General features: G+C 50.3%; 2 protein-coding genes and 1 long non-coding RNA gene across 3 annotated transcripts; all 3 read right to left on the reverse strand.

Moving 5' to 3' along the window:
- Nucleotides 1-2430: 2430 nt before the first annotated feature.
- Nucleotides 2431-4146, reverse strand: LOC122391509. The gene has a single exon (XM_043385515.1). The coding sequence runs from the start codon at nt 4144-4146 to the stop codon at nt 2863-2865; it is 1284 nt and encodes a 427-aa protein (XP_043241450.1). The 3' UTR covers nt 2431-2862.
- A 29195-nt stretch (nt 4147-33341) lies between these two features.
- On the reverse strand, nt 33342-37227 carry LOC122391503. The gene is made up of 2 exons (XR_006258360.1): nt 35207-37227; nt 33342-34845 (listed from the first exon to the last, which is right to left on the reverse strand). It is a non-coding gene; the product is annotated as an uncharacterized LOC122391503 (long non-coding RNA).
- A 5592-nt stretch (nt 37228-42819) lies between these two features.
- Nucleotides 42820-47211, reverse strand: LOC122391510. The gene is made up of 2 exons (XM_043385516.1): nt 47143-47211; nt 42820-47046 (listed from the first exon to the last, which is right to left on the reverse strand). Exons 1-2 carry the CDS (start codon nt 47209-47211, stop codon nt 42820-42822), a joined length of 4296 nt encoding a protein of 1431 aa, XP_043241451.1.
- Between the last annotated feature and the right edge of the window lie 23172 nt (nt 47212-70383).

Genomic DNA, 70383 nt, shown 5'->3' on the forward strand with positions numbered 1-70383 from the left:
GTGCAATTTTATAAATACAAGTAAGTAGGGCATCAAACAGGGCATTTACGTTCCTTTTCAAACGTCACTCAAATATTGATGATAATATTGACAAATATTGACAAAACTTGATGATGACGTAATGCCGAAGGCTTGTTTCACTGTTTAAATATATTTACTAGGTGCAACGGTCTGGCCTGTAGTCCACGCAAAGCACCACCAAGTCGGGACCTCGACCACAGACAGACGCACCCACCACAAATAGTAAGTTAGATTGATTTTGCCAATTTTGCCTAAAATAAAAACATTTTGACATGCGTGAGATCATTTCAAGCCTTCTTATGTCACTCAAATGACTCATATCAGTCAAATGGCTCAGTGGCTCATAAACTCACATAGTGAGTCTTGCCTCTTCATTCTATAAGCAGTGTCCCATTCCCGTGCTTGATCTGCGGTTTTTTGTAAAGTCTTCCTTCGTTTCTTGCAACGTTTCCTTTACCAATGTAATAATCGATACGAAACTTTCAGAACCCTCCTTCGCAGCGATGTTTTACACCATAAAGAAAGGACCATGTCGTACCTCCCGCGGGGGATCAACATTCGGCCTAAAATGTCGTCAGACTAACATCATGTTCGTTCGATTTTGATGCAAAACAGTTGAACGGCAATCATGCATTAGCAAAAGCTTTGATAAGCTTGCATTGATTTTCCTGTATGAGATGTATCAGTAAAAACATAGCTATGCAATATCCATGTAAATGCTAAAAAACTTTGTAACTAGGGTAAGTGGCCCTTATCACGCACACCTAACAGGAAAACTACTCGTGTGGCCTACTGATGCCTATAATGTTGACAAGGTTGGTACCAGTAGTTGTCCTAAACATTTCTTTGTTTAGCCCGGCATTTGCTTTTCAGCGGTTTTCTATCATTTATGATATATAAGGCCAAACGTCGACCAACTCCCGGTGTGCGCTTATAGAGCATCAGTGCTGTTATTACGCACATGCACATGCTTCAAATGCGCACAGGAAGAGATGACAGGATGGGGATCAAAATCATCGAAATAAGTATGGACAAATCGCTTTATTTGAAAGTGCCCCAGACTCGGTCTCTCCGGCCGAGACCTTGGGTCCGGTCCTACCGCTCGAGACCCTGGGCCTAGTCCCACCGCCTGAGACCCCGGGCCCGGTCTTACCGCCCGACAGTCCCCGAGACCCCGGCCCCGGTCTCACACCTGAGGCTCCAGGCCCGATCTCACCACCCGAGACCCTGGGCTCTCCAGCCGAGTCCCCGGGCCCGATCTCGGTGGTCGAGCCCCGGGCCAGGGCGGTGTTTCACGGCCGATAGCAGCACACTGCCAGCGCATTTCACGAGCTGATGTCACAGTTTGCAGCTGTGTTGGATATACGAGTTTGTTGGTCTCCGTGGAAACCCAATTTGACACGTGTGCAGGCAGCGCGCTGCTAGCGGCCGTGAAACACCGCCCTGGAGTCACCGTCCGAGCCCCCGGGCCTGATTTTAAATCCCTTGGCTTTTTGTCAAAACGCAGGGGATCATCAATCTTCCAGAACTCTGTCAAATGTTAACGTATCACAGTAATGCGATTTAAACCGTTCCCTCTAAAAAGAAACGTTAAAAAATCCATCTGATGTATGTGCATTTATGCAGCATGGCACCTGTGCGTCATTGGAGAACCAGCTGCCCTAAACACGCACGCTTCACATTCAGCCCTTTCCTGTCTTCCTCGACGCATTCCAGGTAATACACGTATGATCAAAGAAAACACTGACTTATTGGCCACAAATTGATGCCTGATAATCTATCCGGTATATTTATGGTTCCGTGAAAAAATTAATGCACACCGATACACGCATTATTATATCAGGCACTTTTTCAGCGTTAAAAATCAGCACTTCCTTTACAAAACATGCTATCATTACTTACCTTTTGATGCGAGAGCGCTGAAACAACTGCCCGCCGCGGCACAAATGTTGCCAGAAATCGTTTTCGGTCGATTTATGCTTTCTACACTTCTGCTTGGGCAGCTATATTAAAAAGAGTCATTGGTGTGCGTGTTTAGGACGTGTGCGTGATTGGAGCCACTTACCCTATGCAGAATTTGGCGTACAACTATATTTTACGGAGCGAGCGAAGCGAGCGTAGTCTTTTGTAGATTAACGGAAAATTCTGAGTATGAGCGGCCTAAGTTTGTCTAAGAAAATAATAAATGTGTGGGGACAGGTGAAGACGGTTGAAGTAATGAATATTCTTTGTTAATACCGAGCCAAATTATCATGTTATGGCTCATGCTGGAATCTTCTATCGTGCCATGTTTGAAAGGTAAAAACTAGGTCAGGCTACGTCACAGAAAGTCGCACATGGCAGTCGGCATAAAATAGTCATGCCTCGCACGTTCTGCGGCATTTGAGATACATGAACATCGGCCCCGCAATGTAACAGTTTATTTGAACAAATCAAATGTCCTTTGATAGCACAAACGATAGGTAGCGATAGCAAGTGAACGCGAGCATGCCGAGTTTGTGACACGAGTATGGAACATAACAACAATTCAGCAATGATAACAACAGATGAGCGGAGTATAGGCAGAGCGAGGAAGAGACCATTCCGCTGAAGTACTGGCTCGGGTGGATGAACACTTGGCATAAGATGACAAAGATGATCAATAGAGGAAAAGACATCCGCAGCCCCCACCCATCTGATCAAATAAAGACACGAGCGGGACTCGGACAGCCTGCGGGTTAGCCCTGCTTTTCAATCACAGATTGACACTATAAGAGCATAAAAACGCAGCGAGGTCTACTATAGCAAACTACTTGAATATTCACATAGCCTGCACAAATGCACATACAGCCTCTCAGATGGCTAGATTATGTCAAACACATACATTAGCTGTTTCGAAAAGTTCTCCGCCTCGGCACCCTTCTTGAACTCGTCTTTCGCCGTGTTGCGAATGCTGGTGTGGACCTGCTGATCCTGGTTGGCCAGCCGATAGATGCCCCGCAGAAAGAGGTAGCGCCAGTAGTCGCGCCACCCCAGCGACCGGTACGCGTCGGCGGTCTCCACCTCCAGCACATCATGCAGTAGGTAGTAGCGCCACACGCTGTAGCGGCACATGGAGAACACCTCCCCGAGGCCGTCGTACAGCGCTAGACTCATGGCCTCCCAGTCGTCCTGCGGCCGCTCCAGCTGCGGCACCAGGTACTGCCGCTCCACCAGCCGCATCAGCGCGCGCACCTGCTCCAGAGAGCCGGCGCACAGGTTGTGCCGCTCCGCCACTCCGAGCCGGTGGCCGATGCTGCGCCACAGGTGCACGAAACTCTCCAGGTCGTCGTCGCTCAGATGGCCGAGCCCGAACTTGTCCGGGTGGAGCACGATCAGGCCCACGAAGAACCACTGTGTGGCGGCCATCCCGCGCTGCGAGATCACCGGTCCCGGACAGAAACCGCCGCGCTCGGAGGGCCTGACCTCCTCCTCCTCAACCTCCACTGGGGACTCCTCCTCTTCCTCCACTGGGGACTCCTCCTCAGCCTCGCCGCCGCCGCTGCCCTCCTCTGGAGCGGGCGCCAGTCCGCAGGTACGCACCTTGGGCGGCAGCTGGCCCGGGTAGGCGATCCGGGACAGGTCGCGGGCGCTGAGCAGCGAGCCCACGGCCCGGTGCATGCCGCGCACTATGTCGGCGCTGCGGTACGCCGGGTCGCCGGGCTTCCAGATGTCGCCCAGCGCCCAGGTGTGCACGTGCAGGGCCGTCTCCAGGTAGCGGCGCCGGGCGCGCGGCGGTGTGTCCGACCGTCCAGTGTACAGCAGCGGCTTGGTGTTCTCAAAGAAGGCGAACGACAGGAAGAGCGACATCACCTGGGCGTTGTTCATCAGCGGCCAGTACTGCAGGTGCAGCTCGCGGGCGCGCTTCAACTTCTTGGTGTCCAGCCAGTCCGGCGGCGTCTTGTTGTTGACGTCTCCGTCCTCAGAGTCGCCGGCGAGGAACCGCGAGAATCTCAGCTCGGCCCACATCTCGGCCTCGGGCGGCGGCGGCGCTATGCGGGGCTCCCCTGACGAACAGGACGACAGGATGCAGCGCAGCAGGCCCCAGGCGGTGGCCAGGCTGCTGAACGAAGAAGGTGACGAGCTCACCACGTCAGGGACCTCCATTGCGGGAGACAATGGATAGATCTATCACAGGGCCGGGACGCAATCTGCAGTAAAAGTAACGCTATGGGCAAATAACCAGAAATGACATGAAGTCTAAGATGAGGGCAATGTCGGGAGTAAGTCTGACGGTGTAAATTCACTCGATTGCAGACAGAAACAGCAGCAGCAGCAGCAGCAGACAGCGTCACAGCAGTAATGCAGCGGCAGCAAGACCAGCAGACGAAAGCAGCACCAGCAGTAGAGAGCAGCAGACAATAGCAGCAGCGGCAGTCAGACAGCGGCAGCAGCAGCAGCAGCAGCCGCAGCGGTGGCGCCGGAAGCCACTGTAACCCCCTGACCGGCGCCGAACCCACTGCCGCCCCCCTCCACCGGCCGGCCGGGTCACTGATCGACTGAGTCCCCAAACGGTGACGACTGATCCCCGCACCGCAACGCTAACCAGACCCGGTCAGCGCCGGCCAAACCGGCCGATTCTACCAGTTTTTGAGCGCCGACTGGTTCAGGAGGGGCCGGAAACCAGGCTAAAGTATGTGCGCCGTCATTGCTAAACTAGGCGTGTACTGACCACTACCGTTATGTACCGCTGAATAGCAACACGGTGGGAATTTGTTATTTACTGAGAGACATAAGAACTATAACTCTGTTTCACCTAGTACCGTACAGTATATCTAAAAAGTATGTCCCCTGGTTTGGCTCTCCCACAGGAGGCGAATCGGTAACTTGGCTGAATCCCAGTTGCGGCATCCGGCCGCCAGGGTCGCTGCCGCGCGAGCGGCCTTGACCGCTCGCATGTCATTGGCAGTTCGGTCCCTCCCCATCTATACCGAGGTGGGGAGGGGAGAAGAGGGGAAGAGAGGGGAGGGAGCGGCATCCGCTCGGCACTTGGCGATACCTGGCTGACCCCGCGCTCCCTCGCTGACCTTTGTCCTGCCCTCAGGCGAAGACCGACTTCCTGGCCTGTAGCGGCCCAGCGGAAAACCGAGCTCGCGGGGCGCGACTCCATTGGCCCAATCTTATAAATGGAATGCTGTCGTATTCACGGCATTAGATAATATTAATAGTGATACCAGCAGTGGATGTGGTAAAATACAGTCCAAAATAAACGAAAGCACTCGATTCGTGCATAATGCGCCCTCCCATTCAAATAAGCCCGCCCACTTCGATAGATGGTGTAGTTTCTTAGGGCGTAAAAGATGCAAAACACTACCGATTTTTTTTTTAGCTCGGCCACTGGGACCGACAATATACAATTGACTGAAATGCATGAAAACCATTTTGCATTTAGGTAATAGCCGTTTTCTGCACCCAAACTTTAGCCAGTGACGCCCTGTCCATTCTAAAGCGTTTATAAGATTGGTCCCAGCACCCGATTTTATATGAGGAAGTCGTTTGAAAAGCATCTTATTTCTAACGAATTTATTATTGTGGCCACTTTTACAGGACGTCTATAGAGCTTTGACTTTTACATTTCTTCCTCGTTCAGGAGAAACGTTTTAACCCTCACCGGACCTTCAGGTTTTCTAAATGCCGAGGGACGTTGGGGGTTGGAATAAGTTGTACTGATTCGCGGCCAACTTTGCAAAACATAGCCCGGAGAACGACCGCTCCGGTTGTTTTTCAATAGAAAAACACAATTCTAACGAATAGTGTTTGTCCAATGAAACAACAACCTGCGGTTATTGTCAGGGAACTCAGATTTGTTTTTCAATAGAAAAACACAATTCTAAAGAATAGTGTTTTAACTAGGCCCACTAGAAATCCTGAAAAAAATAGATTTTTTGGAACGGCCGTTTTCAAGAGCATCAAGTTGTACTGATCTCAGGCAGCTTTTGCCAAATTGTCAGGGAACTCAGATTTGTTTTTCAATAGAAAAACACAATTCTAAAGAATAGTGTTTTAACTATTGACAACAAACCTTCGGTTATAAATCATTGCTAATTTCGATCCGGATATCGTTATTCAATGCTGGCCTTTGCGTCCTCAGAAAGTTGTTTATAGTCATGAAGGCTTGCATTGACCCATACTTTCCATTTTTCAGCATTATTATTCGCCATAGTTGACCAGGTGTTTTCTTCAGCTCTCCCCTGAATCCTTTGGCTTAGACCTGGCGTATCACTCGTGCATCGCAAGACGCACCTACCACACACAAGTTCATGATCCCCACGAACCCACATCAGCGTCCGTTCGCTTGGTGTGTGACCCCTTGACCTTTGGCCGCGACAACTGCCAGCTTGCTGGAGCACCCCTCCCTACACGCGCTGCCCCGCCCGCTCCCCTCCCTCCCCCCCCCCCCGGGGTCGTGTCACGAAGGTTCGGGCTTACGCTACTACCGGCCGCTGCGCAGCTGTCACCTAGCGCCTGGGAATGTGTGGTCTGGTGCGGATTCAGCCAACTACCGGCTCGCGACACCAGCGCCACGTAGTGGCGACGGTACATTCTTTTTAGACACACTGTACGTTATGCATGTGTACAAGCAAACAATGTATGGGGGAGAGTGGGGCTAGCTGTTACAGGGGTAAGTTGTTACAAAGGAAATATCTTTAAAAATACTCTTGATATGGCGCCAATATTTACGCTAGCAGAAGGGTTACGCACATTTTACATGTCACTGCAGGCTCAGACCTGGTGGAACGCCATGTCGCCCTGTAGGCGCACTGGGGTAAGTTGTGACAGCAAAAGTATTTTTTGCTGGCCAACACTTTGGGTCGTTTTTTGTCAAGGTTATTTGTGTAAGAATGCTGAATGTATGTTCACAAAATTAAGCGATGATTTCTTTTGTAAGATCACCAAGTAAAACGCGCTAGCCTCTTCATGTAAACAAACATTTGAGTTCAGTCTTGAGAAATTCGGCCGCCGCAGGGCCGGGGCATGTTTAAAGATGGCTACCCAAGACTGCTTATAGCGTGCTCCATTTCACCTGGGCGTAAATTTTGTGCAGAAAATCAAACTCCGGTCAGTATGGCAATGCATTGTGCCCATGGCGTCGCAGTAAAGGCAAATCAGAGCTTGAGCCATGTTTGATGAGCCTTTTCATGCGTGTGGAGTACAGTAATGGTTTATGCTTTATTGTTCTTGCCTTTCAATGAGAAAGGAAAGCATGTTTAGTATTATCCATTAGGGAGGCTTACGATCGGTTCCGATAGGACGGGCAATGACTGTTATAATGATGAAGAAACTACGAAAAAAGAAGTGTAACATGTTACCCCATATCGTGTATCAAGTTGCCCCACAATTTTTCAACTTACCCCAAAAATCTTGCTTTGGTTTTCTGAATTTCACATAAAAGTGAATAGTCGTAAAGAAGTGAAAGTTTGCATGTGCTTTCCAAATTGATTCAGCTAGCATGTGACCAAATTTGGTGCAATGTCATTGAATAGCTTGGCCACTAAGTGCAGAAGACCAAAAAGTGTAACGCATCGCCCCAGTCTCCCCTGCCTCATATGAGGAGAAAAAACACAGAACTAAGCGCTGAGGACTGATGTAAACTCTTTTCAACTGGTCTATGCCAAAAGCCCCTAAACAAATGCACCAGAAAAATTATGGCACTTAGGTACATCTCTATAACATAACCATAGCACAAATGTTTGCAATGTCGCTCGACTTTGAAACCTCTGCGCACTTAGCACAAGTGCTGTGGAGTCGGAGTTGGAGTTGGAGTCGGTCGGAGTCGACAGTTCTTCCCGGAGTTGGAGTCGGAGTCGGAGCCGCCCAAATCTTACCGACTCCGACTCCGGAGTCGGAGTTAATGCTGCATGGCTCAACGTCATGCACTGAATCTGTTTGTTTGACGATACTGCGCTCGAAATTAGATTTTGTCGAAAAAATTGCTGTTTTGGACGAACGTCTTCAGCGAGGGAAGCAGAAGACGGTGAATTCCCCAGAACCTGCTTTTTAATTGTGTACGCTATTTTAATACATATTTGCAACGCAAAGCCTTGGAATGCACTAGGTATCGTTTCAGGCAAGGTAAAAACATCTCCGTTATGAACTTCAATACCTATCTTGATATGAATTTTTCAATAGAACCGTCCGGAGTCGGAAACGATTTTTGAAGCCGGTGTCGGAGTCGGAGTCGGAGTCACCCTAACATCCATCGACTCCGCAGCCCTGCTTAGCGCTGCACCAATATGTATATTTAGTGTACTCTGCCAGCTGGAAGCTAAGCGTTTCCACTTGGCCATAGCACGAAACTTGCCTGTTGTTACCACGCTGAACGCTGTTAGTCCATGTTGGGCTCAATCCTAGCTGAAAATAATCGCGCACTATTTACAGGTGGTAGGTAAATGTCTCCGCATGTAAACGCTCGTACATGAAGTTACGAAAAATTCCTTAGTGACTGATGGCTTCGAGTTCAAGCTGATTTCGGGTTGGTTTAGACAGACATACATTTACGACATGCAGCGAAATGAGAGCTGAATGTATATACCTTTGATTTATCAACTATTCCTATCTTTGAGATAAATGGATGGGAAATGGGGATCTTTCGTGTTTTTGAAAGTTGTGACGACGACCCGGGCTATTTACGGGACAATTTACAACATTCAAAGGCATAATAATGATAATGTTTGATCCCCGTGTAGCCACGAAACGTTCAAAATATCCTAATAATTCTCCACACCGCGAGTGATGGTGGTCCAGTGACGCGTTTTTTTCCGCGGTTGGAACCTAATATAAATCGCGCTTTACCTTTGTTTTCGTTAGATATAGCTTGCCGCACGTGTTGCGGCCTGCAATTCACAGCTTTGCCACACACCAGGATGCTAATCTAATAGCCCGAGTCTGACATATATGTATAAAATCAGATATGAAATTGATATAAACCCTGATCGATCAGCAGTCGTACCGACGTTGAAAGCGAAGCTGACCAGCTAGGTTCTCCCTGCATGGGAACGGCCAGAATCTGGACGTCCTCCTGCTATTCAGGAAAGCGGAGACGCTGCCCGCATAACCATCCGTCCTATGCCGGCTGTTGCAAGCGTGCTACTCTGGGCCATCTTCGTCTGTCTCCTGCCCAGGTCCGATTCCCCCCCCGCCCCATTGGGGGCTTCAGTGTTTTCTCTAGCAGTCATTAATATTATTTAGGCAATAGGCATGACTGGAACTGAAATAAAATTCAAAATATGTACATACGCGGTACGCCATAAGAAACGCAGAAGAAGATTTGAGACTATTGAGAGGTCTCCTTACTCACTATATCAGGGGTCGGCAAATGGTGGGGCATGCCCCCTTTGGGGGTAATGGAGCCCTTTCGGTGGGGGTAATGAGGGATTCTGAGAAAGCCTATCTTTTTAGAGTTTGTAGCTCCAGTGATGGAGTCATCGTGACTGTTGCATCCCAGGATCCAAAGATTAGCCCAGGCCAAAGGCACAGCACACATTGATTAGATACCAATTTTCACGTACCTGCTCGCCTCACCATCTCACCCCTCCGTACAGTCGTACAAAAGCAGCTGCAACTTTTAACCGTCGCCCGTGTGTTGGCGTTTCAACAGCCGCTAACGTAAGGGGGAGGAGTCGATCGGACCCCCGCGGCCTCTCGGACTCTGATATGGAGCTGTGCATAAAAAAAGACGAGCGTGCTACCCGTGACAATAGAAAGCCGCTCCTGCCCATTTTTAAGGTCCTTGGTCATTCCGTCTCATTCAAGAGGGCAATGACAAGTGTCGAGAAAATCGGGACCCGCTATAACTTCTTGAAGTGAGATTTTGTGGCTCAAGATGATCTCCAGAAAAAGCTCATAAGCCAACGGTCATTATGGGTCCAGAGGCCAGTTTTACCAACAGAAAAATAGCCACCTGCCGGAATTTTTGCCTTAAGATCGTTTCACATATGGAGCGTAAACGGTAAAGCCCTGTCCGCTTACGAGCCCATCGCGTTTACGCTCCGTATGTGAAGCGGTCTTGAGGCAAAAATTCCGGCAGGCGATTATTTTTCTGTTGGTATAACTGGTCACAGGTCATGATATTTTCCGAGCTGGTAAAAAAAAATGATGTGTTCGAGGGTACAATTTGGTCGTGATCCAATGCCTTTTACGTGAGCTTTTAACGAAAAACCACCCGCCGCCCCTATACGTACAAGGGTTAAATGGGTTATAGCATAGGCGGCGGAACAGGGAGGGCACCGGGGCACCGTGCACCCTTTGATTTTTGCATTTTAAAATTAGCCCTATGGGCGTTGCATGGAAAGAATGGGACCAAAAGTCGGCAGTGCCCCCCCCCCCCCCGGGGCTTAATTGAAGGTGTTCCGCCGCTACTGGGATATAGGTATGAAATGTTTTGTGGAGGAAGTGTCATGTTTTGAATTTGATGCATTGGAAATGCACAAATACCCAAAGAGTTCCAGGACGGTATGGAATTTCAGTAAACTTGGTTGTGTCAGCAATGGGGTCTGGTAGGTGGGGGTAATGGCCATGCCTGGCGCCCAAAAAGGGGGCACGACCCCGAATGACCTGCCGACCACTGCACTATATTGACTATATATGTATAGTGAGTGAGGTCTCCTTACTCACTATATTGACTATATTTAGGGAATAATTATTCATATGAGCAACTCGTGCTAAGGTTGTAGGCCGCACGCAACTCATCAAATCGAAACTTTGCGTTTTACTCCATCTCTAACTTGGCTCCTGAACTTTATGTTCGCAGCCACATGCACAGGCGGCATACATACCTCTCTGGAACACATAAACGCCATCTGGGCGGAACGGTCGCTGGAGCTCGCTTCCTTTGACTCAGCCAGAGGGCGCCAGCAGATCGCGGCTTAAGCGGATACCGTCAGACAGGGAACGGAACGTCTGGGCTCTTTTCGGATGAGACGATGATTGAAACAATCTAAATAAAATTAACCAGCCAGGGTGATATATCTACGCGTTTTATTATATTCTGCAACGGCTTGATTGGATCGAGTACGACCAGCTATAGTATGGACAGTTTTCCCACGCTCGTCAACTCCTTTCACCACCACATTCCGTCACAGTTGACGTCGAATATACCGTCACGGTCGCTACCGGATCCCCAGCCGAATATACCGTCACGGTCGCTAGGATACCTTGCCAAATATAAACCATCACGGTCTCTACCCAGTTGAACACACAGCTCATGGCTCATCACAGAACGACATCACAGGAACGACTACCCAAACACGGAACGACATCACAGGGACGACTATCAGGTGCCGAACGCTGCTTTGAGAGGCACGCACAAAGTCCGTGTAGCAGCTGAAGTCAGTGCTTTACTGGCTCAAGTTATAGCCATGAACTGCAACAAAAACAATACGGACACTATGACAATCCAAAGACACAATGCGTCTGATGCGGCTCAAATTGGAGTGAAGTAGCTCAGCTTTACCTTCAGATCAGTTCAGGCCTCAGGGTTCATTTCGGTCGCTTACTAAATGAAAATCCGCTGATCCAAAGTCGAGTAGCTACCTGGTTCCACAGGTAAATTGTCTCTCTAGTCTCTACAGTTTACCAAATTGGTGTTATCGTCTTTTGCATATCATTTTGTGTTTTATTTAGGTAAATTGACGTGGGGATAATAAATAGAAAACCTCCCGAAATTGATGCTGGAACCGAATTGGTTGAGGCGTAGGCCTGTGTACACCACACCAGACCTCTGTACCTATCTGTACACCATCATGCGCTCAGTACACTCTATGTACATACACCTGCAGGTGTACAGAGGTCTAAGGTTGAGGACGTTTCCAAATACTATGAAAGGGACGGGTATTTCAAGAGATGCGGTATCCCTGATGGCTGTACATGCATACATATGTAGTAATCGTGGCAGTATCCGCGGTGACCACCACTCTACGCTGTGGGTTTCGCTCGATAACTCGATAAAAATCTAAACTGTTCGAAAAAACTTGCAGAAAAACGTTTAGGAAAAATGAAACGGTAACCTACTCCATGAGTTTGCTTTTGCGTAAAATACATCGAATTTTCAGCAGACTCAATTCAGAAACTTCCATTCTTTGATCACTTAAAATCCTGCTTGACATTACATCAAGTGATTCACGAGTTAATTCCTAAGACTGCCTGATTAGCAGAGCGAACCGCAATCTCCTGTTGGGTAACTGAGGTGACGTACGTTCAACGGTGGACAATAAATCAATTCAGTGCGGGGACGCTCTGGATTGCACTGGAAAGTGTGCGCTATCACTTTCGGTGGCTAGGCACTAATAAATACAACCTCGGACTAGCTGTATTCTGTACTGAATCCTCCCCCTCCCCCCGCCCCAAAGTTTACTTTACTAATACCCGCCTCCAGTTCATTGTGGTATGAAACATCTATCCCAACCTACCTCGCGTTCATGATTCTACAAGTCAAAACGAAAATTTGGGAAAATATGCTCATATCACTGCATAGCTTAAAGCCAATATCTTCGAAGACGTAATACTCGTTACGAGCGAGCGAGCGCAGCAAGCGAAGCGAGTCTTTTCAATATAACGGAAAAATCTCAGTATGAGCGGCCCGGCCCGGCCCGGCCTGTAACGCTTTTGAGAGTCTTATATCTCAGCAACCGCTGGACCGATTGGCCTGCGGTCTTTTTTGCTGGGTAGCCCCATCCCTTCTACCCCGTAATTGACTACTTTTGATACACCTCAGTGACCGTCGTAGCACGTGCCACGTGAAAAGTCAAGGGTGTTCAAGCTGCTTTGCAAGAGTAGTGATTTTGAGAGGCTCATATCTCAGCAGCCCCTTGGGCGATTGACTTGCGGTAATTTTTGTAGGGTAGCAGCATCCCTTCTACTAAAAATAGAATACTCTCGATGCATGTGGGTCACCCCCAGTGCACGTGCAAAATACAACAATAAGAGGTGTCAAATTTGTTCCCATTTTAATAACTCGGTAATTACTGGGGCGATTTCGCTGAAACTTGGCATACAGGTAGGCACCCACCAGGCAATGCATTCCCATGTGTTGCGGTTAAGGTGCTACTGCACGTGCGCACGTGCAGGGGGCGCGCCCAGATCTCGAGAACGGCTGGGCTGATTGCGCTCAAATTTGGTACACGGTTGGGGACCAGTTAGTAGGGTGCCGTGCAAAAGTCAGTTTGGACCCCGTTTGCACGTGCGCACGTGCAGAATGCCGCTTACAGATCTCCGGAACGGCTGGGCCGATTGCGTTCAAGTTTGGTACACCGTTAGCGACCGGTTAGAAGGGTGCTTTGCGCAAGCCCGTTGGAAGTACCCTCTCGCCCTTCCGCACGTGCAGGGCTCACCATCTCGCTCGCTCGTTCTTCGCCCAAAAGGCGTTTTACTGGTACTAATTATTCAAGCGGTTACGAGCGAGCGAGCGCAGCGAGCGAAGCGAAGTCTTTTCAATATAACGGAAAAATCTCAGTATGAGCGGCCCGGCCCGGCCCGGCCTGTAACGCTTTTGAGAGGCTTATATCTCAGCAACCGCTGGACCCATTGGCCTGCAGTCTTTTTTGCTGGGTAGCCCCATCTCTTCTACTCCGTAATTGACTACTTTTGATACATCTCAGTGACCGTCGTGGCACGTGCCACGTGAAAAGTCAAGGGTGTTTGTCACGGAACTCAGCATCAAAAATCTCAGCTCATTCTTGTAGGCCGTTTATAACCCAAACTTGAACCACGGCACAGAAAACAAAACACGGCAAACCGCCGCCATCAAAACCAGTAACCACGGCACACCGCCGCCATCAACACACACCAAAAACCTCCAACTCAAGGCTATCGAAAGCCCGACTCCCGAACCTTCGGGCCGCCACTCGCCCCCGGCCGTCGGTCAGCTGACCGCCGGAGGCGACCAATCCGAACCCGCAGACGCCGTCTCTCGGCAGCACCGACCGAATCAGACGGTCAGCGCCGATCGAGGCGACCTCTATTCGTCCGCATCACCAATAATTCCCGAAAGAGGCGCCTAAATCAGTAACATACTCCCCACCTTGACCCTCAGGTCAACACAAAACAGCTTCGTATCACTAGCAAACAGGTTTGATCAGCCATCACTAGGACAATCATCGGCGATAAATCTAGCACGAGTGAGGCACAGCGACAATGGAACACATTCCCAGTCAACGCCACCACACAACCTATAAGCTATACGATTACAAACACAAACATCGATCAATCGTTGTGAAACGAATTGCGCAGCACGACGTGCGTCAGCACAACGTCCCCTTTCGACTCAGTGACGTACCAGACCATAAAGGGCACACTGGATCCGGCTCTCAGGAACACAAGGATCCGAATCGCTCCTGAGCTCGCGTAGGATCCTGGGAGGATAGAGAGGGAACGACCTCCAGGTCGTACAGCCGCTGCACAGCGCGCGTCCTCAGTCCTTTCTCTGTACTTACCTCCACTGACCTAGTCTTCCCATCTCGCCCAGGGAGCAGTCTCGTGACCCTGCCCATGACCCACTTCTGCCGGGGAACATGGTCCTCCTCCAGCAGCACTACTGACCCCTCTGTCAACTTACCGTGAGAACGGAACTGGCGCACAGTGGGTGGAAGACTACGCAAATATTCCTTCCGCCAAACCTGCCAAAATCGGTTCAGACGCCGTTCTCTGATCCGCGCCCTCAGGAGCGCGCTGCCGTCAACCGACCGGGCACTCTCAACCCGGCTCTGGAAGCCCGCGCCTCGGCCGATGACTCGGGGTGAGCGCGTCTGGGCCCTCCGGGTCGTCTGTGACGGCCGTGAGCGGCCGTGAGTTGACACATGCCTCTATCTCAGACAGCATGGTCTCCAACTCAGTCCGAGTCACACAGCGGGTCCCCAGGGACTTCCTGAGACCCACCTTGACAGAGCGAATGAGCCGCTCGTAGAAACCACCGTGCCACGGCGCCACCGGCGTCGTGAAACTCCACTCCGGAGCTTTGTCTCCGAAATACCTCCGCAGGGACACGTCTGCGGCCTTGAAATATCTCGCATTATCAGAAATAACACGAGACGGAAAGCCACGTCTGGCAGCGAACCGTCGGAATGCTAACAAAATGTCTGCCTGCGACAGAGACTCCGTCAGCTCGAGATGTACCGCACGCACCTGCGCACACGTGAACAGAGCCACATAGAACTTCTTGTTCGGAAAATCAACACAGAACAGAGGTCCGGCCATATCCACACCGACGGTCGAAAAACAAGGAGACTCGCTGACACGAGCAGCGGGGAGCGGCGCCGCCGGCTCGTTACACGCACGTGCGTCATGTCTCCGACAGGCGACACACTGGCGCTTCACCCGCTTCGCCAAACACCTCAGCCCCACGATCCAGAACCGCTCGCGCAGAGCGGTGATCATCGTCGAAACACCGGCATGTCTCATCAGCAGGTGCTGCTCTCTGACTAACAGTTCTGAAAGACGACACTTCGGCAAGATCACAGGGTGCTTCTCAGCATACGACAGATCTGAGAGCTGTAACCTGCCAGTCATACGGACCAAACCGTCACTGTCGATGAAGGGAGTCAGCTTAGTGAGGCTCGAGCCCCGCGGAAGGGCCTTCCCGGCATGCAGCAGCCTGATCTCGTCAGAAAAGACGTCACCCTGTACGTCTCTGATCAGAGCGCGCCGTGCCTCATCCAACTCACCAGTTGTGAGCTCACCATCTCTCCTCTCAGAAGGGTTCCGAGCGTTGTGCACAAACCGGCGCACCCAACCAGCGATGCGCACAGCCTTACACATAGACCCCCACCTCTCCACTGGGAACACAGGCTCATGCTTCGTCACACTCGGTGACGTCAGAGCTGCCGTCGGTGACGTCAGAGCTGCCGACTCCTCCTCAGTCTCATCTGCGCTCTGCTGAGCCACAGAGCCGTCTGAGTCACCCGACCTGAGCCAAACAGGGCCCCTCAGCCAAACATCCGACTCCAGGAGGGACTCGGCGGATACACCGCGCGTGAGCAAGTCTGCAGGGTTGAGCTCACCGCTGCAATGTCCCCAGTCAGACGGGCTCGTGAGAGACTGAATCTCTCTCACCCTGTTCGACACGAACTGTTTCCATCTCGCTGGGTCCGCCTGTACCCAGCCGAGGACAATTCTGCTGTCAGTCCAGCAGAGCGAGGGCGTGGTCTCCGGCAGCTGCAGTGCCCGCCGGACGAACACCACCAGCCTGGCCGCCAGCAGGCTGCCCAACAGCTCCAAACGAGGCAGAGTGTGAGCGGCGATCGGCGCCACACGTGCCTTCGCCATGACCAGACACACGTCACGAGAGCCATCCTCACGAGGAGCACACACATAGACCACCGCCCCGTATCCCTTTGGCGAGGCGTCACCAAAGGCGTGAAGGCTCACACTCTCCCCACCGTTCCAACCTGAGCTGAAGTAGCTCCGAGGAATCTCCATCTGCTTCAGGACCTCCAGGCCTCTCACCCAGTCAGAAAACACGTCACAAAGCTCAGGAGGCAGGATCTCGTCCCAACCCAGACCGATCCGCCACAGCTCCTGAAACAGACATTTTGCCACCATTGTGTGAGGAGCCAGCCACTGCATCGGATCAAACAACCTCGCGATCAGACTCAACAAGACTCGCTTGGTGGGCACCACATTGTCAGGCAGGCTGACACCCTCAAACACGAACACGTCCCGATCAGGCAGCCATCTCAGTCCGAGAACCTTCACGCTCTCGTCCTCAGGACTGCCGGCCAGCGCGTGAGTTCGATCGAGTACGAGCTCACTGTTGGAAGTGCACTTCGTGAGCTCCATCCCAGCGTCACTGAGGATAGACTGGGCCTCGGTGAGCAGCTCACGAGCACCCTGCTCGGTATCACACCCAGACACAAAGTCATCCATGTACAGAGAAGTCTGGAGCTCTCGGACAGCGCGAGAGGGTGGATACTTATCCAGATGGTACTGGATGGTCGCGATCAGCAAGAACGGCGAGCACGCCGCTCCGAAAATGACTCGCTGAAACCGCATGGTCCGAATACGACCGTCCAGCTCCCACAGAAAGCGGAGAACGTCCTGATCTGATCTCCTCACCCGGATCTGCAGGAAAGCTTTCCGGATATCACCGGTGACCGCGAATCTCCACCGGCGAAACCTCAACAGCACCTCACACAAGTTGGGGATCAGATTCGGACCAACCTCGAGACAATCATTGAGCGAAAGACCGTGCCTGTCAGTCGCCGACGCGTCAAACACCGGACGCACGCGCGTTGAGGTGCTACTTTCCTTCACTACCGGCCTGTGCGGTAGGTAGAAAGTGGGATTCTCTGACACGAGCTCCTCTCGTGGCACCTCTGCGATCACCCCATTCGCCTCCATCTCCTTCAGAGCCTGATCATACTCCTCACTCAGCTTGGAGTCCTTTCCAAGCTTCCTCGAGAGACCAGCCAGTCGTACCTCAGCAGCCTGCCTATTGTCGACTAGCTCACCTGGGTCTCTCTTCCACGGCAGAGCCACCTCATAACGCCCATCGTCCATTCGAATGGAATCGCGAAACTTAGCCTGAACCTCCGCCAAAGAATCAGCATCACTCGAATCATGGATCCCTATCCCTTCTAGATCCCAGAACTGGCGGAGACGGCTCTCATGCAGGTCTCCCAGACAAAGCAGTTGACACCCCAGCTGTGGGCCCCTCTGTCCCTCACAGTCACCCACCAGGCCGGACACCATCCAGCCGAGCACTGTCTCCTGAGCTACAGGGCCCCCCTGGGTGCAGTGCACCGCTGGCCTTACCATACTCCAGAAGTAGTCCATACCGACGAGGATGTGCACGTGCAGCGGCTCATCGGGAGGAGGGCGGCCAGCCATCGGGAGGTGAGACAGCTCCGCCATCACAGAGGCAGGCAGGCTGGGCCGGGACAGGGGCGCACAGATCACAGGAACCTCGATGGCCTGCATCGTCACTGAGGAAGGTACATCAGCATTAGCACTCGACAGCGACAGCTCGAACACATCACGATCAACAACACCAGAGCTCCTCCCTCCAAACGCAGCATAGGCCACACTTTCTGATCTGACCCACTTTGGGCTCACCTGCTTCACCACATCAGCTGAAACATAGCTCCTATCCGAGGCAGAGTCAAACAATACATTTACTGAGAGCTCCTGACCACGCTTGTTTTTCACTAGGGCTCTCACAAGTGGCAGTGCAGTGACTGCACCGTCACTACCACAAGGTAACACTGCATCTGTCGGCACACTAGCACTAACTGCAGTCATAGCTGGGCTGGCCTGCTGCTCAGCCCGCTGAGGTGGGACACTGTTCGATCCACGTATCAGTCTGGAGCAGCACAGCGCATGGTGCCTGCCACCACACTCTGAGCAGTTCATCCTGCATCTGTTGGCCCTGTGTCCGCACTGAAGGCAGCGGAAGCACAGGCCTGCTTGACGCACTCTGTCAAGCCGCTGAGGCACATTTAGAGGCACAAGAGACGGGCACTGGTCTGACCTGTGGGCCTGGGCACAAAAACCACAGACCGCCGTTGAAGTCGAGAGTGCTGCTGCTGCTGCAGGGGCGCGCTGCACCCTGCTCCTCTGCTGGCGGGTCCCAGCGGGGCTGCGCCGGGACTCCGGAGCTGATGCAGCAGAGTACGCACCGGAGCGCTCACGCCGGCCGATCTCAGAGTCCAAAAACTCCAGCAACCAGTTCAGGTCCGCCTCATGACCCACACCATCCCTCGCCCACTCCATCCTGATGGCAGTCGGCAGTCGTTGTAAGAGCACAGGCACCATCATCACGCCATACGCTTCACCCTGCACTCCCAACGCCTCCAAAGCTCTCACATGCGACAAAAGGTTGTCCTGTAGGGCACGAAGGGCATGGACATCAGGAACGGAAGGAGCAGGAATAGAAAGGAGTTGCTGGATATGGTTGAAGATGATACGTTCCGTCCTACCGAAACGATCAGTAAGGATCTTACATGCGGATGCATAGTTAGGGGCACTCAGTGGCAACCCAGCAATACATGTGCTAGCCTCCCCCACTAGCAGTGATCTCAGATACGAGAACTTTGTTATATCAGGCAAGTCACTGTCATGTACGGACGCTCTGAACATCTCCCAAAAGGCTTGCCACTCAAGTACATCACCCCCAAACTTGGGCAAGTCCAGTTTAGGCAGCTTTACAGTATGGCTACTCACAGAGATGCCGCCCGATGCAGAGTCAGTCCCTGAACCACTCACAGCTTTCACCACTTTGGAGAGCACGCAGAGTACAGAATCACGAAAAACTCCAGCCTTCTCGATGTCATCCAGCATCTCACTCTCCGACTCGATCATCAGCTCCAAGTCACTCTGTAGTCCATCCAGGTTGTTCAGTCGGTCTCCAGCTCCTTCTGGATCACTCTCAGGGCCTCCTGATCGGGCTGATCCGAATCCAGGAGTTCTTGAGCCTTGTTCATGGTTCTTGAAAGCCACCCCTTGGCAGCCACTCGTTTCTTGTACATCATGGACAAGTCTGGGACCAACGCCATGGCTTAGGCGTGAAAACAGCAAGAATTAAAGCAAATGGTCCACAGTAACAGCAAAAGAAAATTCAACAGATCTTGAAACTCTTCTTGGCACAGAGCCAAACAACTTGAACTGAGAGCTCAAAACTCATCAGAGTAAGGTCCAGTACTCACTCACCAAGGTCAATCACCATCAGCCTGGTGCAAAACAAAGCAAGCTCACAGCACCCCATCTCAACTGGCTGTCACCGGCTTGCACTTACTGCACATCTAAAGGTTCCGTCCCGCGTTTGAGGCACCAAAATGTCACGGAACTCAGCATCAAAAATCTCAGCTCATTCTTGTAGGCCGTTTATAACCCAAACTTGAACCACGGCACAGAAAACAAAACACGGCAAACCGCCGCCATCAAAACCAGTAACCACGGCACACCGCCGCCATCAACACACACCAAAAACCTCCAACTCAAGGCTATCGAAAGCCCGACTCCCGAACCTTCGGGCCGCCACTCGCCCCCGGCCGTCGGTCAGCTGACCGCCGGAGGCGACCAATCCGAACCCGCAGACGCCGTCTCTCGGCAGCACCGACCGAATCAGACGGTCAGCGCCGATCGAGGCGACCTCTATTCGTCCGCATCACCAATAATTCCCGAAAGAGGCGCCTAAATCAGTAACAGTGTTCAAGCAGTTTTGCAAAAGTAATGATTTTGAGAGGCCCATATCTCAGCAGCGGCTTGAGCGATTGTCTTGCGGTAATTTTTATAGGGTAGCTGCATCCCTTCTACCAAAGGTCGGATACTCTTGATCTATGTGAGTGACCCCCACTGCACATGCAAAATACAAAAAGAAGAGGTGCCAAATTTGTTCCCATTTCAGTAACTCGGTAATTACTGGGGCGATTTCGCTGAAACTTGGCATACAGGTAGGCACCCACAAGGCAATGCATTCTCATGTGTTGCGGTTAGGGTGCTACTGCACGTGCGCACGTGCAGGGGGCGTTTCCAGATCTCGAGAACGGCTGGGCCGATTGCGCTCAAATTTGGTACACGTTTGGGGACCGGTTAGTAGGGTGCCGTGCAAAAGTCATTTTGGACCCCGTTTGCACGTGCGCACGTGCAGAATGCCGCTTCCAGATCTCAGGAACGGCCGGGCCGATTGCGTTCAAATTTGGCACACCGCTAGCGGCCGGTTAGAAGGGTGCTTTGCACAAGTCCGTTGAAGTACCCTCTCGCCCTTCCGCACGTGCAGGGCTCACTATCTCGCTCGCTCGTTCTTCGCCCAAAAGGCGTTTTACTGGTGTATTTTTAAATTTGATAATACCTATGCACTACAATCGTTTTAAGTTGGCTTCCGAAATGCATTGCTTTGGAAATGAAAACCTGACAACTTTATATTCTGCACAATGCACAACTGCACACCCATGACGAAGTACATACAGATGAATAAAAGTAGACAATTAGACATCCTTCCCAGGGAGAGTAATGATATTAACCCGCACTCCAGTGGCAGTCTCAGCCAACTTCGCCCTAGTGGGGGGGGGGGGGCATATGTTACCACCCACCTCTAACTCAAAAACTAAGAGGGCTAGAAAGACGCGGTAAAAAGCAGTCGATAGCTCTCGATGCTTACGCTTGAAAGTATTTCGGTCATTTTTCACCTTAGAGCAATATTGGGGTCACCAGAGGTCATCAAAGGTCAAAATGTGCCAATTGTCATTATATTTTTCAGAAAACATGCCGTTATCTCAGGAACTATGATAGCTAGAAAAACGCATGGAACAGCAATCGATAGCTTTTGAACTTTTCTTTTGATAAGGTCGTTATCAAAATTGACCTCAGGTCAACAGTTTAGCCTCCAGAGGGCAAAATCTCCAAAAATAGCTGTTTTTACGAAAAGTGTTTTTCGACAATAACTTTCGACTACAAAAAGCCACGACATTTCTATTGCCAGAATCGTGTTCCCCTCGCCGAGACGCGTCGAATGAACTATAATTTGACCTTGAAAGGTCAGCTTGAAAATTTGACCTCAGGTCAAGGTCATGACCTGACCGGAAAAGGTCATGTTGCATATCAGTCGATGCGTCTCGACAAGACAAACACAATGAGACCATCCCCAGCGTTCTATCTCGTTCCAATCGCGAGTTATTGGCAAAAAACTGTTTGTAGCCTCAAATGACCTCAGATGACCTTTCTAGAGGCTATCAGCAAAAATGACACCTTGGTCATCACGAGTGGTCTAAATCATTGTGATTCTGAAATATTTGGACTGTTCCTATGCATACACACGGATCTAGAGGCATTTTCATTTTTCTCCATTGACTTGTAATGGAAAGGTCACGCCACTGACCTGACCTTAGGTCACGGATATAAAAAATCCGATATATAAAAATTGTAGGCGCCCATAACAGCATGCAATCCACCAAGTTTAAAACCTTTCTGACAAACACTGCAGGCTGGACATGATTGCAAACTTCTTTAGGCTTGGTCAGTTAACTTGACCTGGTGATCTGACCTGACATGACCTGGGGTCAAAAATTTCACACATTGTCCAAAATTGATGTACCAAAAGCTACCCCAAGCGGCGCGGCGCTATGCGCCGCGGTTTTTTATTCACACGCAAAAAACGCGACAGGGTGGTAACATATGCCCCCCCCCCACTGGGGCGAAGGTTAATAATCTAAAATGCGTCCTATAGGCTTTAATGCTTTATGTTTTCGACTCAACACTTAAATTGATGTTCTTTTATTACTTTTATGATTGAGTGCTTAAGCAACATTTTCTCCAGTTAAACAATGAAACTTTAAACATTTAACAACACCCGTTTTACTTTAATCGGTTAGGTTGCGACTCATCCATGTGTTATATAACAGTGAGTTTGTTGAGTTTGCCAACAGCTTGAAACATTAGGCTTACCAATCCATAGCTTGACCAAATTTCCGCTTATGGTCGCCCAACAGCATTGCTCCGCTCTGGTGGGTACCAATGTGCTATGTGGCAAATGCATTGCAACACGACCGAACATAACTACAGATCTGAGGCTCGGAATGTTTGGCTGTGATTTTGCAATCCGATTCACCGCGAATGTTCTTAATGCCATCAGTTACCAATCGATCGCTTGTGAGGCGTTGACGGCTTGGTTGATGTTTGGAAGCGCAGGACGAACCAAAGACGACCAAGACAAAGGCGAGAGCGGAATGCTTTTGTGAGTTCCCTCAAACGATGTTTTTCCAGCACACAATTAATCATGCAATGCCAGGCATGTGTCAGCCAAACAAAAGTGCGAATCACACAGAGAGGTCCTGCATCATTTCGATTTGAGATAATCGTTGCCGAAGACAGCTCCGTTGACTTTTTCCTCACAAGCACGTCTCCATCAGGAAGGAACGCCGGTCTCGGGGCGCTGCACTGGTCACGCAGCCGTGGCGGCTGAATTTCGCGACCTCCAGCGGCATCAAAGCACGGCGACAAAGCTGCTCCATCACCCCGGGACCGGCTCTGAGACTCTGTCCGGCAGCACGTCAGCGGCACCGCTTCCGTCGCCGCCACCGGACCGCCGGGAACTGACGGGCTTTTGTGCGCGTTTTTCCCACCGACCGCCCTGACCCGGCGAGGCCGGTCTCTGCATGTTGTGGCCGGAATATGCGCGCCCGGCTGAGGAAGCGCGCTGCAACTTCCTACTCAACCCCTGCTGGGGTGGTGTGGCGGCCTTGAGTGGCGCTCGTTGGAAGCTCGTCGACGGCGCGTTGCTCGTTTGTTCGAGCATCGGACGGCCAAAGCTCGTGAGCGCTGCGGGCTGCACCTCAGGGGGCCGTCCGATTAATCCGACCGCCCGCTGTTGGCAGAGCGTGACCCAAACACTTCGTCTGGGTTTACTGGCTGAAAGGCTGCCGATCGAAATACATTGGAAACTGATCAGTAGCTCCGTTTACATAGGGCTCGTTGCCAGATAGTGGAATTCCGATGCCGAGACATTTATTCCACTAACGAGACATTTCAGGCACATTCCGCTAATTCTGACGACCTAAGGCCGGATAGGTCGTCAGAACTAGCGGAATGTGCCTAAAATGTCTCGTTAGTGAAATACATGTCTCGGTATCGGAATTCCACTATCTGGCAACTAGCCCTATGTAAACGGGGCTATTGACTGCGTTAACCCGCGCCCCGCTGGGCTATTCAGCCATACGCGCCCTGGGCCTCGTTTCATAAAACTCTGCCGTAACTTACACCTTTCCGTATTCCACACCCTTTCAAACTACGGAGCGTAAATTAAGCCGTTTCACAAAGCCAAAACTGGAATTGTTTACACCTCCGTAACTAAGCACATTTGCGTAGTTACCGTAATTTATCAAGTGTCCTACAAATTACAATTTCATGTCAACACTTATTTTTTTACGAGAAATTATAAAACAATTATGTTGAATTTCAATCTTAAAAATTATTTATGAAAAAACAAAATTGATATTGATGACCATCCTTTATTAAATCAATATATTGAAAACAGCAGAAAGCCAGCTAAGCAGAAGTGCCTAACGACGAAAGTGGCGCGGCGCGGCGAATAAACAAAATTCCGATAGTGGCCACAAAAAGCAACTGGTACAGAAGATTTGCAGTTTCTTTTTCTCATTTTGGCTGTTCGTTCTTCCTCACCGGGCTCAACATTATAAAATATATCAAAATTAGCTTCGAATCTTCACATTAATTCAAATTCACGCAACATTTTTGTGCGTAGTTTACACCACTGATATCAAGAGCTTGATAAAATATTTGGCGTTAATTACGTCGTTTTATGAAACCCAAATGGCATCAATTGGTCCGGAATCGAGCATTTGCCGTAAATGAAGCTCCGTAATTTCGATGGCGTGAATTACTCCGGTCTCCGGCTTTATGAAACCGAATTGGCATCAAATACGCCAAATCTGGCATAATTGACGGAACGCCGTAAGTAATTCCTTTTATGAAACGAGGCCCAGCTGGGGGGGGGGGGGCAGATTCTGCCCCCCTGTCTAACTTCCGAACCGATGGTCGTAGAAAGACGGGGAAAGCGGCAATCGAAAGCTCTCAACAAGGCGAATCTTAAGAGCCCAAAACTTTTTGCTTAAGTAGGTCAGAGGTCAGGTCAAGGTCAGGTCAAGGGTACAAAATGCAAGTTTCTACAGTATCGGCCTTGCATCGTAACTGCCGAGGAATGGACTGAGACTGATTGCCCAAAACGTGTTCTTAGTCTACCAAGACAATATTTGTTGCATACAATAGCATTCAAAGGTCAAGGTCAAGGTCAGGTCAGGTCAGGTCAGGTCACCAAAAACAAAATATAGAAAAGGGCATGTGCGACACATGTTTTATGGGTCATTTTATTTATAGAATTCAATAGGCACACTCAATTAGTGATATGGACCACCTCTGAATAAATTTCAGGTCGAGGTCAGGTCAAGGTCAGGTCAAGTGAGGTCAAATTTTGAAGTTGGTTGTTAAGGCCTGAAAAGGTGTCTATCTGATGCAGTTTTTCACGGCGAGTCGAATGGTGCTATTTTTGTTTCCGTACGAGGTCTAGAACTTCCAAAAAATTCATTTTTCAAAAAAATTATGTGTCGTGACGTCATAAAATTTTGAATAACTCCCATATTTTTGAACCGACTCTTCTCAAAATTGGTATGTAGGTGCACATAGACCACTTCTCTGACATATATTCCGGTTTTTTTCGATAAACTCAAAATTTTGGATTTTATAATTATTTTCCCAAAAAAGTCGGTTTTTTGAAAAAAAAATTTTGGGCCAAAATCCAAAATTTTCAAAAAACCGAGATAGCAATTTGATAGACAAAGTAGAATCACGAATAACCTTTTATGTTACGTCTTGATTCCTTTAAAAATGAAGATGTTAGCGGCGTTTGAAATTTTGCGATTTTTGAGGCGAAAATGGCGAACATGACGTCACTAAAACGTCATTTTCTCAAAAAATTTCCGACGGATTTCGTTCAAATTTTCAGGGAACGTGTCAAATTGATGTATGATAAGGTATTGAAAGTTTGACGTTGCTGGCGTACCGTAAACCGGGGTGAGTTGATATGGGGTGGTGAGTTGATATAAATTGCTCGAAAAATGTTAAAATGTGTGCTGCTCATTCATTTGTAAACCAATTTTCAGTTTTATTTTTCTGTGAAGTGAAGCAACCAATAAGTGATGCATATAGCTGAGAAAGGCATGCATGTGGTGCAGTGCCTTCTTAACCCTCGCCCGTAAACGGCGATCTGCCACCTTCGCCCATGCAGGGGGGGGGGGGGGTTGGTGCGACCCCCCCCTTGGCGTTTGAAAACGGAGCGTCGTAGAGCTTAGCGGAAAAGACCAACGGATTGCTCTCGCCGAGATCTCGCGATTGGTGGTATATTTTTTGGTCCTAGGTCAACATTTGACCTACTTTTGACCGGTCAAAGGTCAAATTTTGGTAAAAATAGACTTTTTTCAACTTTCCGCGGCGATTGCGGCAAAACGGTGGGAGATATCGACTTGAAACCTTCACTATCGTGTTCCTTGATCAATTCTCTATCGTTTGGTATGTATTTCGTTTCCCTAGCTCTAAAAATGGCGCGTTGGGAGCGCCGGAAGTCGGCAAGGTCACAGTCGGCGGCAGAAATTCGAAAAATCAAAATTTAAATTTTTGAAATCTGATTGTATTTTTGGATTTGGGAGGTCCATTTGCTCCCTAAAGAAGCTAATATTGCTGCATATTCCTATTGAGGTGACAAGAATTAGCAAAATAGTGGTTCGGGCGCTTTTCAAAAATAGTACCGGACGCTGTTCCTCTTGTGACGTCATAGCTCCGTGACCTGACCTGACCCGGTCAAGTTTCTTATACCATATGATAGCCAATACTTGCCCCAACATGCATGGGAAGTTTCATCACGATCCATCAACCGATGTCCGTACCACCGGCAGGAAACCTCGGGCGTTGGCACTCAGTTTGTGAAAATCCGGCCGGAGGCTGTTCCCTTTGTGACGTCATAACTCCGTGACCTGACATGACCCGGTCAAATTTTTTTTTTTATCAAAAGATGCGCAAGGTTTGCCCCATCAGGTACCCAAAATTTAGCGGCGCTGCGCGCCGCCGTTTTTGCACTATTTCCAAAAAACCTCAGGGGGGGGGGGGTTGCACCAACCCCCCTCCTACATGGGCGAGGGAACACATTACTTTTTTAAAGTCCTTTTTTTCTTCTGATTTTGAAACTAAGGAAAAGTCCCCACCCTACAGCAAAGACGGTGGATATTCATGGAACAACATGCACTGGGAAAGAAACTACCATCAATTTACTGTTGATCCCAGGTAGTTTTGGGTTTCACCTAAAACAACGCTTTTTTATAATTTTAAGAAAAGTGACAGGTGGTGAGTTGATATGCCATCAAGTGGTGAGTTGATATGCATGATAAAAGCTGATACCAGGCTGGTATGCATGCAAATTAGCATGAAATATGAGTCTGCAGGTAAGACAAAGTCAATTAGACCAACTCTTCTCCTTTTCTTTCCCCACATCATAATATCAACCCCCAAAAGCTTTAGTTTTTTTTTCTGAATGCTTGAGACGAGGCCTGTTGGTATCACTGATGTTAGTTGTCGGGACTTTCGTCCCCGTCTTGAGTTAAGATGTTAGTTTCACAACGTTTCAGCCAGTAACTTCTCCGGCCATACTCCAGTCTGCCTCTATAGTGGAGTGGTTAGAACCGTGGACCATCACGGGGGAAACCCGAGTTCGATTCCCGCTGACTACAGGAGCTTTCGAACTGTTTGACGCGTACGGCGCAACGCCACCAACATCCAGGTCCTTCCGAGGGTCAAAGACAACCTGAGGAGTGACGACGGCCGGAGAGTAACTGGCCGAAACGTTGTGAAACTAACATCTCAACTCAAGACGGGGACGAAGGTCCGACAACTAACATCAGTGACCCCAAAGTTTTTTTTTCTGTGGACACTGGACATACCTAACATGCAAAAGGCACAGCACAACTCCCTGTGAAGTCTCAAGATGGCTCCCTACAAGCTACAAAGGAACACTATAGAACACCTATATACATACAGATTAAAAAAATTGTTATAATTATTCGTAGCTTCTAAAATGACAGAACTGTCGTTTCTGTATGGCTAACAGCGCGGGAATTCTGATCTCGTGAAACTGATTAGTTTTCCTGCTTGGCAGTTGCCAACCGAGAATGAGTGACAAAATGAAATGGAACAAACAATATAAAGAAATTGACTGGTGTTTTAGCCCTCGCCCGTATTCGTATTTTGCCAGCGTTAAACGTATAAAGGGGGGGGGGGTCCGTTGGAATCCCATCGTCGTTTGGCCCCTGGTGGAGCTAGAGCTTTGCGGAAAAAAATGAGCGTGTTGCCCGAGACGCGAGGAAGCCGCGATGATAACCAACTTTAGGGTCCTAGGTCATTGGTTAACCTTCCAGGCCAGGTCAATTACCCAGAAGTCGGGAAAATAGGGGGTTATTTGAAGCTCGTAAAGCGAGTTCATTATTTTTTGGCTGTTGCTGATCACGAATGTCATGTTAGTTTTGATCACAAATGTCTTCGTACATTTAGGCCAGGTCAGGTCAGGTCAGGTCAACCAGTAGGTGTCCTGCCGGCTATCCATAGGGAGTGTCAAGTGTCAACTACCACTGACGGTGTCGTAACATGTTACGAAGGCACTAAAACTATTTCGTAAATGATCAAATGCATGTTAAATTCGAAATCGGCCCGAAAAAAACTACCCTAGAAACATGTAAAAATCCAAAAAGTGAACCGAGGTCACCAAAGGTCAATGTCCTGACCTGACCTTCAGGTGACCTTGACAGTTGACACCCACAATACTGCGTGGGACCAACATCATTTACATGTTTGGACGTTACAATCACAAAAAGACTGGAAATGCGCGGATAATGTGAGCCGACTACGCCAAATCGCGATTCCGGCCAAGCATGGTCTCGAGAATCAGGTCACAAGTCAAAAACCATTTGAGTCAGGGTCATGAAATCTTTAGAACATGTGTAAAATTGATAAACTAGAGAGGTACTGAAAGTTTCGTCGCGATCGGCCGCTTTTTGCGTGAGTTATGTGCGAAAAGCCGAGGTGGTCCGTTCGCCCGCCTATCATTGCGAGGGTTAATTTTGGCTTTTGATGCCGAATTCTGTCTTATGTCGCTTATTTCACCTTATAGAATACAGTCCGAATTAGATTCGCTTCACTTCACTTCATTAATATTTTGTTGACTACCAGTCAACAAAAGCTCAGAAGTATAGATATTCTTTCATTTCAATCCATTATCTCTGTCAGAGGCATATCAACCTTGACCCGCAACTGACAATGTGTTTTTACTACAAGAAAATACACTTGTAATTCCAAAATAAATTGCCAGTTTTGATACCGTTGGCTTGAGGACACGTGATTAGCCACGTTCAGAATGTTCTAAGTAAAACTAAGTATCATAAAGCGAAAAAATGATACTGCTAAAATCAAGCCATTTTGATAGCGCTGTGTTGGACATGATTGCGTTTTCATGAAAGTGAGGTCTGCTGCCAAACTACTACCGTAAAGTGGGGCTATTTGAGACAGTGGGGCTATTTGAGACAGTAAGGTATTGGTTTAGTAAAATCGCTGTAAAATGAAAACCGTTTGATATTTTTTCGTCATTTTCGCTTAGGCTGATGTGGAATTGAACAGTGAATGCTCTGAACAACCTTTTTGAAAATTTCGAAAAGTTTTGAAAGAAATTTGGTGTAAAATACGAAACACAGAAAAACGCACAATTAAAGTTGCTCGAAAAGGACCCCTACCTGCCGCTTAACATAGTTGAAATTTTCACAGCTTCAGCACTGCATCTATCGTTACTACCGTTTTACTTATAGGCTAAGCATATTTTTCATGACAATATTATACATTGTTAACGTTACTGCCGATTGCGTAACCCATTGTCTCAGAATCCCGATTATGCCCACCTGGTCAAACCTCAACCGATATGCCAAATAGCTACTGATAATGGTGATGCGATTGCACCCGAGAAGACTTACCACCATCTACTTGAAGTGCATCGAACGTTCGACATGAGCAACACCGATGAATCGGTCGTGGTCATAAACGTGCAGTGGGTTCATGGTAGGTACTTTTAGCAGCAAGCAATATTTACATGTTCGTAGTGTAACATAATGACCATTTAGCTGGTGACCAAACTAGTTATTCTGATGAATATGTGCTTAAAATGTGCTTCATCAGTCACTGACTTAGTCGACAATCAATACATGTCTACCTTGGTTGACCAAAAAACACCATTGAAGATTACTTAACCCGCGCGGGGCTGGGGTCTCCAGCCGAACGCGCGGGGCTGGGGGGGGGGGGTAAATTTTACCCCCCCCCCCCTGTTATCTCCCGAACTAATGGTCCGATTTGGAAAATTCAAACGCCAATCGAAAGCTCTCATCACGAACTACTAAAAACATGTACTTAATTTAAAGTTTGAGGTCAAGGTCAAGGTCAGGTCAAGGGTACAAATTGCAAGTTTCAACAGTATCGGCCTTGCACCGTAGTTGCCGAAGAATGGAGTCATGGACTGAGACTGATCGCCCAAAACGTGTTCTTAGGCTACCAAGACAATATTCGTTGCATACAATATCATTCAGAGGTCAAGGTCAAGGTCAGGTCAGGTGAGGTCAGGTCACCAAAAAAACAAAATATAGAAAAGGGCATGTGCGACACATGTTTTATGGGTCATTTTACTCATAGAATGCAATAGGCACACTCAATAAGTGATATGGACCACCTCTGGATGAATTTCAGGTCGAGGTCAGGTCAAGGTCAGGTCAAGTGAGGTCAAATTTTGAAGTTGGTTGTTAAGGCCTAAAAAGGTGTCTATCTGATGCAGTTTTTCACGGCGAATCGAATGGTGCTATTTTTGTTTCCGTACGAGGTCTAGAACTTCCAAAAAAGTCATTTTTCAAAAAATTTTGTGTGTCGTGACGTCATAAAATTTTGAATAACTCCCACATTTTTGAACCGATTCTTCTAAAATTTGGTATGTTGATGCACATGGACCACTTCTCTGACATATATTCCGGTTTTTTCGATAGACTCAAAATTTTGGATTTTATAATGATTTTCCCAAAAAAGTCAGTTTTTTGAAAAAATTTAGGCCAAAATCCAACATTTTCAAAAAACCGAGATAGCCATTTGATAGACAAAGTAAAATTACGTATAACCTTTTTTGTTACGTCTTGATTCCTTTAAAAATGAAGATGTTAGCGGCGTTTGAACTTTTGCCGTTTTTGAGGCGAAAATGGCGAACATGACGTCACTAAAACGTCAATTTCTCAAAAATTTTCCGACGGATTTCGCTCAAATTTTCAGGGAACGTGTCAAATTGATGTAAGAAAAGGTACTGAAAGTTTGGCGGCGCTGCGCGCCGCCGTTTTTGAGATATCGCAAAAATTCGCGAGGGGTGGAAAAATTTACCCCCCCCCAGCCCCGCGCGGGTTAACACATGAACGTACTGTTAGGTGAGCCTATGCAAGTAGGCTTGATGTGGTAAACCGGCCAATTGATACAGCATGCAGCGATCGAGGAAAATCGTCATAAAATCAAAACCGCTTAACATTTTTCTGTTATTTCTTCACATGAAGATGTGCAATGGAACAAGGAATCATGCAGACCATTCACTTAAATGTTTTGGGAAACCTTTTAGCTCGTTTGATTCATTACGGTGTGCTTCATTAGGTAGCGAGCCTGTCTCAAATAGCCCCACCGACTTTCAGTATGTCTGTTTTCACGCCGCCAGGGCTATATCCAAAAACTTTCTTTCAAAATTTTACTGTTGTTGACTTTAAAATAGTCCTTGGTGATCATTCTGCACATTTGAAAGTTTAGGGTCACATCATATTATGAATTATGATAGCCTCAGCATATAGTGATGCAATTTTAAAACCTACCGAAATGAAGCATCCTAAGAAAAAGGAAAAGATTGAATATAAAGGAAATATAACTGTCTTTGCAAAAACAATTTTTGCCAGAATGATCAAAATTTAATTTCCAATCGCATGGCATTTAAAAAATTATCTTTAGCGTGACCGATTTTCTTCAATTTCTTCTTAACTAAAACTGTCTCAAATAGCCCCACCCTATGGGGCTATTTGAGACAGGCTTTAACTAAAAAAATATCCTTAATCATTATTACTAGCTGAACCAAAATGCACCTATATGAAAGAGCTTACGGAGAACTACATTTTTGCAATTTACATGCTATAAGAAATATGAACCGTCTTAAAGGGAGAGGCCAAAAATTGTAAAATCCGTTTCAAATAGCCCCACTTTACGGTACCATTTTTCTGATGGTTTCTTTCAGGATGTGTTCTCTCATCCTTTTTTTAAACACTGGCATTTTATCAACTCACCTCTGAGCTTCTTTAACCGAGAAATTTTGAAAAATCCAAAACCATATCAACTCACCACCCCCCAGGGGGTGAGTTGATATGAACGTTGGCGTTTTAAAAAAGGGGCTTAATACATACATTTTTTATTCATTTTTGCTGATTGCCTCCCCAAGGCATGTGCCATGAAACTGGCACAAAAAGAATTCCGTAAATGAATGTGGCTTTTAATGAAATCTAGAAAAACCTCAAAATCCATATCAACTCACCCCGGTTTACGGTAACGCATTTGAAAGTTATTGGCGAAAAACGGGAGGGGGGGCAGATTCTGCCCCCCCCCCCAGCGGGGCGCGGGTTAATGACAGCCGGTCAAAATACACTAAGTCATACAACTTTCACGAGTAAGATGACCGCCTAATGAATCTTGAAATGTGTTTTATAGAGCATAAAAAGGCACCCAAATAAACAACCTTGCCAAATGCTATGACAGTAGCCGCGTTTACATAGGGCTAGTTGCCAGATAGTGGAATTCCACTAACGAGACATTTTTTCCACTAACGAGACATTTCAGGCACCTTCAGATAATTCTGACGACCTATCCGGCCAGAAGGACCAAACCGATTGACAAAAATAAATACATCGTGGCGGAAGAACACTAAGAGGTACTTCAGGCCTAGACATAGTATAGATGTCGCAACTCGCGGCCTTCCCGGCAGTAAGGGCGAGGTATAGATGACGCTACTGCAGCAAGTCACTGGAACGTGCCAGTCGTGGAATGGAACGGAAGATACGGAACGGGGGCTTCTTAACGGAAGCTTATTCGTTTAATTTTCATTTAAGAATTGATTTCGTGCGCTAGGGAAAGAACATTGTCTTCTTTTTTTCATACGTCTGACTCTGCACCCCCCCCGTCCCCTCCATCCTTTGGATCAGCCAGTGTGCAGCAAGAGGGTTCATCGGAAAAAAACAACAAAGAGCAATCCTCCCTGAGCCTGTCAGGTCAGAAATAACTTGAGCATAGGCGACGGAACGGGGAGGGCACCGGGGCACCGTGCCCCCTTTGATTTTGGCCTGCATGGAAAGAATGGGACCAAAAGTCGGCGGTGCCCCCCCCCCCCCTCCGCGGCTACTGAAGCTGAGGACCGTTCGTTATGCCCTACTGCCCACGCTTCTTAAAATTTCAGTAGTAGTCAGTTATCTGGCCAATGTTTCCGTATAGGGACTGGCAAACACAACTGAGCCTCGTGAGTGGGATGAGTACTGGACACAGAAGTGGACAATCTGTTGGCAAGAAGCCCGCAAGGATAATATCTCGAAACTCAGGACTACGTATACAAACACTTTAAATGCATCTAAATCTATACTATAATCGAAAGCCGCATTGTTGTGAACTACCGGCACGTGCGTCCAATCACCATCAAGAACGGAAGTCCGACCTACAGCAAGCACGACAGCCCGATCAAAGATGTATTGAAAAATAACTAGCAACTTTAAACATCGCCTTCCTCAGCCACGCTCTACACCGCATCACATAAGAAAACCGCCAATATCGATTACAAAACACACATAAAGGAATTCCGTAGGTATAGATCAGAGGAATACTTCACCTCCTTTATCTGGCGCGTCAATAGGTATAAAGTAATCTTTGGCGTCTACGCACTAGCAAAATCTATAATGCAAACAGCAGTTCAGAAACCATCCACTAAAATTGTAACAAGGCAAGAGTTGGTCAAAATAAATTATAGTCACCGTGATAAATAGCAAACGAAATACAGAACAAGCACAACAAAGCATTCCACACTCGTTTAGACTGTACAACATGCCTACATAAGACATTGCAGCAGTGTACAAGGAAAACATTCTTTAAAGATGCTAACGAGGGGAGTTTTGAAAGTTTGGTGAACACAGTTACGAGTCACTGCACAAGAAATGTAGCGCGGTCGCCAGCCGGCCCAGGCGAAAGAGTCGACGGAGACGGCGTCAAACAAACCCGAGAGGGGGTAGTTTCATCCGCATCAGCGGAGGCGCTCTCTCTACCAAGGTCGTCAGTTACCAGCCGCAGCACCCTGCTGGCGATTTGATAGCTGCTCTCATTCTCAGCTGGCTGAGCGCCATGTGCCGAGTCATCCGGCTCCATGATTTCCCCTTTCATTAGCAGCTGCTGTTGTAGTTATTGTTGTTGCGTTCCTTTCAGCCGCTGCCGCAGCATAGCCGTACGGTTCTGGATGGTTCTCACGGCGGCAGCCAGGGTCATCCGTCCTGCCAGCTCCGCCGCCAGGCGCGCGCAGCGTCGCGCGCGCCTGCCTTGCAGATAGTGCTGCCCAAGTCGATCGGCGGACGGCGCTACCGTTGGGATAGGGCGCCAGCCTCGCGCGCGAGGGCGTCCATCCGCTCGTTGCCCGGAAGCCCGCAGTGTGCAGGAACCCACTGCATTATCACTGGCTGGCCCCCTCGGTGAGCGCTGCCAGCAGCCCCCATATGTCTGCGGCCAGAGGGGCTCTCTGGGCCGCCGCGCCGCTCCGCAGGAGGGCCAGCGCCGCCATCGAGTCGGTACAGACGATAATTATCGGAAGAGAGGTGTCGCGACCAGTCTTGGTCAACAGCTCCTCCAACACCGCTCTTAGGGCGAATAGCTCACCGCGCGTGCTAGAGCAGAGGGCGCCTGCCGCGACACGCACCTCCCGGATGTCGCGGTTCAGGGGGGGGGGGGGTGGCCCCTCCTCCTCCATCTAGCACACCATCGGTGGCGGAGATGTCTGACCAGATCAAGCTCGCCTCAGACGGGAGCTCCGCCAGACGACTTTCCGCCGCCTTGGCTCGCCAGCCGTCGCGCCCAAACTCGCTTCAGGCCGTGAGTCTATAGCCGGCGCGGTGGCGTGGCTTCGCCATACTAGCCTTGGGCGGGTTGTCCTCAGAGAACGCGTTCGCATTGGCGAGGAGGCGAGCAGCGCCACGAGTCCTGAAATGACCAAACAATATCAATGGACAATCAAAATTGTGAAAATTGGCATTAACTGCGCAACTGATGTTTGATTCTTTGTTTATTAGGGTTTACGGGCGCTACGGTGGTCATTTTGCACCCATAACGCTGTTCTGGTGAACCTGCGCAACTGAGCAGTGATCATGCCATAACTTATATTTGGCGTAGTGGCAGGGTTCCACCTAAAATTTCGGCGCACGTCAGGTGTAAAGTTGCATGCGACAAATTCAGCGCATGTCAGTTGGGGAGACTAACCCCGCGTTCGATGTCTCCCGGACGGCAAAGATTCTACGCCGTCCGGCCAATCACGCTTCATAACCACAGCCGAGCCCCCGCTGACCTTGGACGGGATTGGCTGGACGACGTAGAATCTTCGTCATCCGAGAGACATCGAACGCGGGGTAAGGCTGCTGGAGTGCTGGAATAATATAAAACGAGGGCACCAAAAATTGATCCTAAATGACCATACTTGGACATTAATGCAGACCCTCTCTGTATCACCAATTGTCAGAAAACAACCATGTGTTTGAAAGAGCGTTAGAGAGTCATGAAGCCAGGATAAAACACAGTGCTATTTTCTCAAAGCAGCTTTTACATGATAGAGTTAGGTAACTCTCTCTCTCCGTTAACCATTCGCAAGGCCAAAAAGGCCTATTGGTTTTGAAAGGCATTGGATTACAAGCTGAGCATTTTTTACTTTATCATAAAATGTTAAACCTGCGTGTAGATGAAGTCTGAACGGTGGTTTGTAGGCTGATGGGTTGGAGGTTGGAGGTTAGTAGGGAAGGGAAGGTCAGGATAATTTCTGCTTTTTATTTTCATTGGACTTTAGCCTTCATCAACACACGCATCAAAAATATTTACTTGAGCATCTTCAAGCCTCAATATACAACAAGGTGTGCCACAACAAATTAAAAATTGATGATATGCCAATATATGGTCATGATTTTTACCACCAGAATTGAATTAAATGCCTATTGATGCCTTACCTAATATTTTGATACCTGAAATCTGATTAACCAAGCATTTTTTCTTGTGAATTGGCAGTCTAAAATTTGGCTGGCTTGAGCACGACGCTATTGCTCTAGCAGAATCACAAACAGATGTCTACCAAGTGCCACTCCCAAGAAAAATTTTCAAGATTCTAAAACCACAAACATTGTTGCTGCCTGATCATGTGATGGTTAATCAAATGATAGCACTCCATCTGAGGCCAGTTTTACAAACAGAAAATAGCCACCTGCCGGATTATTTTGCCTCAAGGCTAATTCACATATGGAGCGTAAATGGTGAAGCCCAGGTTTAAAAGGAACAGGTTTCAAGACAATCGGCATGACAAACCAACACCTTACCTGCAGTTCAAGTTTGCCGATTTCTTTATCAAAATCTAGTCTTCCTCTAATCCACAAATCAAGATAAAATTACTGGATAGGTACAACTTCTTATTCTTCTTCTGCACCTCACCCGCCGCCCCCTACACTTCTCCCTTATTCTGATTAATATATTTACATAATTTTCACAAAAATGCCACTCAACGGGGTAGATCTAAAAAAGTGCAGGGCTTAAATTTTGAGCTATAGAGTTCTTAGTGATTTTGAGACACCCAATATGTCTTCGGCACGCCGTATTTGTCTCTCACTGCCTGGGAATTCGGCGATATGATTGGTCGAAGGCCGACGCTATGGGTCCAAGAAAAGGCCAAGATTCCTGCCAAGATTCTTACAGATAGCCAAGGCCGATGACTGACGTGACTGACGGCATGTTACTGCCCTTGGCATATTGCCAATGCACTGCTCGGTCATATCCGCAGTAATGTCAACAGTCATATCGGAAGTAATATGGTAACTATACGCAAAAACCATTTGGCGTATAGCTACCATACTTTTCCGATAACGAGACATTCTAGATCAATCTCTCTGCTGTTGGCGACATCTGCTGAGAAATCCCAAGACCGAACGCAAGCACATAAAAGTAATGCACTCTAAGGATGCGTTCGAAATCTGGGAAGTGACGGATTTCATTTCTCAATGCGTGTCCCACTCCAGCCTTCCCCATGCTGTTCGTTCCGCCATCTATTGCCATGTTTCGCATTCGCATTTCATGAATTCACCACCCCGCCAAGTAGGTTGGTATCAAGTTGGTATAGGTGTCGCATCGCTCTGGTCGATCAGGCTGAGCCAGCTGTCTGGAGAGTGGAGCCGATCCGAAAAAAAAACGCAGAAATTCAAAAGACCGACTCCAAAGCAATGGCAGCATGCATATCAATAGAGCGTAATTCTGTCATGATTGCGTCAGAAGCAAACATAATGGCAAGAGTTTCTTGTGTGTCGGTAGGCGCGTGTGGAGCCGCTGGACCGACCGGGGACGCACCCAAGGGGGGACGGACGGGGTGCGCCTCCCCCCTAGGGGTTTTCAGGGCCCATGCTGGCAGAAGGCCCACGTTGGCCAAAATCACGTCGGAGACGAACGAAATTCATGGGAATCCCCAAAAAATCACGTCAGGACAATCAAGGCTCTCCGACTCGCCTGCCACCTAGGGTCATTCAATTTACTACATGGGGCCTCCTGTGAATAGCCGCTAGTGTCTGTGTCTGACCACCTCTGACTCCTCGGGTAGAGGGCCCTCTGTAGGTAGGAGGCTCTCTCTACGGGATTCCTCCGCTCCCCCCCCGGCCAAATTTTAGGTTATACGTGCCTGCGCTAAGCCGGCGTCGGAGAGAGGAGTTGACGACCGAATGATAAGGAGTACTCGTCCTGAAAGTAAACATTTGGAATACAAACAATCCAAAGCTGTTCAGTATTTATATCATTCGAGAGCAGTGCCTTCAATTTGGATACACTTAGCATTCATTTCCCACACCCGTGTACACTCCACGAAGGCTTCTCCGCTGCGGACTCCCGCTTCCGCCGATGCGTCAGTTCATACCCTGATGGCTTGCTGGGGAGGGTGGCCAAGTGTCGCTGTCCCGCCAGGTGTAGTTCATCAGCCGAGGCGTCGCGCTGCAGTGTCCCGATGTCCAGCCTGAAGGTGAAGTCTGGGAAGGCGGCCACCTCCCACGGCGGCGCGCTGGCATGCAACCAGGGGGTCGAGCAGCAGGGCGATCCCAGCCGCTCGCCAGGTTTCGTGCCCCACCCCACGCCAGCCCGTCACCGACTTCAGTCGGCTGGGCGGCCCATCTTCCGCGATAGTCCTGAGGGCTTGCCCTCGGGGAGCGCGTGCGCCTTGGCGAAGAGCTTCGCTACCAGCACGTCTCGCCGGGCGGCCAGCGGGCACCGGCATCAGTCCGGTCTCCGCCATCACTGCGTGGGCTGGGGTAAACAAGGGGCAGCCGGTGATATACGGGTAACCGCCTGCATCTCCCTCTGGAGAAGTTCCACGTGGGATTGTGGCGTCACCAGGAGCCAGGTGGCGGCCGCGTGCACCAGCACTCATAGGCGTCGCCAGAGATTTTCGGTTGGGGGGGCAAAATCAACTTTTGTGTTAAATCTTGCCTTCCTCCAGTCGTTACTCATTCATTTTACATATCATTCAACGCGCAATGGTGCGAGGAATACGATGGTGACAAGGTTTTCCTTGTAGCTATGACTTGCCATTTTTTACAGAAAATTTAATTTTTTTTAAATTTTTGAACAAAAAACGACCGGTAGAATCACAATGGCTGCGCTTGCCGACGCACTCTGGAGAGCCCCTGTGCAGACGCTCGTCGCTCATGATCATAAAAAGGTTAAACGCTCAGCTTAAGCGAATCACCTTGCTGAAACTTTCATTCACGCATGCATGCAGAGGTTCTACGTAAAATGCATAGGGCTTATCCCAGCCGCCGATTGAAGCTAAGTAGGGCTTTCAGCGGAGAGTGAATGTCGGAAGTGTGAATCGGAAGTAATTCATCTTTGCTCCAGTGAGAGGAGGTGTAGTGTGAACAAAAAGTTTCTCGTTTTTCGTGTGTAGGGAAGCGCTGCAAACGCGAAGAAAAGACGTTTAACGGACGGAACCAAAATTTCGCACGGCATAGCGGCAAGGGATCCTTTAGCGATAGGCTTGGGACTTCCAGGCCATTTTAGGCCACTCAGGGTCAGTGTGGGCTCTCAGAAGCCTGCTTAGGATCCTGAAAATCGGCGCTGGTCACCCCAAATAGTTACGTGTACATATGTGGTGCTTTAGGGCTTTCCGAGCCCAAGGTGGGACCCTTAGAAGCCAGTGTGGGCGGCGCCGGCGGCGGGCGCTAAGAGACCAGGCCCAGGGTGAGCAGGGAGCCCTCAAATAGCAGTGTGAACCCTGGAGGTCTGTGTCGAATCCCTAAGGACCCTACATAGGGACATAAGAAACATGTGCTGGAACCCTCAGAGGCACACCCGAGTCGTGACCCCTAAACTGCAGGCTTAGGCTCAGCAAAATCTGTCGCCTCAAAAGCTCGGCTGAGCTATCAGAGGCCTAAGGTTCTCAGAAATATTTAAAAGTATCCTCAAAGATCCGTGTGGCCCTTCAGAGGTCTACGCATGTGTAAGGTCCTCAAAGATTCCTGTATGGGCCCTCAGAGAATATGAACACCAGTGGGACTCTCAGAGGCCGGTTTGGGCCTTCTGAAGGCTTCTTAGAGCTCAGTGGAGCTCCTTCGGAGCCTGTGTGAAAAGCAAGCAGTCATGAGCCCTGTGGCACTTGAACGGTACTTGAGTCTGTCGCAGACATTTGACGAGAGTTGAGAAAGGCCCGAAGATTCAGTGTCACGCTTTGAACGCAAATTTTGTATCAGCACTTCAAAACTTATGAAAATCAGCTATAAAATGTAATAAAAAACCAACGAGGAACATGAAATGAATCACAGTATTGACACTTCCGAGTCTGGAGTCGGTGTTTTGACGATGTTGGCGACTGCGACTCCGATTCTGGCTTGAACGAGTCTGACCTCACAGGCATTCTCAGAAAGGTACCCCCATTTTTCCCGACTCCAAAATCTCATCGGATCTGTATCGATCTCAGGGGGTGCCCGGTCCGAGGTTGGGGGGGCAAGCTGCCCCGCTTGCCCCCCCGTGGCGACGCTAATGCCAGCACTCCACGGACGTATCCAGACGCTACAGCGCAGAGCTGTCGTTCCTCTAGTCCCTGTTATGGTCGATTCCGGTGGTTAGTTTAGCACTCTCGCGGCGATTTATCGGGAGCGGCCGATTACCCTCGAAACACAATGGCGGCGACCATGGAACTGTTTATTGTTTCTGTGCTTCCATATGACCGGGGGGTGATACCAAATGAAGGGAAGGGAAAACGTGCCCCATCACAACACCCCCCCCCCCTCAAGACGCATGCGTCGGTACAAAATACGCATTGCGTCTAACACATAAACAAAAATGTACACCACACACGGCGTGGACGCACGAACTCAGTCGTACGTCTGGTCCGCCCAGCGCACGGTCAGTCGGGCCGGACGGCGACGGCGGCGCGTCCCACGGCGCACTGAGCTGGGGTCGTCGGCGCTGTTCCGCAGCACCGGTGGTGCCGGCTGTCCGCCCGCCGGCGCAGCGGCGGCGGTCTCCTCCGTGCCGTCGGGTGCCGAGCTCGGAGCGGGCTGCTGCCGGCGCCCGGGTGCAAGTGTGGCGGCGCCCTCCGAGATGAGAGATCTCTGGGGTCGCAGATAGCGCCGGTTCCGCCAGTAGACTCGGCCACTGGGCAGCCGGACCAGGTAGTCGCGCCCATGGGTGGAGAATGTTTGAAAAAGTTACCCCGGCCGGCGACCGAAAGTCAGAAAGACGATGATGCACAAATATTTGTCAACGGTTATCAACAAACCCCTATTCTGTGGCATGGAACAATGGATGTCTGCCATTACGAGTTATCCAATGTTTTATTTGCAGTGATTTAGCTCGAATTTTTTAATGGACCGATTGACAGAGCCGGGGGCCCACGCTAAGCAGAGCTTGTTGCGTAGGTAGACCCCGAACCCTACCGTCCGATCGCGCAATTCTGGGTAACGGGATAATTTAGATGCCAAAGTTTAACGTGCCCTTCAAAGCCGGACACGGCCTGTCCCACTCAACTGACTTCAGCTGGCTGCGGCTGCTCCCACCAACCGCAGACCATCACCGTCAGGAGTCTCAAATATCGAGCGCCGGAGCGACTCGAACCCGGGCTCTCGGGAGTCCATTGCCTCTACCAACTGAGCTACGGGACAGACTTATGTTATGAACTTTGAGAAAAGCCGTTGGAGAACGCTAAAATCAGAGGAATTTGGCTTTTATTATCTATGGTGATTTTATGATTGAGCTTGCCTAAAACTTGACCAGATTTCTCTGATCACGTTTGTCCCTCTTTCAAACGTCGTTCCGCTTTTCGCCTCGTAGCCCAGTAGCCGAGTTAGAAGGAGCGTGAAACGCCGACCGCTCGACTCAACGTGTTACGATAGGGCCACCACCCTGGCGCGGGTTAAGTTGGAGGAGCCTTGAGCCCCAGCCCCCAACAGCTCGTCCTTCTATCTCACTGGACACTGATATTACCCTCGTCCTCTCTTGTGATGATATTGCAGTGCCATCTTACGATAACGGCCCTTAAATATGATTTAGGGTTGTTAGATGAAACTTGTCGGGCTGCGCGATGAAAAAAAAAATTGAGAGCATAGAAGCTCCAAAATGAAAATAAAGTAAATTTTAAAAAACCTTTGAAGGTAGATAAGAATAATGAGAGATTCTTTTATAGGTGGCAGTTTTTCGCATGGAGATAGGATTTACAAAAGTGGACAAAGTTACCCCGGCCGCGCCGGGGTAGGCTGAAAGTTACCCCGGCCACGGCCGGGGTGGCCGGGGCAGGTTCTCCACCCATGCACAGTGGCCCTTTTTCAGAATTAGCACGCATTAATTCCCACATGACCTGAAAGTGGTGCAAGACATCACCACGTGATCAAGGACGTATTCCCTGCCAATGCAAAGAGAAGAAAAGAAACGAACTGCCCAAGGAGATTCGGCCCAATATTTGGCGCACGTTCGCACGGCTCTCCCGCCGGCCAGGCCGCTCCGAACGCTAGTGTGGCCACGGTATATAGAGAACTGTATGGCGAACCCGCCAGCCGACCGCGCTGCACTGACCGCCAGGACGCCCCAGGGCGTCACGTGACCGCATCTACAGCTGTTGCCAGCCACCGTTAGTCGGCCCCGGCCGGGCAGCAACTGAGATCAGCGCGGCGCGAACAATACAAAAACATAGCGCTTTTGACGTTCGATCTTAACCCGACCACGGGACTTGTGCGGCTCGGACATCAAACGCGACAAGAAATCGGACAGTTTCTCTTGGGCACAGCGTTATACATGACATTTCAATTAGCACATCTCAAGGCAAAAGTCAAGCCACATTTAAGCGCACACCAGAAGACAGACACCAGCTTCGAGCCAGGTCAATGAGCTTAGTCGTATCGAACAGGAGCCACAGCCGCTCGCGGACTGAACTGGCTCACGTTATCCACCGTAGAAGCAAAATGGCGCAAAATGGCGCGATGCCCTTTGGTGGACATGGTCAGAAGAGATCGGCGATTCGAACAATGTATAATACGATATGTGCCAGAGTGTTCTACTTAACATAAAGCTTCATATGTATGCTGCCATCTCCAGTTAATAATTGTCCTGTTATTGTGTCCACAATATTCGGCAAAAGTGGTCTATTTAAGTTTAAATAATGAAAATGGTGGTTTCTAGGGCTTCTACGTAAACTCAGCTTTACAGCCATGCCACTAGTTTTCAATATTTTCGCATCGAAAGTGTTACAAATTGATGTTCATCTCACTCTACTTTTTAGGGTCCGCCGGTGGTGCCCGCGCGCCTCTCGACAAACTTCGATTTTGCGGTCAGTTTTACGAAAGATGATTATTTTTTAGGAGGTAAAAATGGCACCATCGGATAGTTTGGAATGTTTTGCACATGATAAGACTGTTTTTTACTCAAAAGAAGAGAAAAAATATTTTGAATTTATGCGTGCTAATTCTGAAAAAGTGCCACTGTGCCATGGTCGCGCCGCTGTCCGACTGCCGTGATGACGCCGACGCGGTCCCACAGCCCCGACCGCGGGTCTTGGACGAGCACGCGCTGACCCATGGTGAGCGCGCTGTGCTGTCGGGCTGTCGCGTCGTACCGCTCGGCTGTTTTCTGTTGCTGCGCCGCGGCTCTGGCGTCACAGTCGTCCGCCGCCCGCTGCCAGCAGTCGGCGAAGGCCCGGTGGTGCGCCGGCACTGCCGATCTCAGCGGGTGGCCGAACAGGACCTGAGCCGGAGAGCGGCCGTCGGCGCGCGGCGTGTTGCGCAGTTCCAGCAGCCCCTGCGCGTAGGCGTCCGTGTCGAGCTCACCGCTGCTGGTCGCCTTCTGGATGAGCCGTTTGGCGGCCTTGACCGCCGCCTCAGCGTGTCCGTTTGATTGCGGGTAGTGCGGTGTGGAGATCTGGTGCTCCACTCCCCAGCGGCGCAGAAACTCTCGGGTGAGCCGGGCGGTGAACTGGGGTCCACCGTCTGTCCGGAGGGTGGTGGGCACGCCGGTGGCCGCGAACATCTGGCGCAGGCTGCAGACCAGGTCTCTGGCAGTCGCCTCGCCGGCCACGTGCGACACAAACGGCCACCCGGACAGCCGGTCCGCGTACACCAGGAACGTGCGGCCGGCCCAGGCGAAGTAGTCGGCGGAGACAGCCTCAAACACACGTGACGGCGTCTTTTCCGGCATCAGCGGCTCCTTCTGCTGACTGGGCAGGTACCGCTGGCAGGCCGGGCACGCACCGACATGGTTCGCAATGTCACTGTCCAGGAACGGCCAGTAGACTACCTGCCGCGCGCGGCGTTTGGTGCGCTCGACGCCCTGGTGACTGGCGTGCAGGCGCTCGAGCGTGGCGCGCCGCAGACTGGGCGGTATCACGAGCCGCTGGCCGCACACCACTAGGCCGTCGTCCACGGCCAGCCGGTCCCGAACTCCCCAGTACGGTCGGAGGCGCGGGTCCAGCTGTGACCGGTGCTCTGGAAACCCGTTCAGGATCAGATCGGTGAGTGCGATGAGCTCCGGATCGGCGGCGGCGGCGGCGCGCACCTCTGTGAGCGCCGCGTCTTTGAACGGGCTGGGACCGTCGTCCGCCCCGTCGGTGGCCAGCCGTGAGAGCACGCTGGCGAGTTGATGGCTGGCGTCCCTCTCGGCTTCCTCGTCCTCAGGCGCCGGGTCATCCACCGGCGCGCGCGACAGCGCGTCCGGGATGGCGTGCAGCTTGCCTTGCCGCCAGGTGGCAAGCAGGTTGAACGGCGCCAGCCGCTCACGTAGCCGCTGGAGCCGCGGATTTTCGATCTCCGCGAGGCTCTTACTGTTGAGGATGGGGATGAGAGGCCGGTGATCGGTCAGGACTTCAAACCGCTGCATCCCGCTGAGATAGATGCTGCATTTCTTGCAGGCCCAGGCCAGGGCCAGCAGCTCCAGCTCGATCACGGCGTACCGCGACTCGGCGTCCGATAGGAAGCGTGAGCCGCACTGGATCAGTCGCCACCGGCCGGCGGCGTCTTGCTGCAGCAGGCAGTAGCCCAGGCCGCCGGAGCGAGCGGCGTCAGTCTCGAGGACTGTGCGGCGGCGAGGGTCGAAGAAGTCGAGCACGGGAGGCGACGTGAGTGCCATCTTCACCGCGCTGAACGCCTGCTCGTGCGCTGGCGTCCACAGCCACGCGTTCCGCGGCCGCAGCAGCTGTCTCAGCGGCTCGGCGGCGGCGGCGACCTCTGGGGAGAAGGCGCCGAGCTGGGTCACCAGGCCGAGGAACGACCGTAGGTCGGTGATGTTGCCGGGCCTGGGGAAGGCCTGGATGGCACGAACTTTTTTGCCGTCGGCGGTATAGCCAGCTGAATTGATGCGGAAGCCGCAGAATTCCACTTCATCTTCCGCGAACTGACACTTGTCCGGGTTGAGTGTGATGCCGTGCTGGTCACATCTCTTCAGGATCTGCCGCACATGCTGCAGGTGGGCGGCGTAGTCAGCATCATAGGCCAGGACGTCGTCCACGACCTTACACGTGCGCGGGATGTCGCCGAGCGCGGCGTCACCCCGCTGGTTGTACACGTCGCCAGAGCTGACGATTCTCATTGGAGCCCTCAGGTACCGGTAGCGGCCCCACGGCGTGATAAAACACGTCAGGTCTCTGTCTTCGGGCCGGATCGGGACCTGGTGGTACCCCGCCTTGCTGTCCAGCTTGGTGAAGTACGCAGCGCCAGGTGAGACGGAGGCGACTGCGTCTTGAGGCGAGCGGACCGGGTACGTCGGTCGCTTCACGAACCGGTTTAGCTTAGTGAAGTCCACGGTCAGCCGGCAGCCGGACACTGTGCCGTCTGACGACCGCTTGGCCACCGGAACAATCGGATGACACCAGTCGGTGGGGTGCTCCACCGGCTCGATGATGTCCTTTTCCATCAGCTCGTCGAGCTGCAGTCGCACGTCCTCTCGCCAACAGAACGGGATATTCCGGGCGGTGGTCACAGCGTGAGGGACGGCGTCGTCCGTCAGCTCCATCTTCATCGGCTCCCCCGTCATCTTCCGCAGGGTCGACTTCGTATCGAAGACCCTCGGGAACTCGGCTTTCAGTTCGTCGAAGTCTGCCCGCCGCTGCCGTGCGGAGGGGGTGCCACCGGCGGCCGGGCCGTGCGCGCGGCCGGGCGGCGGCGGCCGCCCGGTCGGGTCGGCGCCGGCCGAGCTGGCGGCCGGCCGGTCGGCGGCAGAGACGCGGCTTAGGTCCCGGGTCTCCTCAGGTGCCGCCGTCGTGCCGCTGCAGCGCCGTAGTGAGGGCTGGCTGCCGGCGGCGGGGGCCTCGGGCGGCTCACCGGGCGGCGGCGGCTCCGGTGCCCCACCGTCCGTCCCAGTCTCGGCTGCCGAGCCGCGCTGACAAATCTGCCGCGGGAAGCTCGCCGGCAGAATTCCCAGGCCGATACAATCGTGCCACGACAGCAGTGGTGAGTGCAGTGCTCGCAGAACGGACACCTGCACGGTCTGTATGACGTCACCGAGCTGCAGGGTGAGGGCGCACGTGCCCACACAGTCCAGCCGGCGGCTGTCTGCGGCCCACAGCACAGATGTGGAGGGCGTGAGGTCCGCTCTGCTCACTCCCATGGACTCGGCTTGTTGCAGTGAGAGGGCTGATATCTCAGCGCCGGTGTCGGGCGTCCATACGGTCGACCGCCTGACTCCGTTTGGTAGGTGCAGCTGTAGCCGTACCTGCGGCGACCGGTGGGCCGTCACACTGTTGAGGCGCGCGCCCGGCGTCCGGGCCGCCGGCGGCGCTGACTGCTGCCGGTTCGCCGCGTCTCTCGTGGTCGTATTCGCTGCCAGCACCGAAACCTGCCGGTGCGACGCGTCGGCAGCCGCAGTGCCACGGCGGCGGCTGCTTGCGCTACGGTGGCGCCGGCCCCTCCCCTGGCGGCGGCTGCTCGCGCTACGGTGGCGCCAGTCCTGGCCCTGGTGGCTGCGCTCGGAACTAGGCGTCTGCCGGTGCCGCTCATCAGTGCCCGCGGCACGCCGGCAGACCGAGGAAAAGTGGTCCCGTTCGTGGCATCGGTGGCAGGTGCGACCCAGGGCGGGGCAGGCACGACCGTCCGTGTGCTGCGCGGCACCGCAGCGGTCACACCGCCGGGTCTGGTCGGCCGGGCGCGAGTCCGCGCCGCTCGGCCGACCGCGCTGTCGCCGGTACTCGGAGAGACGGCGCAGAGACGGCTCGCCCGGGCCACAGATCGCCGAGCTGTTGAGACGGGCGCTCTCAGACGCCCGGCACAGGTCGGCGGCCATCTGGAAGGTCAGATCGGGCAGCTCCAGCATGCGGCGTCTGGCCTCGTCATCACTGGTGCCCACCACCAGATGGTCTCGGAACCGATCATCGGTACAGTTCGGGCAAAAATCACAGCAGTACGCTATCTCCTTCAGGGCGCAGATAAAATCGTCCACTGACTCGCCTGGCTCCTGCATCCGCATGTTAAATTCGCAGCGGTCGATCACCACGTTCCGCTGCCGCCGAAGGTGGGCGTGCATGGCGGTGATCACATCGGCCATGGACGCCTCGGCCGGGATGGGCAGGCCGAACCGAACCACGCGGGCCCAGTCGTCGTCGAGAACGGCGAGCAGGGCGGCCCGCTGCTCAGCCTCGGTGAGATCGTGGACGCCGGTGAGGAGGCAGTAGCCGGAGAACTTCTCTTTCCAGGCCTCAAACTCCTTGAGGGTAGCGGTAGCCGCCAGCCGGGGCGTGGGCGTGCCGGCGGCGGGCATTCGTGCACGCGGCCGGGCGCCGGAATCGGGCCCCGCAGCTGCCTGGGCGGGTGCCGTGGCGTCCTGCACGGCCGTCGGGCCGGGAAGCACCCGCTCCATCAGCGCGGCCATCCGCTCCTCACGTCGCGCTGCCGCTGCAGCCAGCCAGCTCCAATTGCTGCTGCAGCATGCCCCGAAGCAGCTCCATGCCCCGAGCTGGCAGGACCCTGGCCGGCTCGGTTACAGGCGCTCATCGGGACTGAGTAATGAGTATGCCGTGTTGGGCCGCAGGTGTTTGAGGAGCAGCACCAGCTCCGGTCGGCGGATAGGCCTGGTCAGGGTGGTCTGGTGGGCCAGCCGGACGTAGGTGGCCGTGTATCCGTCCGTGGGTCGGCGACTGCGGCGGCGGCGGGCTGCACGTCAGCCGCAGTGTGCGCGGCCCGGGTACTGGCCGGGCAGGCGCGGCCGCTACTGGTGCAGTGCCTGGCGGTGGGCTGGCCGGCGGCGCGGCCTGTCTGGAGCGCCGACCGGCCGCTCGGCGTCGGCCGTCACTGGGTGCGGCTCGGCTGGTGTCTGCTGGGCTGGAGTACTTTTCTGCTGCCGCCAGAAAAGTCTGTCAATGGGAGGCAGTGACGCCGGGGCTCAGAACCGGGAGGGTGATCCGTCGGAGGGGTTAGCTGTGACTTCCCACCGGGGAAGGTCAGCTATCACTGGGAAGGGTTCGCTGCCACCAGCCACCGGGCAAGGTCATCCCCCACCAGGGAGTGTCAGCTGTCTTTGGGGAGGATCAGATGGCGAGGATCAGCTGTCACTGGATAGGATTCAGATGTCAGGAGAAATACCACTTTTATTATGGGGTTTAGAACAGCTGGAATGGCAGCTCTGTAGCTTGAGCTGACACCATGGGCGGCGGAACGAGGAGGGCACCGGGGCACCGTGCCGTGCCCCCCTTTGGCTTTGGCATTTTAACATTAGCCCTATGGGCGTTGCATGGAAAGAATGGGACTGGGACCAAAAGTCGGCAGTGCCCCCCCCCCCCCCTAATTGAAGGTGTTCCGCCGCTACTGGCTGACACCTGACATTAGCGCATATTTTAAGTCTTAGCACCCCAGCAACCACTCCAGCCAAGGATTTATGTTATCAATTTGCTCTGAATCTTCTGATTGGAAGGGTTCACAAGGACATAGTCCCCGCTGAGAGGAACATGTTGGCATGCCCTCCACATTCTAAGCGCGCATACTGGGCTAGGGCAGAATTTGGTCTGAAATCATATGTACGCACAAAACCATGCATAGCCAATCCCTTACTGACAAAGGCCGGCTACAGCCTGCCAGCAGCCATATCCATACCCGTGAGCCAGACTGGAAAAAATACACGTTATGCCGAATATGTCCGGCGTAGTGGCGGGATTGCGCCGAAAATTTAAGCGCACGTCTGGCGTAACTTCGCATGCGCCGAATTCAGCGCATGGCGGCGGACGAATTTTTCGGTGCAGGGCGGTCGCATAATTTTTTGGCGAAAGACAGTCACCGAATTTATGCGGTACGCTGGTCAATCTAGCAGCAGATTCACCCCGCGGGCGGCTCTGGAGAGGTTTCGGGACGACACGTCCCCGCCCCGGTCGTCGCGTGCTCGAACTGGCGAGCCGCCCTGAGTCTACTCAGCGGAGGAACGGCCGCCCAGGTGAGGCCTCAACCTTCGGCGTAGAGATAGGCATGGAAAACCTTGTTGAACGTCGCCAAGCGTCGTTAAGCAATAGCAGTGGGTTCCTGCCCACTGCAGTATCGAGGGGAATGAGAGCGTGGACGATCTGGCAAAACTGGCGGCCGCCCTGCCCTCAAACGCCCGATCGCTGACCAGGGCGGTTCATTGTCCGGCCTCGCATCAGTGGCGCGACAACTGCTCAGAATCACTATTCAAGCCACTCCTCGGGAGCACGCCGCCGCTCCCCTCTCCCCGGAGAGGACCGAGAGGATGCCATTTCGGTGCACCAGATGAGGGCGGGCCACCGGGGCCGCTCGCTCCAATACGGCACCGAATCGGCTGTCTCCACTCCGCCGCGTGCCAGCAGTGCCCAGACAAGCGGTGCCCAGCGGCGCTCTGCACCGTGAGCCGAGAAGAGGCTGATGTGCCGGAGCACGTGCTGCTCCGCTGCCGGGCCCTCGCTGGCTCCCGTCGAAGTATTGGGTTTACGTGGAAATAAAAACTAATTCGGACGCTCAAACATGGGATAGCGTACAAAGCCCCGAAACACTCTGCCTGGTTGATACAGCCTTGATCAGTATATGAGCACATGTGCTTTATATGAAAAGGGCTTGATTTTCGCACAAATAGGCACCTAATTTTTGGCGCAAATCACTCAGAAATTTCGGCGCAAAATGGTCTCACGGGCGTCCGGCGTAGTGTATGGATGTTTTCCAGTCTGGCCCGTGAGGAGTCTCATAAACAAGATATATTAAATATTAATTTTAATTCTGAAATAACTCCCATGCCTGCATAATACAGAGGAGTGTGGTGAATTGAAAAAAAACAACAACTAGGTAATGCAGCCACTCGGGTAGAATTCAGCCATTCATCATGCTGTTGGTTTTGTAGGTACTCGGAGCACTGCAGTGTACCAAAATCATATTTTGGGTGTCAGAGGGGAAACTTGCTGACCAAAAAAAAGGATGAGAGTGAAAAATTGTTGGTCAGGTAAGCTCCAAGAATAGTGGGAAAATGATCAAAAACATTAATCTATCTACAATTGCTCCTTCTCGGTGGAATTGGGAGTGGAAAATTGAGCTTGAAAACTGGAGGTGAGAGTGGAAAATGCTTTTTGCATTTCTATGTCGTTTCCCACCCACATCTACAAATTTTGAGACACTGCGCAGCAGTCAATGCACATTATGGTTCAGTCGCAAGCCTTGCTTTAATCAACGAAAGAAAATTACTTTTTCTATCATGCATCATGAATTAACAAAATTTTTGTTCATATTTTTGTTTTTACCTTTCTCATTATTTCATGCACACCTTAAAATCATGAAACTGTAGCGAGCAACAGATTGGAAGATAGGAATGTCCTTGCTACATTTCTCGACATTATCAAAACATCTTTTTCCAAACATACCTATCAACATCCTGGAAATATGACTTAGCAATATATTGAGGTTCCATACCCTTGACAAGGCAAATGCACCAACTTTTAAACCAAAACAACTGTACTAACTCTTAAATAAATTTGTGACTTCAACTTAAACTCCCTTACAAAAAAAAAAATCCTTGCCTGCTGGATCGAAAAGCAATAGAGCGCTCTCGCCCCACACCCTATTTACGTGAGACCTGCACAAACTTACCAGGTGCTTGCAGTCAGAACACGACACCGTATTCATATTGAAAAAGGGCATAGCGTATAGAAGAGTAGCGACTAGCGTCTCACTGACCTTAGGCCAAAATATTTCACTTGATGACATCCACGCAAGGCCAATGCAGTGTAGATAGGCATATCAACATAGAAATGATATGTCCAAATATGTCTTTGCCGCGTCATAGTTGTAACGCACTGCGGGGAACTCCAGAGATCTGATTGGCTAATATTAGCCAATCAGTAGCATATGTTACTGGAAACTGTCATAGTGGAAGTAAATTGGTAGCTGTTTCAGCTACCAAACTGATGAAGGAAATAGGTAAAATTGCTTATTTTACACGAACACCTGTCATACGCTAATCAAAGTAGAGCTAATGAAAATGGCATTATCCCACAAAGGAAAGCCAATTTGCCACGTAAGCCACCATGAATAGATTTGCTGAGCTTGTAATCATGTGTTTTTAACAAAAAAAGTCAATGAAATAATGTAATTTACGAATTTCTAGCACTCACATGCATATTTTCGTCTGCACACCGAATTGCGTCCAGGATATTGGCCATGGCGTATTTCTTGTGAACCCTCTGTTAGTGGAAATTCCACTATCTGGCAACTAGCCCTATGTAAACGCGGCTAGTGATACCGTATTTGCCTGTAAACAAGTGCTCATGATCTATTTCCGCTTAATACTTTTTTCGTACAGCCATAGAATCATTTCCATTGGATAACATCACATGGCATAAACAACACTCCTTCATTAGAACTGGTCGACAAATTGCGAGCTTTGAGGTTCCTTATGCTATTTCTAGAGATTGTGACGAGATGATGCACCATTGAGGGCTTCAAACAAAGCTTCTCTACCAAAAGTCTTCTTTGTCATTCAATGTTATGTAGCTCGGTGCTGCACGATCCATCTAAATAAATAAACTTCAGCAGCTATTATTATTTCTCCCACATAAGCATAGCCAACAGAGCCACCCTTGGCCTTTGCAGACCCTACGTGGCCTTTCATTTACACTATAGGATACCGGCCGCCTCGTTTGCCGGTGGTCGGCCTTGGTGGGGGCACGCTGCCACTGCCGTGTCGCCTGGGGCGGGAGATGGGGCGGGGCAGCTCCGGTGGACGGGGGGGGGGGAGGGGCACACCGCCCGCGGCAGGGCCACTGCCAGTCTGCGGGGGACGACCGGCGGCCACCCGGACTCGCCGCAGCCGAGAGGTCAGAGGTCACAAGGCTGCATTGCGCCAGGTGCCGCTCCCCGTCGACCGCGCCGCTGCACTGCTTGGCAGGCATGCCGAGTCGGCAGAAGTAGAAGGTGGTCACGTTCGTATAATTGCATGCAGATTGATATCAATCTCGTACATGCAGATTCCGGACAATTTCAAATCGGCTCAAAATGGGCATATAGACCAAACAGGATACGCTGATCACGAATCCGAGGTCCGTTCCGCGGCACATATGAAACTTTTCCCGGAATATCCGAATTCCGAATCTGCATGCAGATTCCGGACAATTTCAAATCGGCTCAAAATGGGCATATAGACCAAACAGGATACTCTGATCACGAATCCGAAGTCCGTTCCGCGGCACATATGAAACTTTTCCCGGAATTTCCGAATTCCGAATCTGCATGCAGATTCCGGACAATTTCAAATCGGCTCAAAATGGGCATATAGACCAAACAGGATACGCTGATCACGAATCCGAGGTCCGTTCCGCGGCACACATGAAACTTTTCCCGGAATTTCCGAATCCCGAATCTGCATGCGGATTCCGGACAATTTCAAATCGGCTCAAAATGGGCATATAGACCAAACAGGATACGCTGATCACGAATCCGAATTACGTTCCGCGGCACATATGAAACTTTTCCCGGAATTTCCGAATCCCGAATCTGCATGCGGATTCCGGACAATTACAAATCGGCTCAAAATGGGCATATAGACCAAACAGGATACGCTGATCACGAATCCGAAGTCCGTTCCGCGGCACATATGCGGCACATACGTGATCAGCGTATCCTGTTTGGTCTATATGCCCATTTTGAGCCGATTTGAAATTGTCCGGAATCTGCATGCAGATTCGGAATTCGGAAATTCCGGGAAAAGTTTCATATGTGCCGCGGAACGGACTTCGGGTTCGTGATCAGCGTATCCTGTTTGGTCTATATGCCCATTTTGAGCCGATTTGAAATTGTCCGGAATCTGCATGCAGATTCGGAATTCGGAAATTCCGGGAAAAGTTTCATATATGCCGCGGAACGGACTTCGGATTCGTGATCAGCGTATCCTGTTTGGTCTATATGCCCATTTTGAGCCGATTTGAAATTGTCCGGAATCTGCATGCAGATTCGGGATTCGGAAATTCCGGGAAAAGTTTCATATGTGCCGCGGAACGGACTTCGGATTCGTGATCAGCGCATCCTGTTTGGTCTATATGCCCATTTTGAGCCGATTTGAAATTGTCCGGAATCTGCATGCAGATTCGGGATTCGGAAATTCCGGGAAAAGTTTCATATGTGCCGCGGAACGGACTTCGGATTCGTGATCAGCGTATCCTGTTTGGTCTATATGCCCATTTTGAGCCGATTTGAAATTGTCCGGAATCTGCATGCAGATTCGGAATTCGGAAATTCCGGGAAAAGTTTCATATGTGCCGCGGAACGGACTTCGGATTCGTGATCAGCGTATCCTGTTTGGTCTATATGCCCATTTTGAGCCGATTTGAAATTGTCCGGAATCTGCATGCAGATTCGGAATTCGGAAATTCCGGGAAAAGTTTCATATGTGCCGCGGAACGGACTTCGGATTCGTGATCAGCGTATCCTGTTTGGTCTATATGCCCATTTTGAGCCGATTTGAAATTGTCCGGAATCTGCATGCAGATTCGGAATTCGGAAATTCCGGGAAAAGTTTCATATGTGCCGCGGAACGGACTTCGGATTCGTGATCAACGTATCCTGTTTGGACTATATGCCCATTTCGAGCCGATTTGAAATTGTCCGGAATCTGCATGCAGATTCGGGATTCGGAAATTCCGGGAAAAGTTTCATATGTGCCGCGGAACGTACTTCGGATTCGTGATCAGCGTATCCTGTTTGGTCTTTATGCCCATTTTGAGCCGATTTGAAATTGTCCGGAATCTGCATGCATATTCGGAATTCGGAAATTCCGGGAAAAGTTTCATATGTGCCGCGGAACGGACTTCGGATTCGTGATCAGCGTATCCTGTTTGGTCTATATGCCCATTTTGAGCCGATTTGAAATTGTCCGGAATCTGCATGCAGATTCGGGATTCGGAAATTCCGGGAAAAGTTTCATATGTGCCGCGGAACGGACTTCGGATTCGTGATCAGCGTATCCTGTTTGGTCTATATGCCCATTTTGAGCCGATTTGAAGTTGTCCGGAATCTGCATGCAGATTCGGGATTCGGAAATTCCGGGAAAAGTTTCATATGTGCCGCGGAACGGACTTCGGATTCGTGATCAGCGTATCCTGTTTGGTCTATATGCCCATTTTGAGCCGATTTGAAATTGTCCGGAATCTGCATGCAGATTCGGAATTCGGAAATTCCGGGAAAAGTTTCATATGTGCCGCGGAACGGACTTCGGATTCGTGATCAGCGTATCCTGTTTGGTCTATATGCCCATTTTGAGCCGATTTGAAATTGTCCGGAATCTGCATGTACGAGATTGATATCAATCTGCATGCAATTATACGAACGTAAGGTGGTCCGGTCCCCGTGACGGTATCGGGTATAGGGGAGTCCCAGAAATGTTTTGTGGCGCGGAGCAAGCACCCGACATAGCAGGCATAACATCATCGATGCGTCTTCTGAGCTCTTTCGCCCAGAGATTGCAGAGTATGTAGTATAAAAGATGAGGTCTCATGGGCTTTCAATTTCTTGTTAAGAAATGAGGCAGCTCATTTCTTATTTTCTTATTTAAGACCTGACCCAAAAATGCGGTTGGTGTCAAAAGATGCGACTTGGATCAAAGGTCAGGTATGCCAAGTTTCAGCTCTCTACCGCCGGCGTGTTCGGAGCTATCGCGAAAAAACCCTATGGGGGGGGGGGGGGCGGCACCCGCCCCCCCCTCGGCCGGCGAGGGTTAGATTAAAATATCTTACGCTTTGTTCCAGTTGCGAAAAATATTCAAGAAAATATTATTTAGGTGTTTTATAAATCCAGTCCTTCCACTGTCCGTGCCAGCTGCACCTATTTGTCGTTTCAGAGCAAATGTATGCAAATTTCATATTACAGAGTTGTTTTCAAAAAATAAAATAAAATATTTATAGAAAGATTACCATTTTTATTTTTTGACAGTCAAAAGAACATTGACCGATCTATATTTCTGAGCAAAAATAATGACAAATTTTAATGTACTAGGGGGGTAGCCAGAAAATTTAAAAATTGATGACGTCACAGCTAAAAATCAAAATAACTTTTTTGGAAATCCGAGATAGCCAATAAATTGCTCATTTCACCGCCATCACAACGATGTACAGGTTTAATGCATTTCCTTCATTACTTTAGGAGATATAGCACCTCAAAAATCACTCTGCAGAGTGACCTCGTCAAAATGCCCGGGGCTATATCTCCTAAACCGCTGACCGTAGGGGCCTGGCGTTGTCACCATTGACTTCAGGGCATAAGAGAACCCTATAGACAAGATTTCATCAAAATCAAAAATGGTCGGGTGTTAGGCCTTGGTCGATCTATCGTGGAATGCCCCTAACGTCTTACAAATATATGTTTGTGACGTTAATCAGTTCCTGATATCATTATTCCAGTTGTACATGTTATAATCAGCGGACTTTCTTAGCTTAGAGAACATGTCAACCATTTTCAAGTTTGTTTGATCCGATTGCGAGACGCGCTAACTGGCTAACTGGCCATCAATTGTTGACAATCATATCTATTTCGAATAGTGCTTGGTCTGACGCTAAACTGAGCTTTAGGCCTGGGATTTGCGTCGAATCAATTCATGTATCATTATCCTGCAATGCTGAACATCATTGTACTGACCATCAACTTCCGCGTCACAGCCTTCGGAAAATTGCAGATGCACCATTCGCTTGTATGCGGCTCGCGACGAAGCAGCCTCTCTGTGCCTTTTCTTCTGCGCTCCCCGCCCATGGGAAATGCCGGGCAGTGTCAGCTCGCTCAGCTGGTACCGCCAAGTCGGGATGATGACACGACATCTGTAACGATGCTAATCACCTGCAGCGAGACACAACAGTCGCCGGTCGTCTGTTCCTCGTGTCGCTGATGCTGTCCCGTACCCATGTAAAAGCTTTTTAGAGACGGAGAAAGGACGGACCCCAAGGTAATCCGTCCGTGTCCAGGGTTTCTGAAGACTCGTACAGCTGACATGCCATCAGTCACGGATGAGTGTTGTTGGAGAAAAACTGTCATCACCGGAGGATGCCACAGAGTGATGGCTGTCGCTGTTCGTGTCAGTATGATCAGACACAGTAACGGGTAGGTTACTGGCCCCGGCCTGGCCATAGCGACCGATGTGTGGTATATGGTGGACACGGTGGTATCGGCTCACACACCTCCACGGGCCGTGCACACAGAAAAAATATTAACACCGTTAGCGGTGTAATTGCACAGTACATATCTGAGCACTTGAGGAAAGTTAATTTAGTCCCTTCCCCGCTTAAATTACTCGCGCTTCCAAATGAACACCAGAAAGAAGGTAATAGAACACTGTTAGGAGGGTTGGGTGTTTTGCTACATGTAGTAAAACACCCAACCCTCCTAACAGTGTTCTATTACCTTCTTCCTGGTGTTCATTTGGAAGCGCGAGTAATTTAAGCGGGGAAGGGACTAAATTAACTTTCCTCAAGTGCTCAGATATGTACTGTGCAATTACACCGCTAACGGTGTCAATATTTTTCTGTGTGTGGTCAGTCGCGCCTGATCGATGGCATGCTCTAATATGATAGTAATCGAAATTAGAGTCGAAAAAGTGGTGCCAAAATCACAGTTCACGAAAATGTGATTGTGTTTATATACGTTTTGGGGAGGAGCGTCACCGAATCGCCCACGCTGCCACCGGCGGCGTGGGGTCACGGCCGCAGCCGGGGGCGGCGGTCATTCTGGACCTGGGGCTCGCCACGCGTGCTGCTGCTGCAGCGTCTCCATTTGTGATGTATTAGGTCGGGTATCACAACGGCAGCAGCAGCAGCAGCACGCGTGGCGAGCCCCAGGTCCAGAATGACCGCCGCCCCCGGCTGCGGCCGTGACCCCACGCCGCCGGTGGCAGCGGCGCGCCCAGCGGGAGGCGGCCCGCAGAGGCGCACCCAGCAGCGCGCCGAGAGGGACGCCTCACCCCGGCCACGCAGCGCATAACACAGCCAATACATAACAATACATAACCCAACACATCTCCCCCCTAAATAAATAGCGCCTTAGGCTGTAATTGTACACATGGAGGTGTCACTTCAGCGACAGCATGTTGGTGATGATGTCCACCACGCTGGCGAACCCCGCGCCGTCGGCGTGTGCGCGCCGCCGGTGGCAGCGGCGCGCCCAGCGGGAGGCGGCCCGCAGAGGCGCACCCAGCAGCGCGCCGAGAGGGACGCCTCACCCCGGCCACGCAGCGCATAACACAGCCAATACATAACAATACATAACCCAACATTAACTACAAAAATAAATAAATAAATACACAACCATTATCGCTGACTTAACGCTAAATGTAAAGCTGAAGACTTGGCTGTCTTTAGTAGGGATCAATGAACGTTGTGAAATGCTTCACTTGACAGTGTATTTACTGGATGCGCAAGCGATCAGTAACCTTGAGCCATCGAATCGGCCTCACGGCGCACGATTATGACAAGGCATTGTCAAACGCTAAGTCTGCCTGTTTGTAGTTGCCACATTCCCTTTGAAATCGTTTTGAAGCAATGTAAAGGTCCTGTTCATAGTTAGGCTAAATGAAACTCAATGCTGAACAATATTGCAGTTCTATGATGTATAGATACGGTACTAGTTATTGTCAAAATTGCAATAATGTGGTTAGTCAGCCTTTAATAATTCAGTCTCTATCTGTTGAATATTCAATACGACCGCAGCTAAGGACAGGTTTGCTCATGGAAACTGTTGGGTGTCCGTTATGGACAGACTGATCCGGCAGTGAGGCTCGCTCTGCCGTCACGTTCCTCTCCCGGCGGAGACCCGTCGTCGTCCTTGCAGTTTCCTCTCACTGTGTCCTCTCCTCGCCTCCCAGCTCCCTCAGCGCGGTCAGCAGCCCCCCTCTGTCTGTCTGTCTGTCTGTCTGTCTGTCTGTCTGTCTGTCTGTCTGTCTGTCTGTCTGTCTGTCTGTCTGTCTGTCTGTCTGTCTGTCTGTCTGTCTGTCTGTCTGTCTGTCTGTCTGTCTGTCTGTCTGTCTGTCTGTCTGTCTGTCTGTCTGTCTGTCTGTCTGTCTGTCTGTCTGTCTGTCTGTCTGTCTGTCTCTCTCTCTCTCTCTCTCTCTCTCTCTCTCTCTCTCTCTCTCTCTCTCTCTCTCTCTCTCTCTCTCTCCGTACATAGCTGCGCGCACGCACCGCCCGCCTCCCCGCCCCCTCCCTCCCCACCATGACCTGCACACGGCGACCGGCCGCGCAAACGGGCCGCCGTTTCGCAAAGCAGACAATGCGCGCTCCTGCTGAGGATGGGAGTGTGCCAGTAGCCGAGATGGACCGACTGTTTGCCCAATGAGACCCCGCCGCAGAGTTTGCCAGCCACGTGACTGGCCTGTCTGTGATTTGGTCGGAGACGGACGAGCTACGCAAAGATTGCTCACGCTCGGGTACTAGTTAGGTTTGAGTTTGGCGCTTCTTTGCAATGTAAGCGTGTGTTACATCAGTTAACGTTTGGTCACGGTCCTTCCAAACTCTTGAAAAAGCCTGGGGATGGGGAAACGTTCCAACAGAAGCTTCCAAACCTAACATTTTGCTAAAACACCGCCAACATCATGCATGGCTCAGCGTCTTCGACAGGGATCACGACGGTTTACATTAATAACTGGCTAAAACATTGAGTTTCGAGCACCAGTGAACGGTTCAGTCGCTACTCGCTGACGGGATGTTCGCTGTGGTTATCACCATTAGACCACAGCCAGATCAGCCGCCTGTCGGCCTGTTCCGTGAACAGGGTCGACTTCGCGGCACGTTCTGCCGACCGACGCCCAGTCACGACCGCGTTAACAAACGACCGAGCCGAGCCACAGCCGAGCCGAGCTAATTGGCCGAGTCTCATCGAAAACCTTTCACGGCACACCGGCCGTGGTGAAATCGGCGTTTGCACTGCAGACGCTCTCTGCAAGGTTTGTCCGAAACGGGCCCCGCTTCTCGCATTCAGCCGTAATCACCAGTCCCTAATCAATCCTGATAAGCAAATTCACAGTATCAATCGCAGACGGCAGGCCGCAGCTACACTATTGACATGGGCTGCAACGCTGACTATTGATGATAGCACCGCGACGACCTGCACGTCTACTGTCTAGCACGGGCTTTGAATTACACACACGGCTCTTAGAGTTAGGAAAGGATGGCGACAAATATAGCGTGTGTGTGTGAAGGGGTGGGGAGGGGAGGGGGCGTATACAGCGCAGGTCAGTTTTATGTGTATCTCTGTGGGTTTCTGCATTTGCAATGTATGTACTAATCATTAATCTCGCCACTAAGTAGCTTGCTCAATTTCACGGCCCTCGCCCACATGCCTACATATTTAGGCATCTTTAGGCTGTTCGGATGTGATTACCCAGCGGTGGCACTGCACGGATGTACGAAATATAAGAAGCCTGTTTGTTCACTGTTAAGAAAGAGATGATTCAGTGTGGCACTCATCACTGGTGGACGGCTCGGGTCAGGGTCACTCAGTTGACCAACGCTCCAATACCCGATTGACGGGCAGCAATACGACCTCTGCTGGTCTCCCCGTGTGGCTAGCTTTGTGCCTTTAAAGGAAGACATGGAACGATATTTTATCATTTATGCCAGGCGAGAATATCCGTTACGAAAGTTGTCTATTGTTCGTGGCGAATCCTGCACGTATATGCCTAGCAACTTGCAGATAAGTCCAAGGTGTGCCGTGCATAATGCTGAGAATAACGAATTCTACCACCGATGACAGCTTTGATCGATTTCGAACTGCATGGTACCATAACCTCATAGTATCTTGGTGTGTCCTCGCTGGGTGTGCATTGGGTCACTGGACGCACGGAGGTCACAGAGACAGTGAGCTCGATTGCGCCTCTGTCCAGAGCGGCACCTTGGCCGGTCGAGGTTAGAGCAACAGCGCTCAGCCCTGAAGAAACTGGGCCCGATCAGAAACACATCCGAGTCAGTGGAGTGGTTTTCTTTTCGGGCTATCACCGGCACTCACTGGGTTACACACACACTCAAAGGACATCCGAGTGCCGGCTTAGTCAGATTAGGCTAATCGTCGGCCTAATCGTCATCTGGTGGTTGGCTGATACGATTGTGCTTCCCATCAATGGGACTTGTATAGATCATGAAAATGATTTATAATAGCGCCGCAAGCGTTTGCTTTGACGCTTATTCATTCAGCAACTAAATGTCAGGCTGATCACAAATGGGTGATATTTCAAACTTAGCTAAAATATGTACAACGTTTTCAGGTAACAAAAAATATCTACATAGAACCTGCATACGTTAAAAACTTTCTCAAAAATATAACTGTACTTGCTTACCTTCAACTGTTTCTCAGCTATGTGCTTGTCTCGTTGCTGACATGTTCTCAGCGCTAATTTGCAGTTCAGCTTCAGAACAGTTGTTTGGGATTTTCCAATTGCTCAGACTACCTGTTTCGCTTCTTCAAGCCCCATGAGAACGATGGGGTTCTCTGAGAACTGAGCAGCGCTCAGCCGATAGTGTGACAAGTAAAACACTCCGATTTGAGGTAAGTCACACCGAATCTCCTGATGTTCTGATAGTGATCCGCCACAACACCCGGCCACAAACAGGGCTACGATAACGGCTCCGATCATCGAACAGCACCCGGTGATGGGTTCGGTGGAATCGCAGCTCGACGGGCCTGCTGGGTGGCTGTTAACACTGCTGGAACTGTGACCAGTTCGGGGCTAGCTACACCTGGCGTACAGTTTTTGTAGGAGATCAAGGATATGTGCTGGTTGACCCTTTTCCCTGACGCTCGGGCATCATGTGGCGTCACTCGTCAGGCGCCCCTTGGAATCCATGTGGACACTCTCCAGTAAATGTCACGGGCTCGAAGACGTCAAAAGACAAACCTCTCAAACTTATGGGTAGCTTTAGGGGTAAATGGTGGGTATATATCCGTTATTGATGCTTCCAAACGCATAGAAAACACTTTTAAGATGTTAGATGATTCAATGACTTCTCCGCGGAGGTGAAATAACGTTGCTCTCATGTATGTACAGTCGTATACAGGTTGATGGTCCCCTACTCTTTATCCACCGGCTTCCTATGGCTCAGCATTGGCAGCAGCCGCCTGGTACCGGTAGGCTGTGCCGCATGACCCGAGAGTGAAGCGGCACAGCCTACCCACACTGTATGACACCGGCTCGGGTCGCCTGGTAGAGCGATTTGACCGGACGCTGCGTTACACCGGCTGGGGGAGGGGGGGGGGGTAAAGGTCAGGCCTGTCTGTTTGGCTCGGCTCGGTGGATGAGGCGGGCTGGAGTGTGGTGTGGGGGTGATGTGGGGAGGGAGTGAGCGGACCTGGGGCTGGGTGTGTGTGGTCACTTGTCGCATAGAACCGATCGTAATCCACCCTCCAAAAATTCACATTCACAAAACCCAGGGGGGTTCAAACACCCATCTCCCAAGTGGGGTGCGGAAGGACAGGTAAGGGTCCATACGGTCTCCTCATGAATTGCAGCAAAGAAAGAAAACAGACCTGTCACCAAATAATCTTTCTGAAAAGTGGACTAATCGCATAGCCTCGGACACAGAAATAAACATCCAGCACGCGAAGCGTCTCGAACCGGGCCTCTCACTACCGGTCAGTTTGACAGTCTAGCACTCCTACGCTGAGCTACACCGGATGGTGGCCACGGCCGGGGCAAAGTCTGGCCGGGCGGGCGGCGGGGCCGGGAGGTCGGCAGCAAAGTCAATGAATGGTTTTGTGGTTTCGGGTGCCGGTCGCTCTAGCTTGGTGGAATGATGATGGATCATTGGCAAAACTTTCAACGTGGAGTCCCGGTTCGAGCCTCATCGGGGCTCCGGCTACTTTTCCGAGTTAGGATCTGGTTTGATTTTAGTGGTTGCGAGCCATTTATACGGTTTTATATCTACATGTCGATTGTCGTTTGATTGATTGATTCATTCATTCGTTCATTTATTACATGTCGACATTTAGCATACGAATTGACATCCAGGATCAATCTACTATTTTCATAAGCGTATTGCCTAAATATCATGCATATATGTGGCAAAAGACCTATGGTTGCCTCGATACCGTGCCAAATCACGTTTTGCACAATGCACAAGTCAATTATATTCGCTGGGTCTTCCGTGCATTGTGCTTAGCAAAAACAGGAATGCAATTGTTAAGCGACGCAAAATGTGCAATGCAGCAAGTGACCACACAACCCGCCCAGCCCCCATGGTCCACCAACACGCCCCACACCACTCCCCAGCCCACGCCAACCACCGAGACGAGCCCCTCCCCTCGCGCTGGTCTGACGTGACAGCTGGTCTACAAAGCGCTCCACCCGGCGACCCGAGCCGATGTCAAACGGCGTGGGTAGACTGTGCCGCATAACTTTCGGGTCATGCGGTACAGCCTACCGGTACCAGGCGGCTGCTGCCAATGCTGAGCCATAGGAACCCGGTGGATAAAGAGTAGGGGACCATCAACCTGTACACGACTGTACAATATACATACACGTTTTGAAGTTGTTTTCGGCAAAGGCACCCGCATGAAGAAATGCTAATTGATTGCTTCATGACATATATATAGTGAAGCGAGACAAATATTGTGAACTTAACTCAGAAATTATGTAAAAATATGAAAGCTTATGAAATTCAAAAGGAACATCTCCATACTCTTTATCTCATTTCAATATTTCTGTTTACAAGCCCACACAATTGCCTTCTTCTTTACAACACCATTAAAAGCCCACCTCTTTAACCCTCGCCGGACCTATTGGTTTTCTACATACGCGCCGGCCGAGGGGGGGGGGGGGGGTACGACCCAAGATTCCTTTACTACTCAGGTTGGTTCACTAGGGAAATAAAGGCGCCGTGGTGACGTCATCAGAGGAAATCCTTCACATTCAAATGAAGGGGTGATTTGAATTGCTGATTTTGGCTCGATATAGGCCTACTTTTTTAGTTTCAGTCCCATTTATCGTAATGAGGCCAATTCATTGTTACATTGGTACATCTTTTGATGACATATAAGCCTTGATTTTTCTCCAGCTCGCCCGAAAGATGATGAAATTTGCATGCATGCCTATGGGTGAAGGGAGATTCTGCCGCCGTGGTGACGTCACGGTAAAGGGATTCTGGAGCTCGTGAACGGGGGCTGGGTACGACCCCCCTCGCCGTTTCGCCCCTGGTGGAGCTAGCGCGTCGCGGAAAAACGAGCGTGTGCGCCGTTACGAGACGCAGAGATTGGTACCCGATTTTAAGGTCCTAGGTCAACCGGTGACCTCTGAGGTCAGGTCAAGTGCCCCAAGGTACGGCTAAGTTTTTGGTGAATAACTTCGCAAAAAACGGCCGCAGAGCCGCGATTTTGGCAGCATCGTGTTCGCCTCGCTCAGGCGCGTCGAATGATATACTTTTTGTTCGGGTCAGGTCAACTTGGGGTGTTGACCTCAGGTCAAGGTCAGGTCAGCACCCCAGGTCACGAAGTTGGTCGAAAGAGGTCATGTTGCATATCATTCGATTCGGCAGGTTTTCCTGAGTCCATTGGTGGCTTCCGCGACTCGCTAGCTCAATTTGATCAAGAGTTATTGACGAAAAACTAATTTGACCTTGATGACGTCATAAATGACGTCACGCAAGGTCAACATTGCAAAAGTGACGCATCTAACCTTGCAAGGAGTGCATCAAATCACGATTCTGTGTGCTTGAGATAGTTGGAGATCGTTCCTGGCGCCAGAATAGCACTTTTCATTTTTCCCCATTGACATAGGTAATGGGGAGGTCACGAAAATGACCTGACCTCATATGACCTTTAGGAAAAATCCGAGATATACAAGCTGTGAGACTCATAATGGATACTAGATCCTGCAAGTTTCATTTCCCTGCGACATCTCCTCTGGCAGTGAGGGCGTTGCGAAGTTGCGACACCTGAAGACCGTGCAGAGGTTCACTTATGACGTCATAAGTCAGTGACCTGACCTGACCCAAAAATGCGGTTGGTGTCAAAAGATGCGGCTTGAATCAAAGGTCAGGTATGCCAAGTTTCAGCTCTCTATCGCCACCGTGTTTGGAGCTATCGCGAAAAACCCTATGGGGGGCGGCACCCGCCCGCCCCCCTCGGCCGGCGAGGTTTAATGATTGCTCGACCTTTACAATCATTACCAAGGTAATTTCAACGCTTAGTGTTCGATTTTACTGTTCATGGTACAGTTCATTCACTACTTAGATATGTCATTGTTATGTATATCATCATTTGCAAGTTACAAATCAAACAATGCTCGAGGAATGTACGGTATGTGCGGATCTCGTTTGATCTGCTCCTGTACACAGAGGGGCATTCCTCTCAGTCAGTGCACGCGGTCTGCAGCGGGTCACGGTGTAATGTAGAGCGTGGAAGTGAGGTGAAAGGGAAAAGCCGGTCCGGTATACCTCTGCGCTACAAAAAGTCCGGAACCGGACACAAGTGAACACAGTGTGATCCCGGCCAAACGGCTCTGACGATTAGACCGGACAGGACTGGACAGTGGACACTGGACAGAGACTGTGCTTCCATAATTAGGTACTCAAAATTATCAGATCGAGGAGGGAGGCAGATTGGAAGCTTGACTTGGGAATGTGGCTATTTCACACTGCTCCCCACGAAAAGAAGACCATACCTACTTATGCGCATTTGCCCTATTGATAAATGTAAGGTTTCCAATATCAATCTTTTAAAACATCGGCTGCATCCAGCCGCTCTATTTCCAAAGAACGTGTCTTAGTTCAATTATAAACAAACACACGTCCACAAATACTATACCAGCTTCTCTCGTTATGTAACATTGCTACTACTGACATACTAGTTTCACTCTAAAAAAAAACCCTGGAAGCACGCAATCCTTGTGAACCACGTATTTCCTAACAGGATTTCTGCGATCTCTGAGCTCACACTGCTCAGTGAGAGCAGCAGGACTGGTCCAGTCTTCCCACGGGGACTACAGGCGCCACTCAGGAAGCGGGACACTCTCCGACCCTCGGAAATCTCCGAGCCTGGGCAGCGGGACCGACCGCCGCCGTGACTTCACTGAGCGGTGCTCAGCTGTTCCGGAGATTCTGCGGACAGACAGCGGCCGGGCTGGCACAATCGAATTGACATCGACAGTCGGGACAATTATCGTCTTCCCACGGTAAGAAGGACGTGGTTTCCTGCGCCATATGGCCGGACACGCCTGTCCTGGGGTCGCTGAGCTGACGAGGCCGTCCGACGTCGCATACGAAGGTGATAACACTACCTGGCACCTACATCTGGCAAAAAGTCTCATGCTGCATGCAAAGTTATTATAAGGCGCCAACTGCCAAGCTCAACTGGTCAACTGTTGTATCTTTTGAATTATGAATGCAAACAGAACTTTGGCTGCGGGAGACACAACCAGATGTAGGCCACTGTATAGATCAGACTATAACTTATTGTTCATCATTACCGGGATGAAAATAAAGTACACAGATGCGGCATTGAACCGCTAACCCAATTCTGTCAGCGAGTTGTCTGCTCCTACCGAGGAGCGACTGACTATAATGACTGGCACACAGACGACCTTTCAGGGGAGGGAGGTAATCTGTCAGGATTGTGTGCATACCGAACACAGTGGGCCATTTGTTTTTGACTGGGTGGAGGGGCACAAATGTCCCTACTGAATCTGATTGTAAAACACTGTGTACTGCACAGAGCGGCACTGATAGCAAAGTATTGCTGAATGGCTTAGAAAGAGACGGAACAATCAAAATATACATACATTGCTAGCAATTGGCTATACTGTCATTATAGAGATGAAATATATAATATCTCTATGATTTGGTAATATTTGATAATAAAAGAGCAGAGCGGGGCAAACCCTCACGGTTGTCTCTTTACGAGTATAACGCTATAGGCTACTAAAATATGCTGCATGTAGTTTGCATTGTTTTCAAAACATGTAGCTTGCCTTGATCATTGGCTGAGCAATCTAATGCCAAAATCGTCAAACAACATTTGCCAAAAATTACATTTTTAACCCTCGCCGGCAGAGGGGGGACAGGTGCTACCCGCCCCCCTCTTCATAGTTTTTTTTCCGATAGCTCCGAACACGCCGGCGATATCATGCTGAAACTTGGCATACCTGACTTTTGCTTTAAGTCGGATCTTTTGACGCCAACCGAATTTTCAGGTCAGGTCAGGTCATTAACCCGCGACCTGGTGGGGGGGGGGGGGCTATTTTTTGCCCCCCCTCCAGACTTTTCGATATATCTCCAGAACCGCTGCGCCGATCGTCACCAAACTTTCAGTACCCTCCCGGACATCAATTTTACACATTGTGACCAAAAATTTTTCCAAAGGCCATGATAGGTTGGCCGGAAATGACGTCAGAGTGACGTCATGTTCTGCCGTTTTCGACCTAAAAAAGGGTTTCGCGGGAAGAGCTGTCAGGCCTATAGCTTTGCAAATACAGAAAAATGATAAAGACATAAAAGCTGTAGATTGGACAGGGCTACAAAACTGCTATCTCGAATTTTTGAAATTTTTGGATTTTGACCCCCAAAAATCAAAAAATAGATTTTTTGGAAATAATAATCGAAAAATCCAAAAGTTTTTCGAATTTCGCAAAAACCGGAATATATGTGATAGTCCTTACCGCCTTCCATCCACATACCAAATTTGAGATCGATACCTCTTTTTTTGGCGAAGTTATAGCGAAAAAACTGTTCAAAATTGATGACGTCAAATTTTCAAACTCAATTTTTAGCAATTCTAGACCCCGTAGCGCAAAACAAAGACCACCATTAGACTCCCCGTGACGAGCTGCATCGAATCAATACCCATTTTATGCAAAACTATCAACTTTAAAATTTGACCTTTTTTGGCCTGACCTTGACCTGACCTTGACCTGAACTTCACCAGAAAGTGACCTAAGCCGTACCTGATAGTCTTATAACCAACACCATTGAGTTGGAAATGAAAAATTGGCCATAAAACATGTATCACACAACCTTAGTAAAGTTGGGCTCATATGACCTGACCTGTGACCCTTGGTGACCTGACCTGTGTCCTGACCTGGTATTGCCAGTGACCTCTAATAGCAACATATCTACTAGGCAACTGACGCCCTACCGCTGATTCTCGACAAAATGCGTTTTCCTTGGTGTTATAGCGCATTCCCTAGAAGACCCGTCAACGGTGAAACATTTCATCTTTGACCTGACCTGTGACGTCATCGGTGACCCCGAGGTCAATGAAATTTGTTCCTTCGACAAATTTGACAGGCCTTTCGAACGCCGTTTGAATTTTTCGGATCCGTCCAGTAGTTTCGGAGATACGAGGGGGGGGGGCAAAAAATAGCCCCCCCCCACCAGGTCGCGTTATAAACAGACCCTACCAGGGCGCGGGTTAAGTGATAAGTGAACCGTAATAAGTGAACCTCTGCAGGTCCTAAGATCCCGATCAGATTAACCCTCGCATGTGTGCGGCGTTTGCCAGCTTCTAATGTGTAGGGGGGGGGTCGGTTGGACCCCCCTTGCCGTTTGGCCCCTGATCGAGCTAGAGCTTGGCGGAAAAGACGAGCGTGTTGCCCGTGACGAGAGGAAGCCGATGATACCCAATTTTTGGGTCCTAGGTCATTGGTTGACCTTCCAGGTCAGGTCAATGACCCAAAGTCGGGAAAATCGGGACCTATTAGAAAGTCGTAAAGTGTGGCTGCTAAGGGGTTTTTCGGGGTGCTGTTCACGAATATCGTGTTAGTTTTGATCACAGATGATGTCTTCAAGCATTTAGACCAGGTCGGGTCAGGTCAGGTCAGGTCAACCAGTAGGGGTTGTGACGGGTATTCGTAGTACGTGTCAACCGCCTCTGACAGCTTCGTAACATGTTACGAAGGCACCAAAACTACTTCGTAAATGTCCAAATGGTTGCTAAATTCGAGTTCAGCTCCAAAAACTAGCCTAGAAACATGTAAAACTCGAAAACGTGAACCGAGGTCACCCGAGGTCACCAAAGGTCAATGACCTGACCTGACCTTCAGGTGACCTTGACACCCACCCTAATGCATGGGAGCAACATCAAATCACATCATCTCACACATCAAATCACATCAAATCACATGTTTGAACGTTTGAAACCACGAAAAGCTTGCAAACGCGCGGCTAATGCGAGCCGACATACGCGGAATCGCGATTCCGACCAAACATGATCTCGGAAAAGAGGTCACAGGTCAAAGGTCATTTGGGTCAGGGTCATGAAATTTTAAGGGTAGGTGTAAAATTGATCAATGCGAGGGTACTGAAAGTTTCGTCGCGATCGGCCGCTTTTTACGCGAGTTATTCGCGAAAAACCATGGGGGGGGGGTCCATCCGACCCCCTACACATGCGAGGGTTAAGCTAGCGAGTCGGGAAAGCCACCAATGGACTCAGGAAGACCTGCCGAAGCGAATGGTCTACGACATGACCTCCTAGACCAGCTTCCTTACCTGAAGGACTCTGACCTGACCTTGACCCGAGGTCAACACCTTAATTAAGCTCACCTCACCCAACTAAAAAGTAGGTATATTATTCGACGCGCGTGTTAGACAAACACGATGGTGCCAAACTTGGGGCTCCGCAACTCTGACCTGAACTTGACCCGAGGTCAACACCTTAATTAAGCTGACCTCACCCAAATAAAAAGTATATTATTCGACGCGCCTGTGTTAGACAAACACGACGATGCCAAAATTGCGGCGACCACTTTTGGTGGAGTGTGTTTTTTTTAACCAAAATCCGAAGCCGTGCCTTAGGGCACTTCATCTGACCTCGTGAGGTCACCGGTTGACCTGAGACCTTGAATCGGGTACCAATTGCTGAGTCTCGTAACGGCGCACGCCGCACACGCTCGTTTTTTTTCCGTGAGCCTCTAGCTCAATTAGGAGCGAAACGGCGAGGAGGGGGGGGGGGCGTACCCCCTCGTCCTGGGCACTTGTAGAAAACTAATAGGCGTCAGACGAGGCTTTATCAACAAAAACTTAAAATTGAATCAACTTCGGCATTTTAACGACAACTAAAACCTAGCTTATTATTGTAAACTGTACTCCCCTGTACTGTATCTCACCGTACTATTGCAAACTGTCTTTAGTTTTATTATTTTGTTCTCAACAATACTACTTATCCTACCGCTCCACGATGTGAAGGCTGCTGCGTACAGACAGATGTTGTATAGTATACAAGAGATTGCGGTTTCTTGCAGTGAAAAGGTGCTACACTAATCGCATAATAGAAATCGGTCTAGATACAAAATCCCGCTATAAGCCGGACTGAAGTGCGATGATCACATGGGAAATGTTGTTTTCACAGAGCATTGTAATTATTAGGCTTATGTGTGGGATTACTCTTGCAAAGACGTAAATATGCAGGTACGAGTGACACCATATTTCTTCCTTGAACATGAGTTGCTTTCGACTCTTCATCTGTCCTGCTTTCTCTTTCCAGCTCACCCAATTTCCTGCATGCGTGCAATGAAGCCGGACCGGACTTCCCCTTGCAACACACCATTAACAAATGTGCGGTGCAAACGTGCTACAAAGGACCGATTGACGTCGAAAATCACCGATAACCCACACATTATCCGAGGATATGCGAAGGCCGTTGAGGAGCGATTGGAGGGTATCGCTGTTGCGCGCGTTACATGCAATCGTCTCGCCGCAGCGCTTATCGTGCGCACGCTCTAATCGCTAACAAGTCATCGTGGTCAAGTCGCGATTGGTTGCTATAGAAACCGATCAAGGCTAACTACGACGATGATTGGCCTCCGTCAAGGCTGAATTTAGCTCCGTGAGTGACGCATGGATGCACAGAGCCACGATCGCCAACAGGCCGTGTAACGCCGAACCATGCTGATTTCCATCAGCTCAGCGACCATGTCTGATGAGATAGTCTGACTGTCCAGATAAAAGTGTACCAATTCAAGCAGCGGAACATTTGCTTCCAAATTCATGCATATTAGCCGTTTTCACGACGGCCATCTGGTACACATCTGGCGCACATTTGGTGCAGATCAGATGCAGATTTGGTCAAGTCAGGTTCAGTGTGTCTCTAACTAGCTATCAGCTAGGGTTGCACTAATTGCTTATATGCCTGCCTTGTCATATATCAGAGAGTATCATCGATGAAAACACTGAAATAAATTCATAAAATACAGATATTTGCTGTAAAAGAGATTAGGTGCAGATTTGGTCAAATCAGGTGCACTCGCCGGATAGCCCGTCGGGCGTCGTGAAAACGGCCAATAAGCACTCAGGAGCAAGCAAACAAGGTCGACCGTCTGCAGTCGACCCATAAACAACTCATTTCTCAGTGCAAGTCATTTCAATCATTCTTCGCATCTCCCAATGGTCTGCTAACCAGCAAAAGCCACCTCGGCTGGATCACTCTGTGTTTACATTGTGGCGTTGATACCGGCACCGCTGGGTTCACGGCTGTTCACGCGGTGTTCACGGCTGTTCACGGTATGTTCACGACTGATCAGCACCGTTCGACCGGCGGCCGCACGTGCCACCTCTCTAAAACCACTCTCACTGTCACACTCCTGCCCAATTGAGAACGGAAGGCGTCCTTT

This window comes from Amphibalanus amphitrite, unplaced genomic scaffold, assembly GCF_019059575.1.
Source record: "Amphibalanus amphitrite isolate SeventyFive unplaced genomic scaffold, NRLGWU_Aamphi_draft 000441F_arrow, whole genome shotgun sequence".
NCBI classification, from domain to species: Eukaryota; Metazoa; Arthropoda; class Thecostraca; order Balanomorpha; family Balanidae; genus Amphibalanus; species Amphibalanus amphitrite.

Coding starts and splice junctions, on each gene's coding strand:
- LOC122391509 (XM_043385515.1), bottom strand. CDS start 4,146: ATGGAGGTCCCTGACGTGGTGAGCTCGTCACCTTCTTCGTTCAGCAGC.
- LOC122391510 (XM_043385516.1), bottom strand. CDS start 47,211: ATGGCCGCGCTGATGGAGCGGGTGCTTCCCGGCCCGACGGCCGTGCAG. Junction 47,047..47,142: donor ACGCCACGGCACCCGCCCAG/GCAGCTGCGGGG, acceptor GCTACCCTCAAG/GAGTTTGAGGCCTGGAAAGA.